We start from the raw sequence: 60,948 nt of genomic DNA, 5'->3' as shown, positions 1-60,948 counted from the left end.
TAAAGAACAAAAAGCGATACGTAGAACAAATATTAGTCAGCGACGCAGAATTCTTTCCTGAAAAAGTATTATCCACGGAAAGTGCTGCAAATGCAATCCTAAACTTTAGTCGCTTTTTGTTTGAAATTTAACGGACAAAGGAGGTTAAATCATAGGACTAAATTTAATATTACACCTTTTTCTATGTGTATAATAGCTAATATGATATATCATAAAAATTTCTTAGTATTTACGAATTAATCTAGTAAATTTAGTTGTATAAATGCCGGATACAGTGGTGTCTAAGGAGAAGTTGAGAATAGTCACTAAGTGAGTTTTTTTAGGGAAATTCTTGGATCAAAATGTTTCGTTGGTCAAAATAAATTGGATTTTTGACGTGTCTCTTCATTTTCTGTTCATTTCTACTTCTCATCACAGTGATATCGGTTTTTTTTTCAATTACTGGTCTATCGGCTAGATTTTACTGCATAGAATCCATCTAATACGGCCTGCTAATTAATTTTTAAGCTCTACTTGAAGTCAGCGTTCGAGGAAATTTCCGATGTTTCTTTCCCTCCTGTAGTAAATACGGTTCGCGACGTAATTCGAAAGTATCATAGCGGAAATGCAAAACGCATTCCAAAAGTTTATAAACTAAATGTATGGCAAGCTCTGAATTTATCAGTTTGCCCAACGAAGCAACTCTTTACACTTGTTCGAGCAATGAAATGGAAGTGAATGAAGTGCAGTTCATCACTCGTTCGGGTGCAAGGAGTTGCATCGTTGGCCAATTTGACCATTCTGGTACTACTGAAACTTCTGATTTCTGTATTTTATCTAGCTTCACGTTTTGCCGTGGAACCTTGTTTGGCACTGGGGAGAATCAAACTCTGAAAATTTTCCAAAGTGCCGCAATCGAAGTGCTGCGACCTTTGATGTATCCTTAGAAAAACATATTTTGTATTAGTATACAGAACTGTATAGTCATGGAATCAAGTGAGAAGGAATAGGAAAGTTTTTGATCACTCCAGTGAACATGTGAACGAACCTGCTCCGGTATCCATAATCAAGAAATCCACGAAGAAATCCGCGAGAGAGGTCGCCGGACAGTGTTGTTTTGTGGAATTCGAGAAGATAAATGTTCAAGAATCGAATTCTGATCATGCAAAAAGAAGTTCAACAGAGAGTTTTTCAAAATGGATAGATGACAGTACCACGAAACCAAGGTAGTAAGTAATATCTTTTCTATTCTAGATTGTTTTAAAAAAAGGGAGATTTTTAATTTCTTTTATTTACATCTTTTTGTGAAGTAACACTAACAAAAAGCTAGGTGTGCAGCTGCAGTATTCAAAGATTTCAATTTAATTTTCCTGAACTCTGACGAGGAACAAAGAAATTACTATTGAAGCAATCTATAGAAACCGTTTCCATCGGGTTAGAAGTACCGTGACTTTGGTCAGTACCGATGGGAGATACTTGAGCATGAACTGTTCATTGTAATTGTAATTATTAAATATTATTCTTTTCATCATAAAGGAAAGGAAGTATACTGTGATAATTTGGACAGTTCGTATTTTTCTTTACATAAAAATAATGCAAATTGAATTTTAGAGTTGAATAATATAAATAGAAAAAATAGAATTGGGGAAAAGAAAGTTAAAAGTGAAAAGAAAAATGTTTATGGCTTTTTTAGACCTTTTTTATTCGATATTTCGTGTCAGATAATGCAGTACTGGCTTAGAGATTCCTAGAGCGTTCTACTCGGAAATGTTATTCCGAGACTTTATTTAAGTAATGGATGTACTTGGATCACGAGATGCAGTAGACTGCACTTTTTGTTGTTTTGACTGAGTTAATATTCACAGAATTCTCTCCTATGTCTCATTTTGTTTACTACTCAGAAAAGTTCGCACTTTGTTCGACATTTCACTAAATTTCCTCTGCCGTCCTTTGACTGAATTCTTTGTCAAATTCAATAGGATAAATGTAATTGCTCTTAGGAACGTAATTTCGTTTCAACGCTTTGAGATTTTTTTTTGTCTGGTCATGTGCACTTATCCACCATAACACGAAAATATCTCTTGATCCTAAAGGCAGCGTTCGCAGAGAGTTCCGATTTAGAACCTTTTCCGGTAATACTTATAGTTAGTTATTTTCAAGAATAAGAAAGAACGAGGCATCGGCAACGGGAATTATCTCGTGCAAATCCAGGAATACCAGACCTCAATTTTGCCGACGAAACAACTCTTTACGTCCGTTCTAGTGATAGAAAAGAGAATACGTGAAATTTTCATCACTCTTATGGGGGATAAAACGTTGTATCGTCCAATAGACAGAGGTCTCCTGATGTTCTTGAAGATTCTAGGTTTTAATGCGAAAGGTTGGTCTTCGTTTCCTCTGGCATTCGTGTGAGGTACGCTCTATTGACCTTGCCTACATCCGGAACGAGCTCAACAACGAAAATACTCCTGAGAGCCTCAAATCTTATTTTTCCAAGTCTCTATGAGGGAAACTCTGTTTCCTGGTTTTACTTCAGCTCAGTATTCGCTTTTCTTCACATACTAAAGAAATGTGGATAGCACCTCATCTACCCTTTACCTTATGTTAGATTTCGCTACTAAAGCTACGAGATCCGTGAACATTTTAGCCCATTTTAGTGCTAAAGCACATAAAATTACTATAGAAGTTCGTTCAAGTTACTTCCACAGTGTTATAAAAAATCCCTTTTTTGTGTTGAAGGAAATCCTTTCATTTCTCATTTTTCTTTTTCTTAGCAACTTTTTCGGTTAATGTAGCTAGGGTATATAGTCGGCTAAAAACGACATGGATCCTAATGCAGTTAACCCCACTTGAACTGCAGTGCTAGTACTGGTCCCATTGCGATCGAAACCGCTAGCTCCACCGCAAGGACACTTAAACGACTTCAACAGGCTTCAGCCCGTTTTGACCCGACTATAAGATGTCCGAGAAATAACGTAGAGCACATTCGCTTCAGGAATTTTGCTGTCCAGTGAATCGGGTGTGGTAAAACAATCTACACATAACTGTAACAGTTACCTGACTGCGTTAAATATATCCTTCTTAAAACGTGGAAGTGAAATCTGTTAAAATTCGATGCATAGTTCCGACTCTACGTCTCGAAATTTCCAACTTTTTTCTTATTTTTTTCTCTATAAAAGAAGGTGAAACATAAAAAATATTAACCCCGGAGGATGAGTTTCGCACCTTTTGATTGGGTCATGTAATGAAAAATTGATGAAAAACTTTGTTTTTTGATTATTAATGGCATTATTCACCTTTGTGGAACTTAAATGTTGATATTTATTTATTTTCTTCTATCTGTGAGAGTGTTCCACGATGGACGAAAATAAATCGCGCTGGATTTCTAAAATTTAATAGCTTTCTATGGTTGACGGATTCATTACCTGAACAACCGCAGGAGCGCATACAGTCGGCGCTATATGTGTTCAACCAGGTGAGCGCAACGCGTCGCGGTAGCACGCGCTCTTCCTCTTTTTGCGACTATATTCTTCACATCTTCTAATCGAAGAGGCATCTTACTTATTAGGTTGGTCGAAACTTAACCTGGTGTGATTTTTTTACACGCCTGTTGTCGTTTGTTTATGTATTTCTAATATGTACAATCAATTTTTACATGGTTTGAACGAAAATAACGCCTGTAGATTTTTACCGAAACCATTTCAATACCTAGTGATTGTTGCTGATCGTGTTTGTGTATAAGTGGTGTTTTTCTATCAATTTTTTTTCTGTCTGTTGAAAATCCATATTTTGCTTTAGGCTCCCTAATTGTGCAATTTTCTCTGATTGAAGGCATCACCCCACGAATCTGAGGTGGTGCGGATTTCAGGTGGAGTTTTTTTTTAGGAGAGTAGATTAAGGAGAGACTCTGTCTATTTCTTTCTAATTGCCGTAAAAAGCGGCCCGGAAGATACGGCTTCGAGCGTTCCGGCGCACTATTTTCTACAAGGAGTTCGATTGGAGCGCGCCAGCCTTGTGCGGTGCCGAATCTTCCGGACCGTTTTTTACGGAAATCAGGAAGAAATAGACCGAATCACCCTCCTCTCCATAATTTACTATCCGTTATAAGAATACTCCATCCAAAATCTGCACCACCCCAGATTCGTAGGGTGATGCCTTTAAACTGCTAACGAAACTAAACTAAAGGCTAAAAAAACTAAAACTAAACTGTATACTAGAAAAAGTTGTTAGCGTAAATCTTCCTATTTTCCTATTTGATGATGGCAATTAACCATCGAGCCGCGAGTGCGCGATTCGTTCGGGAAGATTCTTTTTTCTCTCATCGAGTTGTGCAAACACTCCTACTCCACCCTTCTATTCCTCGCATTTCCACAGCTTTTAGTTGTTGTTTTTTTTTGATTTCTTCAGGAGAAAGAAACAGCTTTTAGTGTTTTTCCTAGCAATGAGTCAAATTGAATTTTTGCTGTTATACTAAACGAGTGCTCTTTCTTCTCGTCCTGATCCTCATTCGTTCACGTGATTTCAGGTCCTGGAAGTGGTTAATTTATTTCCCCTTTGCACTACCAATTGTTTTCTTTATTTATTGGCTTTATGTACAATTTGTTCATCTGCAGTCCGCCACATTGATGACTGGGTGCATTTTTGATTTTTGCGCTCTTTGGACCTGTGCTTTGTTTTTTGATTGATTGATTGATTTTGTGATCGCTTTGTGGATCGTATTGCCTCCGACAAGAGCTTTTTTTAAGGTCCTTTTTGTCTCTAAGAAGTCAGATGCCTTTTGTAGTTTGGTTATTAACAACTAACTAAATTTATCGAAAAACTTATCCTGTACTTGTATGCGTACTGGCTATACTTTATCGACTTAGGTTCAGAGGAAAAAATTGGGACAAAACTGGAATTTTACGGGGGAGAGCTGAGATATGGCTGGGACTGGTGCACACTGGTGAGAAGCTCGTTTCTCATTCTTTTTTCGCATAGCACCACATGGATTACTAACTTAATTAACTTAACTTACTGTCCCATTACGTGCAAAAGTGCACCCAACTCATCCGCATATTCGTGTTATCTTAAATATATTAAAGTGGTGCCAGTCTGTACTGGCTTCTTTCCAGCAAGCGATGTTCATTTGCAGAGTTTTTTTCCCGCTGAATTTTCTTAGTACGTCGTGAACGTGCTGTTAAATAATCCAGTAGCGGTAATGTTTTCCGGACTTTTCCATCAGAATCCCCTTAGGCAACACTTCCGTTATTCTATTCTCATTTTCGATCGTATTTAACGCTATTAGAGGCTCAGAAAAAATTTTCTAGATTCCTTTGAGCAGCAAAGTTTATTCTTAGGTAAGTTAACTGAGGTCGATTTGTTATTTATCAATTACTTATGGTTATATTGCTCCTACCTCGAATTTTATTCACATGGTTTCTGAAAATTTCAAGAAAAATTTCCCTGTGCACCGTAACAAAAAAATATCATTCGTCCCTTCGCGAGCTGTGCATTTTGCTTCGTTCTTAGTTCATTTCTTTTCAGTTACGTTTTTTTTTTCTTTTTTGAATGGATCCATGAGTCTTTTTTGATCTTCTTGGTTTTAGAGGAAAATCCATGAAATATTGAAGATTATTCATTTATAGGACATATGTGAGTTTTAGCAAGTTTTAGATAGACTTGTATATTATACACTTGTAGTTTTTGTACCCGAAGACATTTTATTTGTGAAATTATGCGAAAATTTTGTTATTGAAATGAACTGCATAAGGTAGAAATTTTATTATTTTTTTGTTTTTCTTTGGAAAATTTAATTTTATTTGATCTAACCTGAAGCGTAATGACTCACCAAAAAATTCTCTAAACACTAATACAACTCTAACTCTAATCTTGAATGCGATGAATGAATTCTTTGAATTTGAATCGTTACTCCTCCACTGGTGATAGCAAACAGCTTCTTCTGTCCCAGTGGGTTCCCGTTCACCTCTTAATGTTGTTAGCATCCATAGGACTTTACTTGAACCCCGGCTTGGAACGCATAATTTAAGCTCAGCTGCGTCAGAGCGTGCACATTGTTTACTGCTGGATAGGCGCCGTTATTCTCACCGGCTGATAGTTATGAGCACAAGAGCGCGGCTCTTTGCAGTGCTGGGAAATAGAAAAAAGTGGATCTTCATGCATCATACTATGCGGTTTATTTCACTTTTAAATTAAATGGTTTTAAATATTGGCGCACCTTCAAAAGATATGAATGTAAGTATAAAATCTGTGTGAGAGCTTATTGAATGCACTTAGGAGATTTGGAGGAAAATTCAAAGATATTCTTTAGTGTTCCTTCTAAGGATATGTATGGAAGATGAAAGGATATGGTCAACTTGACTAATTAACTTTTTTTTAAAACGTGTCCAAGAAATTAGAGTTGAAAAAGAGGACATTCAGGTGCACTGAACTTTATGACTTGGATTTATCCATCAGAAGTCGAATTTTACTAGCGCTAATGCTAAACTAGAGCTTGTGTGGGAAAAAATGAATGAGCAAAAATTAAAAGACTGGATTTTAATGAATTAGATTGATAAAATAGATGAATCAAAATTTAACAGAAGAATTATGGCGATTATGTAGCATACTGAACACTACTTCAAACTAAAACTCTCTATATTTTCCCTCCGAACAACAAGCATTGAAATTTTTCTATCGTTTTCCATGTTCTCATCCTTTTCCTGCCAATTAGTGTTCGTGCACATCCAGAAATTGAGCAGCTGTACAACGTGACCATCGTTCATTTTCTCTTTGATTTTCTCGTCATTTTATGATTAACCTCGCCGTTTTGCATCATTCCGACCACTTGAACACTTGGACCATATTTTTGGACTTTGCACTGCTTTTCTGCTCCTATTTTTTTCTCTTATTTTGCCGAAAAGGTTCTGGTGAAACGTTATTTATGGATTGACCTATCGGGAATCTCTTCTTTATCGAAGACATGAAAAAAATGAAATGGCTTGAAGTTTTTGATAGTACGGATACCTTGTCGAACTCATCCTCTCCCCTTACTTAGCTTCGACATCGTTCCAATTACATTCCGGAAAAGATCCCGGTAGGAAAACAAACCGACAAGTTTTATCGATTAGCCGAGCGCTAATTAGGCACCGCATTCCAAAATTGTCATCGAAAGCGAAGGAGGTCTACATACAGTAGGGTATAATTGAAGGCATCACCCTACGAATCTGAGGTGGTACGGATTTCAGGTGGAGTATTCGTATACGGGATAGTAGATTATTGAGAGAAGGGTGATTCCGTTCATTTCCTCCTAATTGCCGTAGAAAACGGCCCATAAGATACGGCTTCGAGTGTTCCGACGCACCATTTTCTACAACGAGTTCGATTGGAGCGCGCCAGCGTTGTGCTCGCCGTATCTTCCGTGCCATTTTTTACGGGAATTAGGAAGAAATGGACGGAATCACACCTTTCTCCATAATTTACTATCTCGTATACGACTACTCCACCTAAAATCCGTAAATCTTACCTCAGATTCGTGGGGTGATCCCTTTAACTACTGGTGTTTGGATAAAGTATTGATTAACTGCATGTAGGACAATATTGTAAGTGTCTTACAGATCAGTTTTCCTAAATAAATTAACCAACTTAGCGCTAAGTGAAAGGATAGCACTGTGCGTTAGGCAGATCAGAATGCCTCATCCAAGAAGATGAAGCTCTCAGCCATCATTAAACGACAAAGGAGGCAAAAGAAACCAGGAACATAGAAGAAACCAGGAACTACTAAACTTGAGAATTCTAGACTATCCGATAACCACCGCTGTGCCTTAGAAGACATTAGAGAAACTAAATATATTGGTTTGGAAATTGTCACGTATGAAGGGAGGTTGGGAAAGTAGAAACAAACCTAATTTCCTCTACCAGACCCTAATTAGTCTTATTATGACATTTAGTAAAAAATCGCAATTCTTTGACGATTCGAGAAAATCGAGTTGGTGATCTTAGAAATGAAAGAATGTGTATTCATACTTTTTAAACGTTCTAATGATGTGAATTTTTGTCAATTTATTCTTTTAAAAGCTTAAAAAGTTTGAAAACACATTCTTTCATTGTTTCATCGGACACATTTTCAAAACCTGTACTCTAAAGAATTTTACATCTACGTACGAAAATGTGTATAATCAATAATATCAACATTTTTCGAAATTATTGTTATATTGCAGGAAGTGGTGTGAATAATTTTTCATTTGTTCTATGGAGTTGCTCGAGAATAATTACGGTTCTCTGCACGTCTACAAATCTATGAGGTTCTATGAAGTTTTGCAAAAAATTCATCTGCTTCTAATTTTCGAAGCTCTTGGACATATACGCATATTTGTATGAATTTAACCTAATTTTAGCTCTAATTTAATTTTTATATGAACATAACCTAACCTTAGCTCTAATTAAGTTTTTTTGTGTGAGCACAGCTTAAATTTAGCTCTTATTTAATTTTTGCATTAAAGTAACCTAACTTTAGCTCTAATTAAGTTTTTTTTTTGTGTGAACTTAGCTTATCTTCAGCTCTAATTTAATTGTTGTATGAATTTAACCTGACTTTAGCTTCAATTTAATTTAACTGCATAATGTGGAAATAATATTAATTTCTGTCTAATGATACTATAGAACTTTGCTCTAATATCCTCAGCACTCAGAAATATGTAATGCTTCGCTAACAAATAACTTGTTATAGGAAGAATTATAGGTGACGCTTCAATAACAAATTTCAATTTTGTTCAAAATTTTCCTTTAATCCCATCGCAAGATCCATAGCACTAGGGGCCTAATCTTATGCTAGTCTTTTCGTTCTAATCCTGGCATGGAAATCAATACAAACATATAGAAAAACAAATAGAATATTCCTGGCGCGCCAAGCTGTCAAGATAACCATGGATTTAGAGAGAGAGAGCGAGTAGCTGGTGTAGGTTTTTTTTCCAGATTCGGCTTCCTATCATTATTGTTGATTGTTAAACACTGTATATTATTTTTGGCTTTGAAGCATGTCTACTCCTCCTAGTGATTGGGACGTAGTTTTTATGGATGGAAAAAAAAGATGCGAAGTATTCCTAGAATATAAAAAATTTTCCTGATCCCTGCCTTGAAAGTGGATGTACCGTACACCTCTGTAACGTGATTGCTAAGACATATTAGATTGCCATTGTGGGACGTAGTAAAGTACTGTCCCATCTGCTTATGTGCATACATATTTTCTATGTGTGAATATTGCTATTGCTATTGCTGATATCACACAGCTTTTCATGGAATTTTTCTCTCCTTTTCTTTTTTTTATTATTTTGGATTAATCCGACCAAAGCGTCCACAATCTTCCACGTGCAGTTTTTTGTTGGGTTGTTGAGAGCGCATGACCACATTTATTAGACGAATTATACGAATGTGCTGAAGCGCGTTAAATAGAGCCAAAATGAGAAGATTTTTTTCCGGTACTCTACCGAAACATAGAATTTGAGTGGGCATCACGAGATTGTTAAATACTTCAAAGGTGGAGTATCATCCCACGAATCTGAGGTGGTACGGATTTCCGGTGGAGTATTCGTATACGGGATCGTAGATTAAGGAGAAGGGGTGATTCGTCTATTTCTTTCTAGTTGCCGTAAAAAAACGGCCTGGACGACGAGCGATCCGGCGCGCTATTTTCTACAACGAGTTCGATTGGAGCGCACCAGCCTTGTGCACGCGCCGCATCTTCCGGACCGTTTTTTTTTTTACGAAAATTAGGAAGAAATTGACGGAATCACCCTCCTCTCCATAATCTTCGATCCCGTATACGAATACTCCACCTGAAATCCGTACCACCTCAGATTCGTGGGGTGATGGCTTTAAAGTCTCGTGGGGTTTGCACCCATATCTTCCCTAAAAGTTCAACTCTCCCCGTCAGGATCAACGAAATGTTCATTTGTCCTCACCACTGCGAACGGAGTTGATGTCGGAGAATGTTCCTCCTACATAGTTTGGCAAAGGCACCTCGTCATTCTTTATGGAACATTTCAACACCCTGTTGAAGTGGAAAACGACGTCAGTTCCCGGATCCCTACCTTCAAACCTGGCCTGATATTTCGTGCGAATAGGAGAACTTAGTCCTTAGGCGTTTGATCTAGAGCAAGAGCCCGTTGAGTTTGCTTTTTTTCATGATTCGACGACAATTTTCTAAGTAATGAAATAATGGGTTTAAGCGATGTTAACCTATAGATTATCGCTTATTTATTTCAAAATGAATTGTTGTTTATTTTGCAAAACTATTCATATCCTTCTGGACTTCAGACCATTTTTTTGTAGCGCCTAGCACTGATAGCATTCGTATATGCGTCCTGATCTCTCTGTATTCTTCCACATTTGTGAAGAACAGAAATCATATATTTCAATGAAACATAGGAAAAACCGTTTCAATTTTTCTTTAAATAGAAGGCCTAACTAAACAGTGGCTCTGATTTTCTCCACGACCTATGAATTAAGCTGAGGAAACTTATTGAGGGCGTGAAGGATTGAAATGGTAACTAATTGGATGGCGGATAGTTTGTTGGTTGTTAATACTTACTTTATTTATTTTTATAAAAATTTTTCATATATTTATTTTATTTATATATTTATTTATTCAAACAACATCTATTTTGCATCACTACAATTCTTGGCCTCCCCAGAAATAATCCTGCATTATATATTTTCTTCGGCTTCTAAAAAAAATGTAGACAAAACATTTTTGGATCCAAAATATGCTGCTCCTTGAATTTCTACGATCCTCTTTCGTCCTACCGTTAGACCATCGCTGATCACCCTCCAAAATTTACTTGTTTAAGGCACAAAACTTTTCTATTGTGAATGAAAAAATGTGGTATTATTTATGGGAAGATCCAATATTATCATCGGTTGTACAAAGGTAGCGTTATAAGGTGCTTCGTTGAGAGATTCGTACCTGAAGGCAGTTTCACACGCCATTTTTCAGGACGATTAGAGTTAAATGGACATGAACACATTTGTACTCCCAATCATCAACCGCAAAATCAGTTTTTCGTGGAGAAAAGTACTAAAATCATCAAACTCGTTTAAATGTAATGTATCACCGTGAGATGTAGGTCTAGGAGGAATGAAACCCGTACCGAACACTAATTTTAGAGATCAAAAATCACATATTTTATCGAAATGTAAGAAAAGGATGTGTGGTTTTGCTGCTGCAGTACTGACGTTAACATTTCTCCCGATTTTGCAGAGCTCTTTCGTTCTTATTTTCCGTCAATCAAACTCGAGTTCCAATTTCTGCGACATTCGACTTCGTTGCTAACCAAACCATATCTTTCTCTTAGATGTTTGCCTTCTCTTCACATGTCATTCAATTGTGTTTGGAAAAATCACGAAAAACTAGTTTTTTTAGTGAGCTCTTTATTTCAATGTTTCAATTATCGTCTGCTCATTGAAAACTTCAAGAGTTCCAATTTTTAATGGGAAAATTCCAGTGGGAAATGTGATCAGAGCGTTATTTTCGTTCTCTCGCATACCACTAAACATGGATCGCATTGTCCTCACTGCCGGGATTTGCTAGCTAATGATTTTCTTTTTGTTTCTTTTTGTAGATTCCTTTTTCCTTTTTTCTTATAATACTTAAAAGCATCACCCCAAAAATCTGAGGTGGTACGGGTTTCAGGTGGGTTATGCGTATACGGGGTCGTAGATTATGGGGAAGAGGGTGATTCCGTCCATTTTTTCCTAATTGCCGTAAAAAATGGCCTGGGAGATGCGGTGCGTGTACATGTTGGCGCGCTCCGATAGAACTTCTTGTAGAAAATAGCGCTCCGGAACGGTCGAAGCCGCATCTTCGGGGATGTTTTTTTATGGAAATTAGGAAGAAATGGACGGAATCACCCTTCTCTCCATAATATACGATCCCGTAGACGGATACTCCACGGGAAATCCGTACCACCTCAGATTCGTGGAGTGATGCATTTAACAACTGAAATTATGGGACGTAATAACGTTCTGTCCCATATAGCTGGGGCATACTTCCCACATGTGGATACTGTTGATATAGTGCTAGGATGCCGTTGGCTGTGGCATTTCATGAGGTCTCGTTGCTTTGTTTCTTTTTTCTTGGATTGATACGACTAGAACGTGCATGATTTTCCATGCACAGTTAGTTTTTTGTTTTATTTAACAGTCCATGACTACCAGACGGATTATCTACAGTATGCCGAATCGAGTTAAATCCTATGCACTATGATGAGTTTTTGAATATTCTAATACAGAGAGTCCTACTGAACATCATGAAGGGATTCAATAACTGTGACAACTGGTCTGTACGTCGCTCACCATACCAGTGCTACATTTTTCCATTTACATTATACATTTTTAGGAACATTTTCCTGCTTTTATATATATTTTAGTTTATTTTTATATTTTTTCTCATCCCGTTCATTCCGTCCATTCACCTGGCTTATATCGCCCGTTTTTGCTATATTACAACGTTGATATACATTCATCGATGGATCTGTTTTTGAAAAATCTCCACTTTACAGGATTTTATGACATTTTTGACCAGCTATATAGAATCTGCTTGGAAGCACCTTGGAAAGAAAAACTGCAAAAAGGTCGCGGCGGAACCTCTTACCAGCAGCGCTGAATCTGCTCAATATTACAGTTTTTTCCAAAAAAAAAAAGCTTTTTTTCTGTTTTTTTTTTTCAAATTTTATTCACAGATTACTCTACTACTCTCTGATCTCTAATCAAAAATAGCTCAACTAGCAGAAAATGCTAGAAGTTTCGAACTGTGGATGACATGAAAACTTGAGGATGGTCACAACGCTGAAAAAAGAGTTCCCATACAAAGAGCTTGTTTCTGGGTGCTTTTAACCACTCTGTAGGTCTTGTCACGAAAATATTTGAAGATAAAGGAAACAATTCCGAATAGATGAGACAAAAGTACCTCTCCGCCTGCTAATTCTTCATTTCCGACTCGACATTCATTAGCACAATCAATTATTGTCTAATTCGTCAAGCTTTATCAAGTATTTGTGTCTACAACTTTTTTTTTGAAAAATCGTAAAATCAATGTGAAAAAATCACGAAAAATTCCCAATAGTCACTTTTATTGCATTATTTATTCTTAGAATAAGTCTTGCTTCTCAAAATAAAAAATGGCGGCCAAATGGTGTCCACAGTTTCGGAGACTGAGGCTTTCTGAACGGATACGCCATTCTACATTCGTCGACTGCATGCTCCTATCGCGGATTTATCGTCGCTGTTGCCTGTCAGTAGACCTTTTTCTTGGAATAAAAATGTGATAATATTTGAGCATAAATTTAATACGAAGATGGGATTTTCCATTTGTTGATGGGATTCGCCATTTATATATACGTATATACTGGAAAAGGAAGTAATTTTAAGTGATAAGGGGGAATTTTTCAGAGATAACTCCCAGAGTTTATGGGTTAAGTTCAGTTCCTGATGTTCGTTTTCGTGTTCTTTCAGAAAAACTTTCTTTTTAAACTTCTTTGAAACTTCTTAAAACTTTTCTTTTAGAACTTTTGAACATTCTTCAAAAACTTTTCTTAGAAAAAAAAAACTTCTGAAAAACGTTTTGACCGCTTCCTACATATTGGAGCAGTCTTACTTTTTTTTGATGATCTTTTCGCTTATGACTGGCGAAGTCTAAAATTATGACAAATGGAATTTTTGCTGTAAATATCATTAACGATCTTTATGGTATCCAGTTGCTATGTGTGACACAAAAGCCTTCTTTCAATATTTTTCTGTTGAACTAGCAAAAGACAGTAGTGAAAATGAGCCTATGGTTTTTTGACTAATGATCATATTTCATTTAATCTGACATCTTAAAGATAACTTCCTGAATATGAATCCGGAAGAAAATGTTTCAAACTCTGGAACTGCGAGATGTTTTTTTATAAAGTGATATAAGCATGAGTTGATTTTTTTTTTGAATTTTCTGCTGTGTACGTGTATGGTTACATGCATCTCTTAGTAAATCCTACTGGGATGTGAATGTTTTCCGGACAATATTTCCTGTACTTCCCATATTCAATCGATCATTCAATGTGAGTCCTTTTTTCGAATTGTACTAGTTTGTTCCAATTGTTCCGTTCTATTTTTATAATATTTTCTTTATCGATTTTCCAAAACACACACCCATCCCTCTTTTTCTTTTCGTGCGCAGAATCGGCGAAAAAATTCTGCCAGCCCTATCGATGTATCCTCGTGTATATAGTTGGCTTCTGTCTATTCCTGATGTTGATATTGAAACTTATGCGCAATGAATTATGTTTACTAATTATCATTATCATTATTATTATTTATTATTATCATTATATCACCAATTACGCTTAATCTCAATTAATCTTGAATTAATTGAAACTTAAGATTAATTTACAAATGGTTAAGTTATCGTTAAGAGTGTTAAGTTTTAGTTAAGAAATGATAGCCTGGTTCCGTTGATGTACGTGCGATATATTATAACCTGGATGGTTCTTTTTATTCCGGAGGAAACATTAGTCCCTTGAAATTTAGATTTAGAATCCTAGAAAGGTCATACGTCACGATTCAGATACATAGCGAGCAAAATTTCTGTCCTCTAACTGTCTCCTAACTTTTGATATTCTTCATATTTTATTGACTTTAGCTATTTAAGTTTTTATTTATTAATAAAATAAATTAGTGGTTGTGAGAGCTTAATTATAGCTTTAACTTCTAGATGTATGCAACATAGACTGTATTTCCTGTCATAAAAAGATCAATCAATAATAATGAGCTAGCATGTAATATCAATAAATAATAAGTAAATATTTAAATGGCTATGAGAAAGAGAATAGCATCTACAAATATTCTGACACGCAAATGTCACATCAATACATATATGTAGATGCTCTTATTAACATTTCATAATATGCAATAATAAATAAATAAATAGGAAATATAATAAATAAATAATATAATAAATAAATAATATAATCTTTACATCGTCTATTTCTAACAGAGAGGAAAATCCAATTTTCTCTTGTTTGAACAAGAATTTCTGCGTTAAAAATGTTCGAACTTTTTTTTCCGTGTTGTACTTGGCTCGCATTTGCACAGATGTTCTCTGTTTGTGATGCTGCATACATACTTGAGTTTTTTTTTTGCGCTCTTAAAATCTGAGCCACTCTTGGATCTCTGAAATTATGCTTTTTTTCTTTTGAATTTTGAGAGTGAAGAAGTGGACGGGATCTTTATAAGTGCACTGAACGCGCCCTCATTTCAAAATTAAGGTTTGAACTTGAAGAAACTGTACTTTTTGTAAGTTCCGAAAGCCCATTACGTCAAATTGAGGATGATTCCCTGGAAAATATAGGGTTACAGTAGTCTTTGGCTATCTTTTTAGGTGCTAATTTGACCAAACATTTCATTTCTCACATTTTTCCGATACATGTAAGTCGTGAACGGTAACGAGAAACATATGTCCACGTGAACTACAGTGTTCCCGTGAAAACGTTGCTGTGACTTAGTTTTCTTCGAGAATTTTCTTCGAGTTTTTTCCTTTCTGTTCTTTGATTTCTGTGTGAAGAATTTTTATTATATCTCGTGAAGAATTTTTATTATATCTAAATATCGCTTATTTAGGTATTTTTTTAATAAGCAATGTTACACAACAGTAACGTAACAGAAGTTTCCTACTAATCGCATTGGTATCCATAAACTCCTGGGATTTTCCAGGCATCACCAACTTCGGAAACAAACATCGCATATTCGAGCAATGTTTTGCGTATATGAATTAGCTCTGATATCGTTAACAGATCAAAAAAATCCGGATGTTTCTGGAATGGAAACGATTTCGTTGCAAATCATAGGCCACCTATTACATTTTCGGATCGCAGGTGGCTTATTTTTGAATCCTGTTCCAATTGAGTGGCCTAAGTTAACTAACTAACCAAATTCTATCGTGAAATTCGAAATTCGATTGAATTGATTTTTTAGAGGTAATTTCTCCATTCCCTGAATTCGTTTCTCCCTGAAATCTGAAAAAAAACTTCCATTTCCGTTTTTGTTTCTCCTACGGTCACACCATTTCCTTATAAACATAATGGCACCACAGTTCTCATTCAGCTACGACAATTTCAGGAGCGCAGGCAGACCGAGAGAGAGAGGTAGTGAATCTTGCCTGTTGCTAAGTTGGACTATTGACAAGAGAGGTAGTGAGTGATCTATGCAGAATATTCCAGAACAATACAAAATATGTGCCTGGAAAAGGAAAATAGAGATGAATTTCTAAGAAGAAGAACCATATAGAGGTGGTCCAATAGATTTTTGAGATAGTAGACTAATTTGTGGGCCCCATACAATTGCTAACGTAGTAATGTTGTAAAGGCAGGGAACGTTAGGAAGAATATCTTCGAATTTTCCAATTATCCAGGAAATTCCTACCATTTTCTCGTCTTGTCTCAATTTTTCCATTAGAAAATCTTCACTATTCAAAAATGTAGTCTCTTGAATGAAGGAAAGCTTGGAAATCGCGTTCTAGTCCATAATTTTTTCAAATATCGACGGAAATTTTACCACCTTCTCATTTCGTCCCAACTTTTTCGTTGAAAAAATCTTTAATTTTGGAGAATTTATTCCTTAGAATGACGGAAAGCTTGGAAATCGCGTTCTATTCCACAATTTTAATTCTGCGACCTTGTTTTTCTGTTCCGCTTCACAGCAATGCATAGTTATTTTGCATAAAATATGCTGCGGTGAAACATAATAAGAGCTGAAGAGAAATGAGAAACGGAAATTAATCTGGATGAAATTTTTATGTACTGAGAAAATGAGGAGACCGGGAAAAGTTGCGGTTACATATGTTGAGCGAGTTTTTCGTAGTACTCACCGGCAACATAGCAGCTTTTCCGTATATATATGATATGGATTTCCGTATATATGATATGATATAAGTATGGATTGAACGTATATGTGCGTTACGGATTGAGACAAGGTTCCTTCATCTGTTTCTTCAGTCTCTATTAAAGGATTCCTTTTATTTATTCGAATATTTATTTATTTTTTTATATATTTTTCATCGACTGCTAAAAACATGTTTTTATTCCTAGTTTAGTTATTCTATTGGTTATTGGTTGGTTATTTTAATCGATTTAGTTGAAAACTCATTATTTTTAAATTACAAGTGATTTCTCTTACACATTAGTTCTCTAATAATGTTGTTAATTGACTCGCTGGTACGAATCCAGCAATGCTGTCCAATAACGATAATAATCGGTTAATTCCTGAAGAGGTGATTAGGGTAAAAAAAATCGTTGTTCCTGTTTAAAAAAATTAGCATTGGAAATAAGGTTAAGCGCTGAAACTTGTAGGAATATGCTCCGTACATACCGTATATTCACTAGCACAGTTCCAGTTTCTTTATCATAATGATCCGTCTGGTTTTGACTGGATTAGGCCGGAATTTTTGATAGGAACTACTTAAACTCTTTTATAGGCTTACCTATTTTTTTCCGATGGTCTACTTTTTTTCCTTTTTCACTGGTTTTCTTCTTTGGAAAGATGGATGTGTTGCGTGTTATGTATGCGAAATTATTAAGATGCGTCGCACTTTTTTTAATGTATGTGTTCGTTTCGTGCATAAATCCGTATCTATCTATCGAGAGCTGGTTTAATTTAACTAATTGGGCGCTACAATTTTATATATTTTATTTGTTTTATCTTTTTTTATTTTTTGAAATACTTTTTGCTGTATCTTTTTTTATTATCTTGTGCTCTATATTTTTACGTTTCTCTTTATCTTTATTTTTGCTCATAAAATCCCTGTTCTATTGTGGTCGTCTGTATCGTTTTATAAAAGGAATGGATGAATCACTGTGAAGGAATTAGGGATTATCGTGGGTGGAACGGTGTTATGAGTTAAAAGTTAAAGTTAGTCAAGTTAGTATAAGTTGAAAGTTCGCAGAATTGTTCTTATACTAGAAAGTCTTATAGTATTCTCTTGTTTTTCACCTCCATACGGGTTCCAATTCATTACATCGGGTATCACTTCCGTTCAGCGCGGAAATGGCTGATTCATTCATTTCATTGACAACTAGACTGGTTAGTTGCTTCCGTATCCGCTACCATATCTTTTTTTCTGCTCTAACTGAAAATAGTAGGATGTTAAGAAGTGCAGTCCACTTGAAGAAATCCAGAACATCCTTAGAATCATAAGAGATGAGGGGTCATGACTGACCATTTTCTTCTGCAAAGTATTCGAGTAAAAAAGATAGAGTGTTAAGCTATGATCAGTTTCTTTTAAATTAGAAATAAGCCAAGAACCAACGCATTCGACTCCAATAATAATTTAAGTAAATAATAATAATATATAATAATGAAATATATAAAGAAATGGAATAATGGAACAACCCACCACTCCTCATGCTTTAAAGTGGCAGCTTTGTTGTGTAAAATTCAAGCAAAATTCTAGTGAACTCTGTTCCATCTTGTTCGTTTTTCTGTTTTATGGCACACCTGCAGGTGTTTCAGTAAATAAATAGATAAAATTATTAATAATAAATTAAATCAAATTAAATCATTATTAAAAATGAATGATAAAATTAAGGTATAATATAAAATATCATGATATGTAATAGCGCGCTTACTCGGAGTGTAGATGTGTGTCTGTTCATCTGCGTATAATAATAAAATATATAACATATAATAATAATATAAAGTAATATTAAAATAAAATATTGTAATATATATAATAAATAAATATAATTGATAATAATAATAAATAATATTGATAAATGCAACATAATAAATTATTTAACAAATGGTTAATAAAAGCATAAAAAGGACATGAAGAGATCTGCGAGGTCAAACAATGTAACAAATCTGTGTTCTTGATCTCCCAAGCATATCCGGTACCAATTTTTTGGTCTCGAAGGAAAGAAGCTTAGTTTGATGGCCTAAAACGGTATCGAACTATCGATGTCGCTGTCTTATATATTTACAAATCCTTAACATTGCGATCCACTCACCTTTAGCCAATATTGCCGAGGATTACGATGTTAACTTGTAATGATTGCAGAAGAAAAAGCTCAGAGAGGGAGAGAAAGAGAGAGAGAGAGGAAGAGAGGAAAAAAGAGAAAGGAGGAGAAAAGAAGTGAAAGGAAAGGAGAACTCAAATGTGGCAAATAGGAAGTGCTTTAAGGCATCACCCCACGAATCCGGAGTGGTACGGATTTCCGGTGGAGTATTCGTATACGGGATCGTAGATTATGGAGAAGGGGTGATTCCGTCCATCTTATTCCGTCCATTTCTATCTTATTGTATCTTCCGGGCCGCTTTTTACGGTAATTAGGAAGAAATGGACGGAATCACCCACCTCTCCATAATCTACGATCCCGTATACGAATACTCCACCTGAAATCCGTACCACCTCAGATTCGTAGGGTGATGCCGTTAAGATCATTTTTTTTCTCTGCGATGTTATTATTGAGTGTGCAGAACGCTTCCGAGTTACTGAGCTTTTATTCCTGCTACGTTTTTCGTTCTCGTTTCTTTTTCGGAATTTTTCCTGTCATTTAACATCACAGCTGGCAAACATTTGTAACTGCCATCGTCGTCCTCCCTTTATCGATCCACAAAACTCTTGCAATTTAAACATTTATTTGCTTAAACATTCAGTATCCATGTTGCAAGCTTTCTTTTCGTTTTCTTTCTATTTATCTCGGCTCGAGAAATCTGTTTACCACTAACACTCCTTAATTATGACGCAACATTGTTTTGTAAATAACATAAGCTGGGCATCATCTCTTCAAAAACACGATTATAGGGGATTACAATAGCTTTGTTGCTTACTTGGGGATCTTTCTTTTCCACAGTGTGTGCTCACGCCTTTTTCCTATAAAATTATCCGCATATATGCCAGATGCAGCAAGAACAATATTGTAATCGGATAGTTGTTAACATTTTCGGGAAGAATCGAGAAAATTAAAAAAAAGGTTAGATTGTTCGTAGCTTCTCCAATTAACTATGGAAAAAAATGAATGGTTTGGTGGCTTTAGCTAAGTAGGACAGGTGCGTGTAAGAAGGGTATCCGGCGGCATATCCACTGGGCACGTTATGTCTCGGAGGCATTCGCGGAGAATTCGCCGGGACCTTCTTCACCAGTAGGACAGTATAAAAACACTCATCCGCCCTTTACCCTGTTTTTTGTTCCTCTCGGATGATTTCTCCCTCTGGTTGGTGATTTTGTTAATATCGTACATAGAATATTCGTGTTCGCTGCATCGACCATTAAAGACATCACCCCACGAACTTGAGGTGGTGCAGATTTCAGGTGGAGTATTCGTATACGGGATGGGAGACTTTGGAGAGGGGGGTGATTCCGTCCATTTCTTCTTAATTGCTGTAAAAAACGGCCCGGAAGATACGACTTCGAGCGTTCTTCCGCCGCACTATGTTCTACAAGGAGTTCGATTGGAGCGCACCAGCCCTGTGGGTCGCCATCCCGTATACGAATACTCCACCTGAAATCCGTACCATCTCAGGTTCGTGGAGTGATGCCTTTAAATTGTCGTCTTTTGTAGATCAAATTCCCATATATTTGTATGTATTTCACTCCAAAGGGGATAGACCGGTTAATTGTTTTTTTTTATCTCGAATAATTGTAGGAAAACACTGAATGTGGGGAAAGCACTCCGTTTTGTCAACTTGGCGGTCCATTTTAATGATCCGAAAGAACTGGAGTGCGTTAGATTAAAAAGTCGGCGGTAGAATTTCTCGCAGGGCGGAAAATTCTCTATTTAAAGATATAGAACATTCTAAGAGTAGTTTTTATTTCCATGCGCATTTTTTTGCTTTGAGAAAAAAAGACGCTCACGATTTATTCCTTTACCCAGTGTATTAGGTGTTTCGTAGTGATAAAAAAAAATCCCGCTCTGATTCCTTGCTCGCTTCCTTGCTTTCTTTGATATTCTTTCTCTACTAATTTTTGTAAGACGTGAATTATTTTCCGGAGTGCCCAGTACTTCCATGCTTAGCTTTTTCAACATCTATAATTTCTAATGGCGTTTCCTGATTCGGTTAGAATGATGCTGGCTTCTTCTGAGAAAAGAAGAACATTACAACGTGATTCTAGTTCCGTATCCAAGCTAGGGCTAAACTTTAATTGTTTGGAATCCTTATTTATCCAGAGAAAAAAGCAATTCTACTTTGTTGTTAAGCGTCTACAGATTTTTAGTATTTTGGTTTCTCGAGAAAACAAAAGAAAAAGAGAGGAAAAAACACCTTATAGAAAAAAAGAACACTTTTTGCATTAATCGTATGACTTGTTCCTTTTCTTCCATTTTTAAATCAATGTCGTCAGAAGTGAATACACAATTATCTGGGTTGCGCCGTATTCCTTATTATAAGCTATTATTTCCTTATTAGTCACCTTTTTCCTAGTATTCGCTAGCCTTAGTTACTTATAATAAAAGAAATTGCAACGCATTTCTTTTTCTTTTTCCTGAAGCCTTTGAAAGGATGGAATTCGACTAATGGGTCTGCTTTACGTTCACTTCTTCTCACGGAAGCTCATTTACTCCTATTTTATTTATTTCTTTAAAGAACCCCTACTTTGTTTTTCTCCTTTTTGAGAAATACATATGAATTTTAAAAGTTCAAAATATTTAACATTTTAAAAGTGGTATTTTCTACATCCATATATCCATAGATCTTTAAGTATTTCCCATGTTCGACTGTCTTTGAATCTCGGCATGTTGAAACGTAGTTTTTAATTGATTTTCTTGAGCTGTAGCCAAGAAAATCAATTAAAAACCACATAGATCTTTATTTATTTATTTATTTTAATGTTTTCCTTCAACGCATGAATATTCTGGGTATTTTCTTGCAATAAGTTAAGATGAGTTCACAAAGTATGTAACGCGTAGATCTTAGATAGTAGATTTTAACGTTTTTGTGGTATGGGTCTTAGGTAGATTTTAACGTTTTTTATGGTAGATTTTTATGGTGCATCCAGAGAAAGTACGTGACTAACCCCCATCCACAGATATACAGTATGCGAATGTATAAAATCGTCTAATTTTCTGCTTCAGATAACCACTTTTTGAATGGCGCTAACGTTATGCGAATATGCCGGTTTGTTTTGCTATTCTCCATGTGTTGTGGATGGTTGAATAGCCCTTCTCAACGGATTTGAATAGCTTCCTCTGCTTAAGTGTATTACTTCACCCTACAGATTCTCTGAATGAAGTTGGTGAGAGTCCGCTCGGAGCAACAAATATGATAGAAACCGGTCCTAGCATTGCATATTAGCGAAATATTACCTATAACCTGTTTCATAATAAGGGTAATTTAAGCGGCGAAAATTGTTGGTAATTATAATAAAAGTGAAGCATTGCTGAGGAATCTTAAGGAATATGTGCTCGTCGTATTCCCTCACTGACGTTTTTTTTCTCAAGGAGTTGAGGGGGTCGGAGAAGTTAACGGCTTTCATCCGGAATTTCACATTGTTTTCCCTTTTAATGCTCTGTGCCCATTAATTCTTTTGCTTCCTCTCTCTGCTGATTTATTCTTAGAGTCTCTTTTGCAGCAGGAAATGTGAAAAGAGAAGAAATGTCAAGGTATAGAATAAGGGAAATCAATAGAGTCTCTCTTTCCTTTTTTCTGTTTTTCTAATTGAAACTGAAGCGCAATTATTTCTTCGTCTTGTGCTCCTGCTGTCTTTTCATCTTTGCCATTTAGAAAATATTATTATTATTATTACTGCAATTATTACTATTATTACGATTATTATTATTATTATTATTATTATTATTATTATTATTATTATTATTATTATTATTATTATTATTATTATTATTATTATTATTATTATTATTATTATTATTATTATTATTATTATTATTATTATTATTATTATTATTATTATTATTATTATTATTATTATTATTATTATTATTATTATTATTATTTATTATTATTATTATTATTATTATTATTATTATTATTATTATTATTATTATTATTATTATTATTATTATTATTATTATTATTATTATTATTATTATTATTATTATTATTATTATTATTATTATTATTATTATTATTATTATTATTATTATTATTATTATTATTATTATTATTATTATTATTATTAGTATTATTATTAGTATTATTATTATTATTATTATTATTATTATTATTATTATTATTATTATTATTATTATTATTATTATTATTATTATTATTATTGTAGAGGAATTGCATTCAGTTCTTCAAACATTCTTAATAGTAGTTATTCATTAGGGGCGTCCTGCGGATTGATTAACCAAAACTTTATCCTAACTATTATCATTATTATTATTATTATTATTATTATTATTACTATTATTCCTATTATTACGATTATTATTATTATTATTGTTATTATTATTATTATTATTGTTATTATTATTATTATTGTTATTATTATTATTATTATTATTATTATTATTATTATTATTATTATTATTATTATTATTATTATTATTATTATGTCGGCAAGCGATTCAGTTCTTCACTTTATCATTCATGAGCCTCCTCATATTCTGCAGCATTGGAATTTTATCTGTCAGAGCATCGTTTGCTGTTTGACTGACAATGATTGAATGAATTTCTCCTATCTTCAATGTTTTTCTGTTCATCCGAATCGTTTACCTCCGCTTCTATGAATATAGTGGGAACGTAAGAAATAAAGCCATGTACATAGCGCAAAGTTCAGATACTGTTTGTCTCTTGGGTGATTTTGATTGAAAATCTGCTAAATGCCAAGGAAAATATTTGATACCGAGCTCTGCAGAGATTTCCTTCAAAATTTCCTTCTCTTTTTTTTGTCATTTCAAATCTAAATTTTGGTGGTAGGAACATCTTCATTTGCAGACGTAAACATCAACATGTTGACCATGGTTTGTGTATTGATCCTAGTCTATGTTTAGCATCGCTTCTTTCAGCGCTTACAACTAGGATTTTTCTTCAAATGCGATTTTTAATAAACTTCGACATGATGATGTTTCAGTATGTGTTTCTAACTTGAGCCGGATTCGAGATTATTATAATCCTTTATTACTGGCTAACATTTTGGCGAAATCGCCTTCTTGAAAGCCTGAAAGCATAAAATCGAATATCCGACCAAATGCCCTTTACCCCCAACAAAGAAATTCCTAAGTCCACTATTGGGTTCATAGTACGAGTTGAAGTGAAACGCTTACCTTAGTGTGGGAGGATTTTTTTTTGCCTTAGACATCCGTCGTGAAATGACTAGCGCACTCAAAATAGCAACCTTAAATACATAGGGGGCGAGTTTCTGCGTAATATAGAGGCATTCCCTTTTTGCGATACATATTATCGTATAATATCACTCAAAATAGCAACCTTAAATAGGGATTCCATATTGAAGGCCGCTATTTCGCTGCCTATTTATGGTTGCTATTTTGAATCCGTTAGTCATCTCAGGACGGATGTCTAGCTGAGACAAGAAATCCTTCGACACTAAAGTAAGCCTTACACTTCCCCTTGCACCATGAGACCCAACATTAGGTTTAGGATTTTCTTCGGACTTTTATTTATTTTTTTATTTTCTTCGACTTTTATTTGGCGGGCAGGGCGTTTGATCGGATTAACTACGTTCGATTTCACCTTTTCAGACTCTGAAGAAGGCGATTTCGCCGAATTGTTAGCCAGTAATAAAAGATTGTAACAACCTCGCGTCCGGCCCAAATTAAGAATCCATACTAACTTTTCTTTTTCTGCTGCGCAATGTTGTTGTTCACACAAAATCTTCAAAAAAAAAAAGAGGAGAAACTTGTTCGTTCTCAGCAGATGCATTGGTATTACAAAAAAAAACAAAACAAAACAAAACAACTCCGGACCCCGTTCTGAAGTTTTTCCTTGCCCAAACTATATTCTAATCAGTTTTTTTTTAATCTTTATCTTACTTAATATTCCGTCAAACAGACCTCCGTTAGTCTTTTTTTTACGATTTTTAGGTGCAGTGAATAAAATAAATGAATTTTTCAAAGTCAACTATTGCAGAGCTATGGTCCATTTTCGTTTTTTTTTTTTGATGAACTGAAAATGTAAATATAGGTGGAAAACCATTTAAAAATTAAAGCTATGACAAACTGTACTGTTCGGACAACAGATTTCCTACCTAGAGTTTATTGCAAATATCTGCATTTGAAGGTCGGGTGTAGCGCAGTCGGTAAGAGTTTCTGCTGTCTGCACGATCGATCGCTGGTTCGAATCCGCCCTGCTGCTCACCAAGCCATTCATTCCTCCAGGGTCGATAAATTGGTACCAGACCCACCTGGGAGGAGAGAAACGCTGGCTAGATACATTGGCTAGCATGTGCAAGTCTTTGAATAGGTTAGAAACGCGTTCGAAACCTCAAACGTTTCTGAACTGAACGCGGTGGCGCATCCTAAGCGGATTAATTGACGTCAGACATTTTATCCTTTATCCTTTATCTTTTATCTATGCTTGAAAAAAATTCAAGAATATTACCAGTTTTTGGATCTAGACACTACCGAACTCTCAGACTACTTTCCGCCAATTTACACGCCCCATTAGTTGAAGTATATTTTTTCCCTCAATAGAACTCTTAATTCTTTTTATGTATGGAAAGGAGGGGTAGAATGCAGAGAATCTCTGTAGTAGCAAAATATTTCCATTATTCAAACACTTGTACGACTTAACTGAGAAAATAATGAAAAATTTACGAAAAAAGAATGAAATTGTAAAAATTTAAAAAATTCTGGTGTAAAATTCAGGCGAAATTCTAGTGAGCTCTGTTCCATCTTGTTTTTTTTTGTTTTATGGCACACCTGCAGATGTTTTCAATAAATAAATAAATAAATAAAATTGAAATAAAAAGTTGAAAGAATGGATTTACTTAATGTAAAACTATTTTGTCAGCTGAAGTGTCCATTAGATTGCTTATAAATTTCTTGTTCTTAAGAGAACGCACTAACCTTTATGGACTCCCCGAACAACATCCCTTTAATGGGTCATAACAGTAGAATCATCCCAGATCTGCGTGCAGCTTCCGTATTTCTTTTCTCTTTTTCTTTTTCACTTTCCCTTCTTTTTACGTCTCCAATGCTTTCTTGAATTCTTGAAAACGGTTGAATTTTGCAGAAATATGTAATTGCAAAGAAGAACCAAAGACTGCTGCTAACTTGATTAGAGTTGATTTGATTTGATTTGATTCGATTTGATTTATTTCTATCGAAAACAATAGTGAGTCTGCCGGGAATGAAATTAGAAACTGTGGCTGATGTCAACGACATTGTAATAATACGGAATATAGAAAGGGAAACTAATTCTTGGGTTCTTTTTCTTTTTTTCCTCTTTCTCTCCTTTTCTTCTTTTTCTCTTCATGGAATGAGGCAAGTATTTGAGGGAATTCCTACTTTTTTTTTATAATTCGTAACGATAAGAAAGGAATCCAGGGTCACATCAAAGAATTGTGCAAAGCTTTGGAGCATTTAAGGAAAGTAATTAATAAATTTTTAACTATTGGTAACTTAAAAAATCTGTAGCAAGTAATTAATCAATTAATTATTAGGTGAACAAGTTGTAAGCAATTTCTTCATCCTCTGGGGGGAAATTGTACAGAAAAAAAAAGAATGGGTGCAGACATCAGCAGAGCGCGAGAGTAAACAATTAAAGTTATAAGTTTATTTTGTTGTTTTTGTTTGTAATTTGTTCATAAGTGTTTATAATGAGTATGATGTGATTTTTCGTTTATTTTTAGCCTCTATTGTGTCTTATTTGAATTCTAGTCTATGAATCCGCGAAGGTTCAACAATTGAATCACTTTTGAGGGTCAATACTGCTTGGTCATGTCGGATCGAACAACAATATCTGTGCACTAAGCTCGTTTCCGTGAACATTGCTGTTTTTTTTTCCACTGCCTATTACCTCATATCTGAGGTATGTATATGCCACAATAACGGTCTTAGACAAACGCATTTTCGCCATGTTATTTCCCTCACATGACATTTGACTCCGTTTTTTTTTTGGTGTGTGCGCAGTTACTGACGAAATCACTTTATTCTTTTCGAAGACTCAGCATTACGTTTTGAAATTTTTAGCTCTTCAAATACTTGGCCGACTCTTTCCGCCTTCGAATTTTCTTCGAATTTTGATAACGGCGATCTCTGTTTAAGTGTCCAACACATTTCATGCGCTTTTCTGTAGTGGGGTTAATTACGGTATAACTTTCAGCAGTGGAGTTTTCATAATAATATTTGATACTTCTGCTACTCAAATTTATGTAGACAGGAAGTTTTTTCATTTTTTTTGGTACCCAAACCTACTGCAGAAATAGGGTTATTTTGTTATTTTTAGTGACCTTTTCGGGGAACCTGGTCGATGCATGTTTGGCAATAGAGTAGGAAGAAAACAGATCCTGAAAATTTGGGTTTTTTGTTGATAATCCAGTGTTTTCATACCTAATGCGTGCAGACGGATTTTCGTGGTTTTTGAAGAATTTTTTTTGCAAAGCAGTCACCATAAATGAAGAATTTTTGGTCTAAATACATGACTGTAGCTGCCTTTTTTTCTTCTTATTTATGTTATGCTATTTATTATTCTGTTATGGGTACCGATACGTCAATGAGAAATCGGGTTTGAATAAGATGTGAGAAATAGCTGCACGATTTCCGCGTGTCATTCCACGCTGGAGCCAATTTGCCGTGAAACAAAGGTCAAAATGTTGCACGTAAAGTTAGCATTAAAAAAAGTAAATATTAGCGTAAAAAAACCATGTGGAATGTTTTGAAGGAAAACAGAAATTTTTACGGTAATTGCTAACAGCACTCGAACTATTCGGCACCGTATGTTTGACGAGCTTTACGAGAAAAACTAGCTGGACATCTGTCTAAATATCTCGGAAGAGGGTCGTCGACCACTTTTTGTGGTGCGCGAGTCGCGACGATTCGACGGCGATGGGAGCGAAGATGCGATAAAAAGTTATGATCGACACTTCTTTCTGCGATAAAACTACCATCTGGATGCCCCGCTTTCTTTACGGCTCATCTTCTTCTCTCCAGCCCTTCGTGTCTTTTTTTCTCCTCTCTTCACTTTTGGTTGACTTTAATGACGTGATTTTCGAACAAACGACGGAAAGTCAGTGGGTCATAATTTTCTTTTCTTTGCCTCTGCGTCAAGTTCGACCACTTGTGAAAATGACTGCCATTAGCATGTGAAAAGAGAATGAATGGGGGAAGCCTGAAGGAAGAGCGCAGGCCAACACAAAGACGTTGTCGTAGCGGGCCTTGAATTTGTGGAAATCCTCGTATCCAGGAAGCTGACAGTATTTGAATGGCTAGGAATTGCCGGGAAATTTGTTGTAATTAGAAAAAAATCAACGTTGAACCTATGGACAAAGATTCCGAATCATCTTAACTTTGGCTGTTAGCGGCAAGGCGGTGGAGACAGCGGATAGGAACCGCTTTTCTGGAACATCGATACAATTTTCGATACAAGCTCTTGTCTGTTTATCACATAATTACCCAAACTACACAACAAATAATTTTAATTATACCAAGAACGATAGTGGCTGCGTGCGACCACGAAACGTTATGGATAGGCTGTTTGCTGTTGAATCGTGGATCGCACCATTCGTGTTTTTTTCTGCTTATATGATTTGTGTTGGTCTCGAAGAATATGAGCATTCGGTTGGCATTCGCACAGTTATGATGCCAGAATGTTCTAGAACATACGGTCATCCCCAACTAACTTTTCTTTAAAATCAAATCTTCCTGAATACCCTTTGAAATGGGAGAAAATGAGTTTTTCCATATCTTTTCGGGAAAGAAGGCCTGAAGACTACGTTTTTTCAGGTCTATTTGATTGCGCCACTAAAGCTGCTCTAAAGGGTACATAGCATTTAAAAAATTTGAAATAAAAGCGATTTTTTAAATATTTTTTGTATCACACCAACTTGTTTTTCATGCTTAGACTTTTTCCAACGTTAACTTGATTTTTTCTCCAGAGATAATTGAACAATAATTAACAACTTGAATTACACCATTTTGGTGTAATTTCTTCCTATTTTGTTTGTAAATAAGTATTAGAAATATTAGGAAATGCGATAATGGAAAAGTGAAATAAAATTAAATAATAAAAAAGGATTGAAATTATAATAAAAATTTTGGAGATATGGTAATTATATGTGTTTTTTTAATGATGGTGAATTTTAAAAAATGTATGAAAGTCAGTAACTAATATATGATTAGAAATAAAGTGTAATAAATATAGCATAAATATAAATATATATTGAAATTATCAAGCACGAACGATGAGTGCTTATGAGATGTGCTCTTGCATTTTTAAAAATTTAATTGGAAAGAAAATCAGTGTCTAATATTGAATGAGTTGCATAGATCATTATTTCTTTGTGCACATTCTAGAGGTTTGTAATGTAACTAAAAAAACTAGTATTTTTTCTGTTATGAAAAAAAACGCATTCGTACTTGAAAAGGAGAAAAATTGAGATGAATTTGTGGAAGAAAACTTTAAAACTTTAGAAAAATGAGTGAAAGGCTGCTTCAAGCTAATCAACATCTTTTTTTCTCATACTTATTTGCTCTGTTTTCTCCTGTTATGAAAAAGAAACACATTCGTACTTGAGAGGGAGGGAATTGAGATGAATTTGTGAGAGAAAACTTTAAAGCTTTAGAAAAATGAGTGAAGGGCTGCTTCAAGCCAATCAACATCTGTTTTTTCTTCCTTCTTAATAGCTGTGTGTCCTTCTTTCTCCGTTGTACACTCTACACTTTCGTTCATTTATCTTTTGACGCTTGTTCAGCAGCAGCGCACCATACGTTCTCGTTTTTTTTCTTCTTCATAGTGTTTCCACCATTCGTACGTGCGTATGTTGTGCTACCTCATTCCCCGGTTGTGTGTCGGCGAGGCGTTTTATTGCTTGGTATGTATGGTTGTGGCCTTGTATGTGTGTGTCGTGTTTTTTTTTCTCCCCTCGACTCATCGCTCGCGCATCAAACTTGAACGGTCAAAATGCTCAACGAGATCGTTCGTTCAAGTGGCGACCATATTACTTTGTGTTGACCTTGTTTTAGGAGTGCTGGATAAGGTATTCACATCATCTGTGGATCATCTGTCTGCTCACGGATCTGTGTAGTACTAAAATTATGGAAAACTTGATTTCATTCCTTGAAACCTCTTGTGGAAGTGCTGTTGTCTCTCCTTGTAGAAAACAAAAAAACTCTTTTCTCTTATCGATAGTCAATTTAGCAACAGCCAAGATTGTAAACAAACTTTATTACGGATAACGTTTCGGCGTCGTCGCCTTGCTAAATTTGCTAAATTGACTATCGGCAAGTTGTAATCTCTATGCCAAGATTCAAGGAAAGTCAAACTTTCGCACTTCTTTTCTCTTACTTAGTACTAAATCAATAATTTTCATTTGGTAATCTAATAAATGTAATTATAATGTAACACGGTACTACTACTATCAATAAAAAAAACTACTAATAATAAAATAAAATAAATAACCAATAATAATATAACACTTGTACCTTATTGCAATAAATTAAAATTCTTATTTTGGTATACTTATGTATATTTATATAATAAAAAGAGAACTGAACGTTACTTGAATGGAAATAACACCAATACATGTATCGATTGACAGTCATGTGAACATTTATTTTGGGCCAAAACCGGAAGAAACCTTAGAAATTGTTCATTTACCAATCAAAGAAGTGTTCCCCTTGTTTTCAGCCATCTGTCAACTTCAATACATCACGAATAAGTACCGTTATTCACGTGCAATTATGTTAAAATTGTTGATTCCTAGAAAACTGCAGTCATTTCCTGGTGGTTTTTGTGTTTTGCGCTCATAATAGACGATTTTGCCAGTGTCTTTTCTTCAGAGTGCAGTAATTTTAAAAAAGTTCGTATTTATTCTTCTGTAGCTATTCGACAGTGGATATTAACGAGGAGATATTTTTAATTAATTTGTTTCTTCAAGGAACGTAGATCAGACAAACTCTAAAATTTCTCTACCACTACATCAATAAGCGATAACCTTGGTTCGCACTACATATTTCAATATTATTTATTTATTTATTTATTGAAAACACCTGCAGGTTTGCCATAAAACAAAAAAAAACAAGATGGAACAAAGCTCACTGGAATTTCGCCTGAATTTTACACAACAAGACTGTATCTATTTAGTTTCTATAATTGATTTCTTTTATTGAGTCGGACACGAGGTTGTTACAGTCCTTTATTCCTGGCTAACGTTTCGGCCTTCTTCAGAGTCTGAAAGGGTGAAATCGAACGTGATTGATCCGATCAAACGCCTTTTCCGCCCAACAAAGAAAGTCCTACGTTTACCGTTGGGCCTCGTAGCTATATTTCAGCTATTGAGTTTCTGTTGTGTGCATTTATTCAGTGCTATTTTTCCCAAGGTCAAAAGTAAGTTAAGGAATGTTTATAAATGAAAAGTACTAGGATTTTATTTACGCTCGGACAATCTCATAAAAGTGCTCTGGAATTAGAATTAGTGCCCAGCTGTGACCTTGGTTCGTACTACACATTTCAATAATATTTACTAGATTTGCACAGCTTTTTCTGCCCGCCTTCATAACTGCCCCAATTCTTCAGACCTTCTGTTCAGGCCCTTGCAGTTTATACTGCTCACGTCTTCCTGATATAGCCTTCATGAACTGACTCCCCCTGCTTGTATGAACATTAAAAATGTCGGATTCTGATACATTTATATTAAGTTCATGTTAGGTCTCTTTTTTCTTATTCCTTTATTCCTGGTTTCCTAACCAGAAAAACTATTCTTCCCCAGATTTTTCCATGTGTGGGTACCTCCTTCTTTAAAGCACAAAAAATTGGAAAAATTATAAATATGTAGTGATGTGCTTTTCCAAGACCGACACTGGTACTCCAGAAACACTGTCGAGTTTTCCCGATGGAACAAACTCATAAAGCCGTAGCGGATTGTGTGCGTGCGTTTGAATTTTATGGATAATTTGCTCCAAATATATTCATCCGGGTGAACGCGGTGCATCTCCGACTAGAATAGAGTAGAGTGACAAAGGAGGTATGCGCCAGGCAGAGAAGGACTGTGCGTTGCGGCAGAAGCGTCGCGTTTTCTCGGATGAACGCTTTTCACGTCGGTTGTACATAGTGCCGTGATCATTCATTGCAAGTCTAATTATATGGGCGGCTTTTTTGTTAAAACTGAAAATTTAAATAAATAAACAAATAAATAGCAGCAGAACCGATAGGATAACTGTTGCCAAGGGTCACATATGAAGATAGAGATAATTTTAACTTGTTTTTCATGAAATACGTCGATGTGTATGTATGTCTGGCTGTCACTCATAGATCGCACAGCTGTTGAGTTCAATTGATCTATTAGATGTTGATATCTACAACAGACGGAACTCATCTTGTTTTGACTGTTCCCATCGATGTTTTATGTATGTTTTATTTCTAACCTTTAAAAAAAATTGTTCTAAAAGAGAGAATTCTATTTTGAAACCGGAATCTGGGTGTTTGGCAGCCAGTTCCCAAACGATACTAATTCGATAATAAAATTCGAATTTTTATCTTGTTAGCAATGTTTTGCTGTGCAAGAATTTGCTGATGTTTGTCAGCTGCCAGTGGATGAATCACTATTCTGTTTTGGACTTACTAGATTTTTCTTCTGGATGCATGTTTGTCTGTTCTGAGAAAGATGCTGTTAAATGGTCTAATAAAAACTTTAACTAAGTAACCTAAACTAATAAAAACTGAAAAACCAATGCTAAAGAATAGTTCGGAATAGAATAGAAAATTTCCGTTTTCTTCCACAAATTCTTCTACATGCATAGTTTCCATCTTCTCCTTTGTTTTCCTTTCGGGAAAGAAATTTAGGCAGTCATAAAAGCTTTAAACCCTGAAGTTATGAAATGCAACCGTAAACTTATAATATTGTATGGAGTTGCAGTGATGAATAATCATTGTGTATTATTCTTTTTATTATTGTTACATCTTTGTATTATTCTATTCTTTCTACTATTTTATTGTTTGGTATTTTTCTACTCTTTTGACTCACAACTAGAAAAAAGAAGATCTTGAAGAATAATATTTTTGTGAAAAAATAAAAAATAAAGATCATTACCAATCTTGGAAACAGCTAAAGGAAATCAATATGAAAGCTATGAATAATAATTTTGTTGTGTACATTATTCTTGATTTTTCCGTTATTTTATAAAACGTTGGTTTTTTTTGGCTATTCATACCTTAACAATGCAGCGTATGAATGCTATTTATATAGTGAAGAAGTGTGAAAATATGTGACATGAAGACATTGCTAGTTTTTTTTGTGCCCGGCATTCGCAACCTCATTAGCAATAATCATTTATCACATTCTCGTTGAACATCTACCGAGATGAGGAGGTGAATGAGGTCGACAAAAGCGTCAACGTCGACGTCTTTGGTTAACGTTTCTGGTGACAATAAATATTGGCGGCGATGAATGAATGAATGAATGAATGAGTGAATGAATGAATGTGAGAGACACGGCATGTTCTGGCGTCATCGGACCCATTATCATATGACGTCCACGTCACCCGTTCTGTACTTAAACTCGAGGTCAGATGTATTTATGCGCCTGTCGCTGTTTAAACCACGCTCTTCTCACTTGATGCAAGGCAATAAAAAAAACCTTGACGTCATATTTTCATATACAATACAGTATTCCTTTATATTTTACTTTTATTCTCATATCGTTCATATTATTTTCATTTATTTTATTCATTAAATTATTTGTTTTACTTTTATGCACTTTTATATTATTTATTTTACTCAATATACCACTTATTTTATTTTTATACTATTTATTTTTGTTTTTTTTTTTGATATCCAGTATAATATCATTTGAAAATGTCTAATGAATAATAAGTGATTTCATCAATATTTTGACCGATTCGCAATAACTCTACATTGAGCTCACCTATCTGCGAATGTTACTGTAGCGGTACTGTTTACACTGTAATTTTTGCCGACTTTATTAATAACCCTCTAGTATTTTCTAGGATTTTTTTTTGTAGAGGAAAAAAAAACAGTCGCAACATGCCTATATTTCTGAGATGTCCCCACATGTACATCCACGTTCTTCCACTCTACATTCTTACCACGGGCTTATATAATTTTTGATCTACTTATTTATGAAATTGAAATGAAATTGCTCTTGAGGATGGAGTATTGGAGGCTTGTAGAATTTTATGAATCGCATGGGAGATAGAAAAAAAATGACTGCATTTTCATACAATTTCAGACCCCTTTTGTAGGCAGTGAGGATTTATATAGTGAAGAAGTGTAGAAAATGAAGGCATTGGTAGTAATATTTCTCCGGTAATTCGCAACCTCATTAAACCTCATACCTCATTAAATTAATTAATTATAACCTGTACCGTGGATTCGATTTGATTTGATTTGATTATACAAGACGAATTCTATAAAATTTCGCAGAAAAAAGAATGAATCCTCGTTCACTTTTGACTTCTTCTGGTCAGCCACTGTGACGTTAGAATGCTTTTAGTGTCAATTAAGACGTTAGAAAGCTTTTCTCGGCCAATTAACAGGCCTGATGTGTCTATTTTAAAATCTCGATCCGGTTTTTATCATTTCTTCAACGCTATTAATGCACAAGGCTTCATTCTATTTAAATCTTCACTAATAGCTATAAATACTAAATTTTCTACCCTTTCTGTCTCTTTCACGTGAAAATTAACGGTATCACGATAGAGTTTTTAAGTCTTTGACGACAGAGCGGCTCAACGATGAGCTGCACAATTTTCAACGGTTATTTTTCATTATTTCCAGATTTTCCGAAGGTTTTTTTGCACTTGATAAGCTTATTATTTTCAAATATAATACAGAAGCGGCTCGTAAAAGTTTAGTTTTTAGTTTCACGCATGCAAAAATCTCAAAAAAATATCTTCAGTTGGGTAAAAAAAGACTGCTGTTACTGTATGTTTGTGTACATATCTTTTCTATACGTTATCGTATATGAAATATATACATAAATATGAAAATGAATATAAATATGAAATATATATATATACATGTATATAGGTAAATAAGTATATGGTGAACATATTTCATACACAATAAGATAAGTTTGTTACTGTGAAATTCTTATTTATTATTTATTTTGTTCATTATTCAATTATGTTTCTTTTTTTCATTCTTTTAGCGAAGTAAAACTTTTGTTTAATAAAGAATAACACGTAAAAATGTTAACTCAGGAAATCTCAATTACAATTTCAACGAAAATAGCGGACTATTTAAAGTTTTTCTTCAAAGATCACTATTATTTCTCTTTTCTATAAATCATATTCTGATTTGGATTAAAAGCTGTGGAGGATTTATTTTTCAAAGTATTTTTCCTCTTTATTTTCTTCACTATGTTTTTTTTAAATTCAAAACTTGCTATGAATAAGTTCTGCCAGAATAAATTGTTCAGAAGGGGAGTGTTTCTTTGAATCTCCCCACGCCATTCAACCTTTCACATTGGATTGTTTTGAATTCTTCTTTGCTCAGTTCTGGGCCCAAGATTTCCGATCGCTGCGCTTTTTATAAAAGTTCATTTTTATGGTCAGCGAATTTCATTTATAATCACTTGTCATTTTTTTTAATATATTTTTCCGCATGGAGGCACGTATTCTCATTATCATCATAGTTATTGTTAATTTAACGACCTTATCATTAATGAACGACGTTTTCATCTTTTGAACCTTTGGCTCTATTTTGTGGATACAATTTATTGTTGTAATCTTGTTCCTTTGCTGTCTCGTTCAATGCTTAGATAAAGCCCCATCCGTGGATGATTTCCGTGAAATATGTCTTGTTGCTAATTTTGTTTGTATAGCGAAAGCTTTAAATACAACCTATTCAGACCCGAATGTAGAACAAAAGAAGAAGAAATGCGAGGCTTCAAAGCGTTCCTCATTGTCACAAAGGTGAGTCTGAGATTTGTGCATCACGAAGAGAAATTCGCTTCGTGTTTTTGTGTAGAACTTGACTCTTTTCTCTATGCACGTAATAACTATAACTATAGATGCTTTTTTCCATCCATAAATTTTTAATATCGAACACGGCAGCTCTTTGGGCACTTGCTCTTGACTCATTTTTTTCCTGAATGATGAGACAAACTTTTATACTTTGTCAAATTCAGGCTAATAGAAAATGGCAATGACATAAAGGATGATAATGACAATTTAACTTTTGATCAAATATTGTGTTAAAAATAATGACACCTCTTGTGCATTTCCTGCCACAAAATCCTTGAATCTCTAGGAGAAAGAGATCCCAACATTGTCCCAGATCAATGAAATTTGGGAATAATGTTTCATATAATTATACGAAGCAGTTAATTATTCAACACTACATGCACTCTCTTCAGTTTTTGAATCTTGAGTGAGCCCGGAAGAACATTTTTCTCGTCCTCTTCTCGTTTTAAAATGTTTTGTTTTAAATGTTGTGCGCTGTTTTCTTCAAATCATTTGTTAACCAACCGAGAGTTTTGCTGAGTTCTTAGCGATTCGACAACTATAAAACAGAGTTTTGCTTAACTGTAAGAGAAGAAAAATACAAGAGAATGGATAGAAATGAAAATGAAGTTAAAATAAAGTTACATGCCAAATGATGTTGGTCCATTACTCCGCACTTCAGTGGAAAGCTTTCCTTTAAATGCATCACTCCACGAATCTGAGGTGGTACGGATTTCAGGTGGAGTATTCATATACGGGATAATAGATTATGGAGAAGGATGTGATTCCGTCCATTCCTTCCTAATTGCTGTAAAGAACGGCCCGGAAGATGCGGCTCCGCACAAGGCTGGCGCGCTCCAGTCGAACTCCTTGTAGAAAATAGTGCGCCAGAAAGTAAGAAGCCGCATCTTCCGGGCCGTTTTTTACGGCAATTGGGAAGAAATGGACGGAATCACCCTTCTCTCCATATTCTGCGATTCCGTATACGAATACTCCACCTGAAATCCGTATCACCTCTGATTCGTGGGGTGATGCCTTTAACTAATATAATTATGTATGAAACTTTATGAATTTATGAAAATGATCCCATTTGTTATGAATTTTTATGAATTTTATGAATTTTATGTTATGACTTTTACTTTATGAATTTGATCCCGTTTGTTTTCATTTTCACCATAAAAAGGCATGTATGCGAAATTCAAAGTTTTCAGGTTGCATTCTTATCAATAACTCTTCTTTTTTCTCTTCTTTCTTAAGAAAAGGCCTCACTAATTGCTTAGTGATGCACATAGATGTCTTAAATGACAGAAAATAAACACAGGCACAAATCCAAGATTTCGCGCAAATGTTTTCGTCAATTAAATTCTCCATTTACTTATTTCGCGTTTACTGCTCTTAAAAGTCAGAAAAAGACAACCGTAAGTATATTCAAAGAGCTCAGCACTAAGCCCACATTTAAAAATATGCTGCTGGAATAAAAAAAAAGAAAAAGAAGACAAAAAGAAAATAGATGATGATAGAAACGAAGATGAAAAAACAAAAAGTTTTTTTTTAAAGAAAAGCATCTAAAAAAACCTGTCTAAATCCCTTAATTTTAGTCGCTCGACTTGACTTTCATGTTATCTGTTTTATTATTGGTGTTCTTCCTCGAATCCGTTGCTTTCTATCCATTTCTCGCCTTTGCTGCTATAGAAGTTATCACACTCCTTATTTCGGTTGTACATGCTCGTCGACCAAGTCTTGGTAAGCAAACGTTTACACTAATGACTTTAATTTGAGGTTTTTTATAAGAATTTGAATCACACGTCGATTTCACTTAAAATAATGCTCATTCCAGGCATACTACTAATCTACATCGCACTGGAAATTGGTAAAGCTCTCGCCGCTATCGCGCTCTCACTTGTGACCGTGCTATACGATCACGATAAGGATTGTGCTGTGTAAGTTCTGTGCTGCACACTGGATTTAGAAAAAAAAACTATGGAACAACTTCTTATTGAAGAATTGTTTTTTATTCTGAGGAAAAAGTGAAAGAATTGCTGAACAGGTTGGAAAAATTTCCCAGAGAGACCGAGATAAATTCCCATCGTTTTCATCCACAGCTTTTATCCGTTTTTATTCATTTTTCTCTTATATTTATCAAGTGGGTTCATACCAGAAAATCTACTAAAAATGCCGTGGAAAAAATTTGCATGTATTACGGGTATAATTTGCTTGTTCTCTTAACTCTATCTATGTTACAAAAGGAATAAATGTGGAGTAGTGCAGATCCAAGCGATAGATTATTTTTTTATTTGTATCGTTAGCCGAAACAAGTGAAATTTTGGCTATATGAAAAAGAAATTTGGATTTACTAGTGTTGTGACTTTTTTAACTTTTCAAACCAAGAAAATCAAGTAATCTTTGACTTTTTATGAACATAAGGATATATGAAGTTCATAACATATGAGGTTAATGTTGGTCAAGAAGAGAAGTAAGAAGGCAATGAAATATTCTCTCTGGAAATTAGCATAACAATTCCAGGACAAAGTGCAAAACTTTCAACTTTTCACCAGTTGAGAGATTTCGGTTCTTTTGGTTTCTTATCTCGAAAGCAGCATTTAGCATGTTCCTCTGCCTTGTGGCAATGGCGGTGAGTTTAGGATGTAATTCGTTAGGATTTAGTGTAATACATAATCCTGATCCTAAAATTATTAACTATGTACGTCTTTTCAGCACTCTCCACAGCTGCACGAATACAATTCGGACGATGATACCGTACCATTAAGCTTCTAGATTTTAGTTGTTTTTACTAAACACTTAGGTTTTTAGTAGCTGCAGGGCAGTTTAGAGGAATCGAAACGTGATCTTTTACGACGTCATAATGTTTTTTTAATGTGTGTGCGTGTGTTGTCTCGCTATGGAATCACTCAAGGATAACTTTGTAACATAATCAGAATTATAACTCAGAAACGTCTGTATATATTTTATCGGGTATTAGCAATGTTATTAAATTAATTCTGTGAATAACGTATAAGAACTTAACCTTCATAAAGTTTTCTTCAGCTGTGTTCACAGAACTATGTGCAAATTCCACTGCAAAGATTCTTTAGGTGATATTTCGGATTATCTTACATAAAGTGCGCATCAGGAAGTTTTAGAGTTTGAATAAATTGTTAATTTGTGTGCCAACAAATTTTGTGTCTCACAAAACCAAGTCCAACGTCTGTTTTAATTATAAATAGAAAAAAAATGTTCTAAAAAGTTTGTGCTGTACTACAAATCGTTTTCTCACGCCATTTTCCAGGACAATTAGGTGAAAATGGGCGCGCGCTTATACTAGTCATCTACACCTTCAACTCTATCTTTTCTTCAGGAGCTCCCAATATCGTCAATTTTTGTGGTATGTTACCTTGAAGATAATCCTTAAGAAACCTTAAGAAAATCAGAAAATAGACAGCTTGAGAGGTCGTTTACATGCCATTAATTTATTCTTGATATTTTCCATTAAATATTGAGATGATGGCGAAAGTGTGAGCAAAGCGGATGAGTTTACAAAGGCAACACTGTTGATCGCTGCTTTGAAAGACGAAAAAAAAGAGGTAGAGCTATATTCAAGGATCTTTTTAGTTCTCATTTTTCTCCACTACAATTCCACTCCTGCTTGAGCTGCAGACTGTTTCTGAGACACTTTCAAAAGGTCTGCTATTGTTCTAAAGCTCTTCAGCTGATTCTCGCTCGTTGTTTGAGGAATGTGACAAATTCTCGGCTCCTTCGTCTCCTTCAGATTCAGAATCTCTGAAAAAAAAACTACTAATGAGATGTTTAGACCAATTGGTATAAGAGATGTAAGAGGGTTATGAGGGATTCTATGTGGTGTAATTGTACGGAATTTTACTTTTATTTACTTTTATAATTTTACTTTTATAATTTTATTTACGGAATTTACATCTACAAATATTTCACAGGAGATCATTGACGGAAGTAATAATTTTAATTAAGGCTCAGATATAATATTACTACTAAAGAAGTGGGGATGATAGGATTAATTTGCTTCGAGCGTTCCGGTGCGCCATTTTCTACAGCGAGTTCGATTGGAGCGCGCCAGCCTTGTGCATCTTTCGGACCGTTTTTTACGGCAATTAGGAAGAAATGAACGGAATCACCCCCCTCTCCATAATTTACTAGCTCGTATAAGAATACTCCATCTGAAATATGTACCACCTCACATTCGTGGGGTGATGCCTTTAAAGGCAGCATACCGCGAAATTGACGGTGTAGTGGTCTCTCCACGGAAGGATACAGTTAGGAGTGCTAAACACGAATTTGACTGCTATCTGCTTTGTTCCCCTCCCCTCATAAAGACGGCATGAAATAGGACCTTATTGTCCTAATTTTCTTACGGGGCACCTAACAACGCGTAACGTACACGAGCCCAAGCATACGCATGGCAGCGAGCGGGTGGTGCATATATGGCTGTTCGCCTGCTGGTAGACACGGAGCGTATGCTTGCGCGCGTGGCACATGGTTAGGAAGAAAATTCGATAAACCTGACTCCCATTCCTTCATTCCTTTCTCAGGACAGTAAAGGCGGAGGGATTGAGCGTGATTGCGAGCATACCCGCGATCTACACCCATAACTCTTTCCTTACGTGGAGATATTCCAACCTCGTCAATCTTTGTAGAATTTTGCCTTAAAGCTAAACCTAAAGAAAATCAGAAAAAAAGGCGGACCTCGTCAATTTTGTGGTAACCTCCCTTTAGGATCCAAAACCAACACCGTGATTTTCAAGAGTGTGCCTGTTTTGTTTTGGTGGGTTGAATCATTGGTCATTGGAGAAAAAGATGAAGAAAGATGGATATGGGTGAGGTGGTAAGGAATGTAAGTTAGTACGTTTACAAATATGTTCAGGATCATACGTGAAGTTGTCATAGGGGGTTCGGTAGGGTCGCATCTAAACGTGCGTTTCAGATGTAGTGTTTGAGTGACAGGCATCAACACTTGTCACTTCAGTGCAATCATAGCAAAGTAGTTTCATCCTATCTATTTTATTTGCTCGCCTTATTCCTTTTCCGATGTTTCTAAACTCCCCTCCTAACTTCCCCTCGATCCTTCACTTTTGGGCAATGCATAAGATGTGCTGATTCAAAATCTATTGTTACAGTTCGTTATTTTTCAACGACATTTTTTCAGCTGGCCCTCCAATGAAGAAGAAGGAAGGGAGATGAGTCCGCTACCGCTATGAACTCCTTTGAGCAGCAGGTTTTTATACTGAATCTCCAAGGTTTGGACTTTCATCAGGAGGAACCGTGAGTTGTTCGTAGAAACTTTGTTCACATTGGTCATTGATATCATTATCTATGCAGACAGTTTACTGTCGTTAAGCCAAAACCGCAACCTTGTAAATCTCTTTCAAGACCAATATGAAAATAAAACATCTGCTGGTGCCATCCTCCTGTAGCTTTGCATGACCAGCGCATGGGTAAAGCACCCGGGGCTTTCGGTTCCAGCTCCATTTCGTCACTATTTGCATGCGACTTGAATTGAATTTCGGGTTTGGATTTTGGTTTCGCATCGGTTTTAAATTGGATCTTCAATATGGTTTTGAGGCATATCTTCTGGATTAGAGACATCAGCCACACCATCACTCCATCTAGGAGTGCATTCCCCATCCGAATTATACACAAATGGGATGCAGTAGGTGATACAGCGGGGCTGGTCAGATGCTGGTCACGTGGTCAAATGCTTTGAACATCTGGCAAGCCCCGCTGTATCATCTATCACATTCTATTCGTGTATAGACGTTTCGCCATGTTTCCGTCTTTTGTTCCATGTCATTAGGGTAATCGATCTTCTATTCACTTTGTGTCATTGTATCGTACTCGCATAACAAATGGGGAAGGAGTGGAACGTGGGGTTTCCAGGGCAGACCAGAACCCCGGAAAAAGGCGCGAAAGGACCCGGAGCTGGGTACCCACGGGTCCAAAGAGCTAGACTCGCCATCTTTTGACTTAGCTCAGCGCACGCTCCTCCGGATCCGAGAAGTCGTGACCGAGTTTCCCTCCACCGATGGTTGCTGTTCCTTCTAGGATCTGATAGAATTGTTCCACTATTTTTAAAAGCGAGGCGAAATGAGGCGCAGCAGGGACGCTATCCAAGTCCAAATAATCCACAAAAGAATATTACGGAATACCGATGCCCTTTGCTTCCATGGACTAGGCTGAGAGTACGACGAACGCACGCAAATCACGCTTCTTTCAGAGCGTGTCTTGTTTTTGGACATGAATAGAATTGCCGAGTTGCAGTTCAGACTCACTGAGCTTTCTCCGGAAGTTGCATATTCCGCAGAAGAGTGCGGATATCAAATCCTCCTCTCGGTGCCGTTGTGAACGTTGTTGCTGGAACCGTAATCTGCTGTTGAAGCAGAGAAAGGAATGCGGGGAGACTTCCGAATGTTGCAACTGCAATGTGTCTTCATAACAAATCTGTTAGTGAAATATCGGAAAACGGCCTGAAGCTGAGTGCAGTAGCGTAAACGGCTGCATTCGAAGTTGCGCTCTGGAGCGAGAAATTGGGATCAAGGTGAGATCCTCACTAGCAGTCGGACTGCAGCGAGTAGTGGAGATAACGAGAATCCCCGATTCCAACCATCCACTCCATCGCGCCACGAACGAATTTTACTTAGACTGCTCCGAGCTTCAGGTCGTTTTTACACGACTGCGACAAGATTATTCATGGATTCTTCTAGAAGTAGTAACGATGTAGAACAAATACAATACCTGTTTCTCCAAAGTTTCCTGATACTGAGTAATTAGTACCAGAGGATACAAGGATTCTGGCCACCTTCTCCCCAGTAAGCACGTTAATCCTTGTGGATTCATCGTCATGGACATGAATACTGTTGTCTAGACGTAATGTTTCGTAGCTGTGGAATACCAAACGTTTCCTAATGATAAGAATTAGTTGCTACCGTCACGAATTGTGGAACGAGACAGGTTTCGTCACCTTGTTGAAGAGATATCCATTTTCGATGACGAATCGTTAGCTTCTATCTTTACAAGGTATGGGAATTTTGAGGGAAATTGCTCGTCCATAAGCACCTCAGGTAGTCCTTGTTTGAAATCTTTGACTTGTTCGGCAGAGATTGACCCCATTCGCAAGACATCCATGGAGCTGAAGTTAGATTTGCATTTGATTTCAGATAAGGGAGATGTATGCGGTTTCTTTAAATATCACTTTGTTTATTTTTTATTATATTTCTGGCGGGCGCAATACCTTCCAATAGCGTTGGCTTCTTATGATTATTTAATATCATCCGTATTACCTGTGCTTTCGCCGATTTGCTCGAGCAGTCAACAATAATACTTCCATTTGTCCCGATCGCGCGCAAAGGCTGCTCAGTGGCTTCTATTCTCGGATAACTCGAAGAGCTTCATATCTTTCTTCGGAGGACTTCGTGAAGAGGTCTGACTATCGCGTCGTCGGTCTTCGACTATTTAATGCATTCACTTTTAAACGTCTCAAAGAAGTACAAAAATCCAGTGAGAAAAAGCTGCTCAAATATTGTTCCAAAGAACATGTAGGAAAAACAAAGCAGTGCTTTCAGTTATTTTTAGAGAAGTGACGGAAAAAATCTAGAGGTAAGAAATTTGATATTCTCACCCCTCCTCCAGTCCAAACACAAAAGAGAAGAAGCCGCTGTTCTCATCACACATTCGTATCATCATCGCATTCGTTCCGAGTGCTGCGAAATGGTCACGAAAAACCTCACGAACGGTTAATGGACTAGCCATGGTAATGATCCTTAATATCGTAATATTATTAATAATGTCTTGAAGTCAGCTTGCAATGAACCTGACGTGGTGAGGGGACCCATGAGAAAAGCTAAGAGATGGGGTTATAGATTTCGGGATCCGGTTCTGCTCATTTCTTCCTAATCGCCAGAATGTGAACATAAAGAAGCTTTCTAACGTACCTCGCAGCTCGCAGGAAAAGAAGCGGTTCCTACCCCGTTTTTTCTCGACGAAAGATGAGCGGAACCACCGCGGCTCCCGCAATCTACAACTCCATCACTAACTTCTCCCGCGGATTCCCTCTCCACGTCAGATTCGCTGTATTCTGTCTCTAGGTATCTCTTAGCTTATCACATACCCTTTATTGAATAGACTGAGCATTGTCTGATACTCCTCAGATGCTGCCATTTGTTTTTTCGTCTTTGTGCCTTTTTTATCTCCAAGCATAGGGCTAGGGCATAGTTTATGACCAACATCTTGAAGCATTTCCGTTGCTCGAAATAGCCAAGACCAGACAGTATGTGATAATTCCGTGGACATATCCAAAATCGAAACGCATTTATCCTAAATACAATCATACACGAATGAATCCTTTCATATTTTTGTACTTATACTAATTTTACCACCGAGATGAGATATGGGAACATATTCTGGATACACATAAAACCGCTGAACTCTGTATTTCTGCATACTTTTATGATCTACTGGTAGAACGTTATAAAAGTTCCTACTGGTAGGTGCAAGGCAGAAAAGTAGAACATTGAAGTCTCCTGCGTTGTCCGCAGAGAATTCTCACACTTAGAGATGCAGCCCACTGAAGGTTTCGAATGCATTCAACCTTAGACTGGGGCTTGTGAAGCCCCTTCTGTAAGAGGTTCGCTCTGACTGTACAATCGATCGATGCTTCGAAATCGCACTAATGCCAACCACAAACATACTCTTCCTCGGGTCCATAAATTGGTAGCAGATTTGTGTGGAAGAATAGAAGCACTGACTACACGCATTGGCTAACCAGCCAAAGTCATTGTATGGGCTGGGCACGAATTCGTAAGCTTCAAACGATTCTGAAGTGGACGCATCCCAAGCGATACTTAATTTTTCGTCCTTTTAATCCTAGAGCGAATTCTAGACCCGTCAGTAACAACTTCGTATGACTTTCAGTTCACTACTGCGCGGGTCTACCTGCACATAGCCTCATAATCCTTAATTGAGCCCTACGGATGCCTACTAAGATATGAAGCCCGGTCAAGTGTTTTACCACTTGCAATCAAATAGGAATGTTGAGGAAGTTCAGTAGCAGTACTCTGCAGCAAATCCTTTATCTGAAAAAAATACTCAGAATGGAAAAAAAGTCAAATTTTTCTCCGTTATCTTATCCTTAGCTAAGTATTTCTCCCAGCTCTCTCATGTTTTAAAAAAACGTGTTTTTATGCTTTGAGTTCGTCCTTTTTTGCAATCATGCAATCGCGTGCATGGATGAGACCTCCTCCTCCTTTCAAAAACCTTCTCGTTCAAAAAATAACCAACATTTTTTTGTTGTTAATTTAACGCACACGATGGCGATGATTTTATTTTTCTTAACTGTAGTCTGGATCTCCCATATTCTAAATTTCCACGGTTTATGAAGGTCAAAAGTAGAGTCCAGCTACGTCTTAATTTATAACGACCATTTTCATTTAAGCAACGAATTTTTAAACTGCTCTTACATGCGTATGAATGTGGTGTTGTTACCGGCTGGATTCCAAAGCTAAAAAAGAATTGAATGAGGGTCCGACCGCGCGGATGTCCACTCTGAGCCATTAGAAAAAATGAAATCCAGAAAACTCAACTGTAGTGTAGTATCCTCACTGCACTGTTGCTTTATAATGGTGATTCTATCTACTTTTGGAAGGGCAAAAAGCAAGGACACGTAAAAATCTCGGAATTTCCACTGAACCTCTCAGTTACGCTGATTACAAATCGGACAGTTCCGATACAGTTTGCCTGTCTGATGCAGGGTTCACTCAAAGTCACCCTTTACTGCAAACCTTCTTCCGATGTTGGCTGTGTCGTCCGAGCAAGCTTAGATACTTTCGTCACACATTGTTTGTTTTTGTGATTTTTGTGATTTCGTGATGCTGACCTTTGTCATTTATCCGCGAAGATTTATGCTCATTTCAAAGAATGTCCTTTTTGAATGCCTTATATTTCTCTGTTGGCTCTTGATAATCGGCTCCTGTACAGATCACGTGGTTGACGAAAATATTGTAGGGAAGTTTCGCTGCACGATCTGTCTGTTGCACGCTCCCTCGCATGTGGTTGGCGCCAAAATGAGTAGGCATCAATTCGGTGCAAATCTGACTCGTGTGGATCGATACCTTACGTTTGATTCTTCTGACTGTTCTGGGAGGTCACTAAAACGCAGATGTTGTGTAAAGTTCCTGAACATCACACACTATCTGGGGTTAAGATCAATCTGCAGAACGATCTTAGCTACAAATTCGATTTGTCGTGCATTAAACCGAATGTGCATCTCTCGCATGGCTACCAAGATTAGTCGCTCTAATAAAGGGAGGATCCTACGAATGTAACATGGTGAGGGAATTCACGGAACAAAAAGAGATGACATAGAGCTAGAGAAGGCCTTTAGATTGCAGGATCATGTCGCGTTTCCGGGGTATGGTAGCCACCCAAGCTTCGATCGATGGTAAGTCATCGATGGTTTATGCCCTATCCCGCGTACATTTACTTACCGCCATGCCTCACTGTACTTTACCCTTATTTTGGCCTCATGTGGCTCGTACATTGTGCTCTGACACCTGTACGACGTCGCAGGCCGCCGCTCTGCGGGCGTTCGCGGCCTGGGCTCTTAGAGCCCCTCGCAACACACATATACATTCACAACACACACATGAATTGTTCCGCCACTCTTCTGTGGCTTCTGTGTACTCAACCGCATCAAGTACAGTGAGTACTTGCTTAGCCTTCATCCCAAAATACATATATACACAACAGTATAATGTGAAAGGGCGGGGCCTAACCAACCACTTACTACGGGGCCGGCAAGTTCAAATCCCTTTACCTCTGAGGAAAGCCTTGACGTGGGAGCTTCTGTTCCACTCCACCAGACAGCCTCAGCGACGCCGGTTACCTCCAACATGCTGCAGCTTTCTCCTTCTCGGTCGGAGCGTGAAACGCGCGAAACAGAGGAGAGCTGTGGGACCTTGTCGTGTCCTTTACATGTTACGAAAAAGAGTCGCGTAGAATCCGAATTCGAATAGCGACAGATCAAAGTTGGCTCTGCTCACCGCTCCCTAATCGTCATAGAGAAAACAACGTGGGAACAACTTTAGTTGCTACGATTGACGTTAGAACGCTCCTCTATGCACACGTTCTGGTTCGCTCAACAATATATCCATTGGTTTTGCTTAAATGAGCTGATGAGAAGACACCAGTGGTCTTCGACCGCTCGTATTTGAATGCGACGCGTACACGAGGGTGGCGCGTCGCAACTGAAATCGTCTTGAAAAAACATCGTCTTCTAAGCCGTTTCTCGCGACGATTAAGGAAGGATGAGCTGAACCAGCCTTGATCCCGCAATCTACAATCTCATACCTAGCTTTCCCCGCGGATCCCCTCACCACGTCAGATTCGTGGTATGCTGCCTTTAAGATGTCTCGTTTCAAACTCCTTTCTGTGTGCAGAAAAATAAAACCACCACCATTTACATTTTTCAAAATCTTCAAAGAAATTGCATAGATCAATTCCTCACCACCATAAACTCTCTTCGCTCAATTGGAGTTGTTGGAAGTACTAGTTCCGTCATTAGACGATTTCTTAATTCGATATGTTTGTTTTTGGAGCATTTGGAATTACCGTAGAGCTCCAACTCTAGTGAATCCAGTTCCTCGATTGTTTTGCATTGTATAACACTGCAATGATATTGTATTTTTTTACACCGAGATCAGGAGATGCGAGTGAATTGAAAACTGTACTCACCGAGGCAGTAAAATCATGCACTGGACATGACATATTTCATGATAATGCAAGCTACGAGCTTGCACTATTTGTGCTTTAACGAACTGTCTAATCGCTTGATGAAGAACAGCCCAAGGTATGGTGGAGGACTCACGGAAGACTTCTGATGTCTCCTAGAAATAGCTACGGGAGATATTTTAAATGTTGGAGGACTTTCAGAACTTGATTAGTCAGCCCTTGTCAAAATAAGAAACGTCTTGTGCCAAAACTAACCGTATGCTCAGTGGAAAGCATTCGACTCCAAAATATTGAGAATAATAGCGGTTCGGTTTGATCATTAGTGATCGCAATCAAGAAAGGGTGCGATAGAACTGCCTTAATGGCTGGATTATTTTTAAAAGACGTCGAACTAACGAATCATACTTTTTTCAAACCGGAAGTAAAAAAAGTACAGAAAATATTATTGTTCCCTTACTTCCCATCCCCCATGTTTCCCCATCTTTTCATACATTACGACTTGTTGATTTGAGATTACAGTGCACTTTTCGTTCGTTGTTAGAAGTCTCGCTGATAAAAAATAGAAAAAAAGTTATGATAACAGTGTGCGAATGTTTGATCAGCACTGTACTTATCGAAACATTTCAGATGCATTCGCGAAAACACGGGCACAACATCAGTTTTGCTAACCATTTCTAGTGTATTTTATTTCCGTTTAGTGCTTTTTGCTTGCTTGCTAGCTAAGATATTTTTTGAAAGTTTAAGTCAGTGCTTAGAGAATGGTGATTGTAAAGTAATTATACGTCGAAGATGTGCAAATTGGAATGGATTACAGTACTCTTTTATAGTCCCTGAATTCTAAGCAACTTCTACACAGCCCGTAAAATTGTGCGAAAACGTCAAAAATGTGAAAAATAAAAAAACAAAGTAGAAATACGACTGTAACATACGTGATTAACAATCAGCTTGTTGTCGATGTTTAGCGCCACCTCAACTTGTACGGCATATCGAGTGGCGAGCTGCCTTCGATCCACCATCGAGTTAAGAGCTACTCCCTAAAAAATACAAGTAGTCCCATCTCACTATCAAAGGGATAAATCCTTCAAAAGAACTAGCTCCATTAATTACTGTACGAATTACGAAAGTTATATGGTTAAATAATCACCGGATGCAATCAACAACCTAGCAGAACGGCTGCGTTTCCAAAATAAGTGCGAATTATTTTTTCTTTTTCATACATTGATATTTATTGAAAGGGAATTTGATGACAGCTGATAGAGATGCTCGTGAAATTGAAGAAATTCCAAATTTATTTTTTAAAAACAAATATATCCTTTTTCTAATAATTTTTCTACATCTTCTTGCAAGGCAACAGGTTCTTACTGCAGAAGAAACACTTGGGACTTTTTTTTAAACAAAATGAACGTTAACAAACTCTTCCTGCCGCTAACGATCCACTCTTTTTGACGTTACGGAAGAGGACGTTGAGAATTAAGGAGTTAGAAGGAAAAACAAAATAAAAAGGTAAACTTTGAGGAAAGAAGCAAAATGATGGAAAAAGGATAGCAGACGAGGCAAAATAGTAATAATCATGGGGAATTAAACGCAAGTATGCGACTGGATAAATACGTTACTCAAAACAGTGGTAGGGTTGTTCGACTCCGACTGTTTGTCATACTGGAAACCTATGAAAAAAAAATGGACGAGAAAAAATCTCAGTGGAGTGACAATGTGCAGTGCTGCAAATTCGCTGATACGCATAAAATAAGAAATCGATACCATCACGAAACGTACAGCTCGGGATTCAAAGCAAGGATAATCTAAAGGATAATGTGTCTGGCATCAATCAATCCGTTTGAGATGCTCAGAACCAGGAGTAACACACAGCTATTGAAGTCTAGCTAATTTTCATCATCTACAACATATAATCGCATATACATATAATCGCTCGTGTCGCTGCTTTTTTGACATTGCTAGAGCTTTGAGGGCTTGTCAGTTTTTCTTATCCTTAATCCGTTTATTTTTCATGAGTTTCCGTTAACCGATTGACGACAGTGCACGTTTTTGCGCGTCTGGCACGTGAGACAAGCGCCTCTGAGGGTGTCGGTGCAACCACGGCTCAACATTAAGCCACAATGTCCCCCACGCAACCAAAAAAGCGCGGCTCATCGTTGATCCGGTCTGTCGTCAAAAGGTTAAAAAGCGATTTTTGCAATCTCACTTTCACAGGCTTTTTTGTTAGTATTGATGGAACGGAGAGTTGCCTCATTTCCTCACTCAGTTCCGTTTAAAACTCACCATTTCCGGAAAAGTGGCGCAGAGCACATGATTGTCGAATTTTAAGTTGGTTGTCCTCGCGTTTCGTTCACCCATTCTGTCCAAAAGCACGAATGTGTGAGTGTCAGATGCAGCCTAGCCCAAAATATGAAAAATTATTAGGCGAATCAAAGAATTGACTCGCTTAACCGACTGTGATTTTTTTTACTAATAGGATCAAAAAAGTCGTGCAACAAACTACATATTTTAACCTTCATTGTTACTGCGTATTAATTATGATACATATTAATCAGAATTAATTATCTCATCTATATAATCCCGACAAAGAATAAATAGAACGGCAATAGAATAAGTGATACTGATGGATCGGTCAAATGCTGTGCAGTCTTACCTGACTTGCAATAAGTTTCCCGTCACTGACGGTTGCACCATTTTGATCCGAAGTTTTAGTTGCTGGTGTACCTTCTCGTTGTGTTAGAATCATGCGGCCTGCTACTTGCCTGAATTTTGCCGAACGAAGAAAATATTGCTGAATTTGGTAACCTTATTGTTTTCGAAATTTTCATCGATGAAATGTTTCATGTCAACTTTCCGTGAGAAGGTATCGGGATTTCTGTAGCCCTAGGCGTTAAAGTGTTTAAAGGCATATCACAAAATTGACATGGTACGAAACCACAGAAAAAACGTAGAGTTCGGGTTGTAGATTACAGAAACAAGCGCGGCTCAGCCCATGCTCTAATCGTTGTGAAAAACGGTTTTTTTCCAATGAGATCAGTCACAAAGCGTCGCGTCGTCGAAGATTAATGAGGACTCCTCACCAGCATATTCAAGCATAGCCAACGAAAAAGCTATTGAGGGGACCGGAGCGTGTTCGTTGGGTGGGGGTTCTAACGAACGTCGTAGGAACTAAAGCGGTTCCCACGCCGTTGTTCACGACGATTAAAAGGAGTTCAGCGGAACGGTGCTCATTTCCGTAATCTACAGCACAAACTCTACGTTTTCCTAGGGGTTTGCACCGTGCGTCGGATTGGTGATACATTCTCTTTGAATAGTCTCCTTAATGTTTTCAAGTTGTTAAGGTGGTTTTGTTTTACTTATTATATAAACAGGTGTTCTTAGTTCGGTTTAAAGGATTAGTTTCCTCTATTTCAGCACAGCAAAGCTATGTTATCTTTCTATCTCGAAAATCTTATTTCCCTATATTTAGAAATACATTAAGCATCAATCCTCAACTCTACAAATTTGTAGTATTTATTTTGTCTTTACAAGTATATTTAATGCACTTGGAGTGGGATGACATTAATTTTGAATATATTTATCTGTTACTAACAATAACAATACCTGGGCCCAGTGCCATCTTGAGAAATCTTCACAAGCGAAGCACGAAAGAATGCTTCGACGGTTTTCGGCTGAGGAAGTGAGGAATCCACAAAATCTTGACTGATGGCACACACTCTGGAAAGTACTATAATTAGAAAAAAAGATTTTTTTCTTCTTTCTTTTGTCTTTTTATAGTGAAGTTACGTGAAAATCCATATACCCATCATTTACCGTCTATAATCAGCCTATCACTGGTCATTTGGAAATGCTTTTCAGGACATACATGCAATTGTTTGAAAATAGTGAGTATATTTCCTCTAAGTGTCGGGGTGCTTCACAAGCGAAATAGAAGAAATAGAAGTTCTACAACAGTACTTTACTGCAGAGGGACTAGTGAAGCAAAACTGCACCATGTTTCATGTTGTATAGATCTGAGGATCTACACCAAACAGAATCCTAAAATGTTCTGGCAGTCTCCAGCTCTGATTAGGGTTAAAAAATCATACGTGTCTTAAATATAAAGCATTTATAAATCCAAAGACAGCGATAAACAAAATTGACGAGGTATTGAAATCCCAGAAAAAACGTAGAGTTCGGGTTATAAGTAACGAAAGCGAGTGTGGCACCGTTCAGTTCCCTCTAGTCGTCCTAAAAACGGCATTGGTTCCACTTGAATAGGTTGGCAAAGAGGCATCGTTGATCTCCGATTGCGACGATGCGACGCGTGCGGAAAGGTAAGACGTTACAATTGATTTCGTAGGAAATAAACGCCGTACTCTACGCCTTTTTTACGACGATTAAGAGAGGATGCCTAAAACGCTAAATGCACTTAGTCTACAGCTTGATCTCTAACGTTTTCTCTGGAATTTCCGTTCCACGTCAATTTCATGATACGCTGTCTTTAAATAAATTATGACCAGAAACCTAATTTTTTTAGGCGAATTCGCCACCATGTACGTCTTTTCTAGATGGGGAATTGTACAAATTATGCTATGTGCTAAGAAAAAAAATTGTCTCAACGTTCGGATCTAATTTCTGACGGACAAGCCTAGAAGATGTGTACGTTGACGTTCATGTTGATTTTGAAAGAGAATTAATGAGCAGCTGCTCTATTACTTTATTTTCATCGTCGGATGGCTTGTTCTGCATTTTACAACGCTTCGAGCACGATGAATTAATGGTGCCATGTCGATTTCAACTGGTTCGTTTGTTGACGAAATTCCATCCACTGGTCGAGGCCATTCTATTATTATAGACCTAAAAATATCGTTAAATATCTGTTGGAATGGTTCACTCTCTAATTTCAAATTTAAACTAACTCTTGAATCACTTGTTCAATAAGAGCCAACTGTGCAGCATGCTCCTCCGACGCCATAGGAGCATTCGAAAGACGACGATAGAAATTCGAGAACCTTCAGGAATTATCAATAATTTCTACACTACAATAATAATTTCTTTAAGAAGGGTTAACAACTGATATATATCCCGTCATTATTGTATTATAAAAGTTAACTAACTCAGGAATCAATGGACTCTCATCTATTTCCAATGGATGGATCAGTAATGAGGAAGTCCGCTGTCTGGATAGGAATTCTCTCTTCTTTGATAGGAGGTTATTGAACTCTTGCTTCATTGCAAACATACTGCAAGACCGTTTCGCCTTAAAGAAAAATATTATCGCTGTGATAGAAATGAATTATGGTTTCTTTTGTGGAAAATCACTGGAATATTGTGAAACTTTTTCGAGAAATACTTTTACGAAAAATTACTTAAGGGACGACCTCTTTCTTTTTACTACGATGGAACAGACGCCTAGTTGGATTATTTTAAAGAAATCTTTGAATCATAAACTTTAGGAAATTTTTATTTAATTCTTCAAAGGCGGTGTATCACGTAGTGTGGAAACCCGATGGAAAACATAGAATTCCAGGTGTAAATTAGGAACATCAACGAGGAAACTCAATCTTCCTAATCGTCTTGTAAAACGGCATGGGGGACGAGGTCCCTTCTTACGAAATAAGTTGGAACGAGCCATCTCCGCTGTGCATGTGCCGCATCCGCGTGCAATGGCCAAAAACCAATGAGGTCTTTTCGGCAGCCTATTGAAGTAAAATCCACGAATATGCTGCTGAGGGAGCAGGCCCGTGAATAAAGATTGCGCTTTCCAAGGTATCCCGTAGCATCAAACACCGTCCGCAAACCTTTTTAGGATGATTACGGAGAATCGAGAAGAGCCACATGTCTTCAACTTACACGTCGTACTCTACTTTTCCAACAGTTTCGTGATACGCCGGCGTTGAAGGCAACACCCCACGAATCGGAGGTGGTACGGATTTCAGATGAAATATTCGTATGCTGGACCGTAGATTATGGAGAGGGTTGTGATTCCGTCCATTTCTTCCTAACTGCCGTAAGAAACGGCCCGAATACTCCACTGGGAATCCGTACCACCCCTGATTCGTGGGGTGATGCCTTTAAACCAGCATTGTCGTGCCCGACACGACTTTCCCAGCCAGCCAGCACCCTCTCTCACGCGGCGCGAGGGAAACATTGCCATTGGCAATGTATTACGGTAACACTCCCACGCCAGCCGCAGTATATAAGGGGTGTCTCCGAGCACTCGGGGTTCCAGTTCCTTTTTCATCTTTCTTGTATCGTAGTAATTCCGTGCTCGTGTTCGCATTTTTCGACTGATTGCCGCACCACCACCGCATGCCCGCAGTACACCATCTACCTTGGCTGGCTGTCCCTGGGCCCGAACCGCAACCACAAACCATATCTCGTCGAGGACCACAGCCAATGAGCCTATTACAGGCCCCTATATTCTCCCGCCGTTTATGTCGTGTATTTATGCATTGTCGTGTAGTGTCGTTATATGGATAAACCACTAGTGTATAACAACTCGTACCGTATTATAACCACTGGGAAATAGGTTGGGGAGTAGGATCAGGGGGTAGCCGTGATTCCCCCGGAGGGGGAATCGGGGCAGGGGGATAGGACCGTGGGCACGAGTCCGCGGCTAGGCGGAGGTGGCTAGCTCAGGGCAGGCCCCTCCGGATCCGGGCAGTCGGCCACGGGCCATCCTACCACCGATGCCCGCCGTTCCTTCTCGGAGCGGACCCGGGCCACGACAAGCATTGTATGAACCAACGCAAAGGTGCATGGAATAGTTAGCCGATTGTAGAGTCCCATTGTAAGTGAATATGTTCGTTTCTTTGGTTTTGTTGTCATTAGTCGCTACATTACAGCCCACCGTCCCCTTTCGGACATATTTTACAGAATACGTCGGTATTGTAAGCAGCATTGACAAATAGACTGTAAATTCAGACATTTCTTTTTATTCCTCGCAGATCGTCCACTTGTGATAGTTAGTCTAGAAAATATAGAGCACATCCAAAACAAATGGCACTGAGGTTCAGTTTTGCTTGGAGAGCGAAATAATGACTTTCTGCAATTTATTTAGGTCACCCTTTGCGGTAATGTTTGATGTGCTTCCGAGGTGCCGTTTCAAGGTCGTGCCAATACGGGTCCTTTTTCCTTGTGCTATATGCTAGCTACTTACTTGTCTTAAGTCTGGTAATTATATGACAGTCACCTGCTAGAGGATGAATACCAAGTCTCCTTTGTGAGAAAAACAGTCAGTCCCAATCCCACTAAGATTGAAACCACTGTATGGTACTTTATAAAGAGCAGTACTTTCTAAAATTAGGTTGGTAAAAAAGGATTGTCAGTCGTGTAATTTTCTTCTTCTTGCTTTATTCCCCATACAGTGGAGATGTAGCCGTCACTGTTGGTCATTGCAGTGTTCCACCCAAGCAGTTCAACGCAGTTCAGCGATCCCCTCCCCCCAGAACTGGGCAGGCTGAGAGTGGAAAAAGTCGGCAACTGTAATCGAACATGGTTATAGTCTCTCTGCCCAAGAAAGCCCTTAAGGAGCGGGATAAGTGATAATCAGAGAAAGTTATATCAGGAAAATGAAGAGAAGGGTAGTAAAGGTACTATGCTCCAGCCTAGATCTTCGATTTTTTGACGGATTTCACTGGCTATATGGGGTCTTGCATCGGATCTGGAGGAGATGCTCGACTTTCCTACGTCATTTCCTAGAGGAGGCTACATGGTACGATGTAATTGGAGCCTCAGAGTACCCAGTTCTGATTGCCGGTAAGCAATTCTTTCAGAAACTCCTTATTTCGATGTAAGCGGAGGAGAAATTGGCAGATGGATACCCGGCTGTACCGCTTCGTTCTGAGGGTATGAAGATGTCTGAAGCTGTTGGTTGGCTACGCCCGAATCTCATAGCAAGACTACAGGTGCTAACGTCCGGATCCTCTGTGACAGCGTCAAGAACGGTGGAGCCTTCCATAAATTGGGAGCGTCTCGACCGGGCTTGCCTCCTCTTGCGAAACGGGCAAACCAGCGAGGAGAGGTCGATGGTAGTGGTCCCCTACCCCAATGCGCTGTTGAAGTTGCGGACTGCTGTCGTCGCTCCACATGAAATTTACATGGTGCATAAAGTTAAGGAAGAATCGGCTATACATGCCTTTTGTGGAGTTATGGTACGACCACACGATACATCATATGAGTAAATATCATATCGAATGTTCTGGACTTCTCAGTTAAAAAAAAACTGGCAGGATTTTCTTATCTTCCTAATAGTTGTAGTGCTCGTGCGCTGCTGCATGAAACGAAAGCTTACCTGACCGAATAAATACATATCTGAAACCATAATTTTTATGGATAAGAATGTGAAGCTACCAACACGTATACAGCAGTAATATGGGTTAAATGACACGAAAGAAATACAAATAATGTGTTTCTGACAAGTTTTGAGTTATGTTAAGATTGCTCACTGTGCTATGCGAGGATTATTTTCACTATTATTACCGATAGAAGGCAAGCTTTGAAGTAAGAAAGCTAACTTTTTTTCGACGTACAAAGAGTAAATTAAGAGTTTTTTTTCAAGAGGAGCGAAAAGAGCCACGGTCGGTGCGCAAGCATGCTCCTACGCAGCACGGCAACAGAAGGAAGGGACGGAAGCTGTGCTGGAGCGCCCAACCATTCGAGATATCCATTTACGCCTAACTTTCATTTTTTCCTTATTAATTTCGCTTTTGAGCTTCTGTTGTTGTTTTCGTAATCTCATGTACTCCTTTGTTTTTTCGTTTCTATTTTTTGATTAAATTGAAGATATTTATTAGTAATTGGTTCTTTTTGCTGATCCACGAAGCGCAGCTAATAGGATTCTAATCCAAGATTCTGCTGAGATTCCTAAAAACTGCCATAGCGATGAATTCGCTTTTAGAGAACACAAGCAGTTGCTTGTAAACGGTTCGGTTTTCCAAGAAAACTTCACGAAAACAAACCTCAGGAAAAACTTCGCCTATTGGAGCCTTTCGCTTCACCGCTGGCGGTCTCTCTAGCATTGACATCGAGTACTAAAAAATGTAGTATTATTCCGTCAAATTGCTGATGACTGTGCGAGCTCTTGTGGATTAATCGACCAATCAATATTTATACACTTCTAACTGAAACGCGATGCTACGTATGCTACGTTACGTCGAAGCTAGCTGTAGAACATATTGGTGTGTATTACAAGTATAAGCGTGGTATATTGTTCTGAAATACGACTTGAGAAACTGCTTTCCTTCCTACGAGGTACGTGAAACCGCATCGATTTTTTCTGTACGCGCAGCATGCACAAAAGAGCGGTCGAAAATCAGTGAGATATGCTCAACAGCCCATTCAAGTTAAACTAATGAATAGGCTGCTGAGGGGAAGTGCGTACAAGGGAAGAGACGTTTCACACATCGTTTTTTTCCTGACGATGGGGTAAAGTTGAGCGAGTTCACGTGAAATTCTCCCTAATCGGGGTTATTCATAATTTATATCCGAACGCTATATTTGCCCACAGAGATCCCAACATCGTTAGTTTCGTGATACGTTGCCTTTAAACGGCCCGGAAGATACGGATTCAGGTATTCTGTTGCACTATTTTCTACAAGGAGTTCGACTGGGGCGCGCCAGCCTTGTGCGGCGCCGCATCTTCCGGGCCGTTTTTTACGGCAATTAGGAAGAAATGGACGGAATCACTCTTCTCTCCATAGTCTCCCATCCCGTATACGAATACTCCACCTGAACTCCGTACCACCTCAGATTCGTGGGGTGATGCCTTTAACTGAATATGTTATGGTACATATAATTCTCGCAACATCTCTGCACTTTACGCACTAATCCCTGGCAAAGAGCCACGATGTGATGAACCCTTTCAGAGATAAAAGCAACTTAGTTTTTTTTAGAACACTTGGGTTACATACAGGATTAACGTCACCTGCTGATCATTGTAGAACTACATCTATAACACAATAACTGCAGAACCACAACTTTCAATTATCACTTTTTGATAACCAAGAAGCGCGATATAGGAAAATTTGAATATCGTAGGCTCCTTTAATGCACCCACATCCAGATGTTATTCCTTAAACGTTCAGTCTTCGTTTTCGAGAAAGTAAACAAAACCGAAGCTCTTGACATGATAGTATATCCTAGTTAAAAACGACATGAGGCACGCTGCAGTTGCGGAAGCGGCAACGCTCGAAGCGACGCCGTAGAGCTAGCGGTTGGGATGTAAATGCGACCATTGCGAACTGAAGCGAGTAATGATAGTGCTAAGGGTTTCGTACCCGATCCTAACCGACCCAACATTACTGGAGATGTTCACGAATTAAGTATTTCTGACAGCTGACAATATGCCCAGCTGATATTTGGCTGCGGCTGGCTCGGGTAGCCGCTCATAAGTTGTAACCTGGACCACATAAATTATTCGGTAAGAGAAGTTCTTCAATTAAAGCCAGTGAAACTCTGCTTTTTCGCCTTTAATTGGAGGACGACAAATCCGAAAGCTCTTCAAATTGAAAAGGCTCAAATTGCGTACGAGACGTACATGCCGCATATATGTACATTTATTTACTTATTTATTTATCCTAGATTTCCAGCGCATCAGAATAGCACGAATGTGTTCACAAGACAACGTCAAAAATAATATTTTCAATCTGAGATGGAATTCTGAGTCATCCTGAACCAGTCAAGGTACTGAGATTTAAACATTTAGAGATACTGAGAAAAAGGCTAACAACAGTGGAAAATCGTAACCAGACCATTTTGTCGGCTGGAAAAAGTGGTGATTGCGTCAACGATATGCGTTGACTCTTTATCAACATGTTTTTACTTCTATCATAGCTAGCAGTACCTAGTTTGATAATTAGTACACGTTGGTGTAACATCGGTATCTCTAAATTTTCTGATGACTCACTAAAAATGAGGAGGAAACAGAGAGGAAAAAAATACAGTTTGAACAGTTCGTACTGTGTTCAAATTGTGGTGAGGGGTGAAAAGCGAAGATGAAGAGAATGTGGGCGGGTGTAGGCCGAGATGAAGCACTTTCGGCAAATTTAGTGATAAGCACATTATACGACTATCTACCGTAATCGAAAAATGTCGACTCATTCATTTTCTCAACCACGAACTCTGGTAAAGTGCGAAAGTTCAGCGAAATTGATGAAATTGTTGTGCTCTGAGCATTTTTTATATGTTTTAGAGTGGAATTCTTTGCTTTTTTGACCATCTTTCATACCCAACGAGTTTTAGTTGTTTTCTTCCTTGAATTGGAATTTGTATAGTTCCTAATATTTAGGAAATGAAGCTAGTAATCAAAGGGTAAGTTTAGAGAATGACGTTGGACACGACAAATAACGCCTTCTGACCTGGTCAACCTCTTCAATAATAATCTTTAATAATCCGTGATCTAATAAAGCATATAAATCGTGAACTTTCAGCTACCAAGCCAAAGGAATCAGTTTGAGTTTGAATAATGTCGTGAAGGTCAGCAGAATTTCATGCTACTTCTTCCATGCCATCAAAATTAGCGAACTGCAACAAAGAAATTGTCAGCGCTGCTTAGTTATGGTTGAATACATGATTATAACGTTATTATTGGGTACTTACCCATTTTTCTGTGTGTAAGACTGTCTGATCTCGGCAATTGGATTTTCAAGATTTTCAGTCTGAATACGACATTTTTTTCGTGGATTTAGATGTCTTTCCTAGTTCTCGTGTTTACGATTAAGTTTCATCTCGTGTTTATCTTTACGAAGTCATAAAATAAATAAAATTTTCTTTACTGTTCAAGAGCGGTCTCATGGACGGGAAATTAAGGTATGGACATCAGCAAATCTGACCTCATCTAGGAAGCTTTAAAACAACGTTTTGTTTTGTTTTTCGGATTACTTATTTGCCTAATACTTGAGTAATTACCTTTTCGACTGACTCCTATTCTTTTGTGGATTCACTTTTGGTAGTGTTAAGCGTCAAAGAACAAGCACCAGTAGCAACTCGATTTATCGTTAGGTTTCCTTTGTGAATCCCCCAAGTTCGGACATATCCACAGGATCACAAAAGTACTCCAAGCTATTTTTTATTTCTATTTTTGTTTCGAGAGTTCACAATTATTTCTTAGAAAATAATGGATCGTGCGTCTTTTTGTTCTGGCGGTTGGATTAAAATCACTCCAAGCGTACTAATCAAATAAATTTCTCACATTAATGGAAGTAGAGAAGAATGTACCCACAAGAGGTCTCACATGTGTCGACGGTTCGAAACCGCCTCAGGGGAACCGTGTTCGTGTCGATTCTTCCGGAAACTATAATTGGTTTACAAGTTGTCTGGGTGGATAAAAAAAGTGACTTGAGCTAGCGATTAGTATCCGTCGATCATTGTATAACCCTGATTTGAAGATGTAAATGCACGTATAGGAGCCTCTAGAATTCCGGACTGAAGTCGAAACCCATTGATCTACATTAACCACATTCTCCTCTGCCTTTCTATCACTTTCTATACAATGAAATTCAACCAAAAAACTTTTTTTGTGTGGACAATTCTCTTAATTACTTTTTTCACTTCTTCTATGTTTATATATTTTTTAATCACTTCCTTTGGACAAATTACTTGTTACAAAATAATGACAGATGCGATTTTTTTACTGGCGGTCGGATATCAATGAAATGATATAATCATGATATCATCTGTAGTAATCCAATACAGCTCTAAGACTTTTTTGTTTTTTTTTTTTTGCTGAGTAATGACTTTTGTTGTAATAAAAAGTAACTACGAATTTATGTCTGCATTAGTATTATGTTTTTTTCTTCCTACTTTGAATAAGGCATATTTCAGAGGGATTAAGAAAGAAACAATAAAATACATTCAATTCATAGCATAAAATTCTTTCCACATTATCAAATTTTCGATCATATGATGTATGACCAGTAACAACTTCCTTGTGTAGTGATTTGCTGTATGTAGTACATTTTAAAGTGAAAAATTTGTTTGTATAAAGATTTGTATTATTTGTATCACATTTTAATTAGCATTATAAAGAATTGTATTATTTGTAATACACTTTAATCATTATTATAAAGATTTGTATTATTTGTATTACATTTTAATTATTATATTATGTTTAGTAACTGTAATACTATAGCCGTTTGTAACTAATAAATACAGCTATAATTTATTTAGAATGAAGCTTCTAGGAAAATTTTCGAGTTTA

The 60,948-nt window shown here is 37.1% G+C and overlaps 4 protein-coding genes across 7 annotated transcripts; 3 read left to right on the top strand and 1 right to left on the bottom strand.

Annotated features, from left to right (window-relative positions):
• Positions 1–262: 262 nt before the first annotated feature.
• RB195_008979 (uncharacterized protein) lies at positions 263–38,798 on the top strand (the record flags this gene model as incomplete). 3 transcript variants are annotated; one of them, XM_064195757.1, is made up of 7 exons in its annotated part: positions 263–309; positions 1,011–1,205; positions 35,930–35,993; positions 37,622–37,766; positions 37,861–37,963; positions 38,547–38,655; positions 38,739–38,798. In XM_064195757.1, the coding sequence occupies 7 exons, from the start codon at positions 263–265 to the stop codon at positions 38,796–38,798; spliced, it is 723 nt and encodes a 240-aa protein (XP_064046902.1). The 3 variants fall into 3 exon arrangements, with proteins under 3 accessions (XP_064046902.1, XP_064046904.1, XP_013306723.2); XM_013451269.2 differs by lacking the exons at positions 263–309; positions 1,011–1,205 and having other exon boundaries at positions 35,958–35,993; XM_064195758.1 differs by lacking the exons at positions 35,930–35,993; positions 37,622–37,766; positions 37,861–37,963; positions 38,547–38,655; positions 38,739–38,798 and having other exon boundaries at positions 1,011–1,209.
• On the top strand, positions 22,090–23,265 carry RB195_008980 (uncharacterized protein; the record flags this gene model as incomplete). Its single annotated transcript, XM_064195759.1, has 2 exons — positions 22,090–22,095; positions 22,702–23,265. The coding sequence occupies 2 exons, from the start codon at positions 22,090–22,092 to the stop codon at positions 23,263–23,265; spliced, it is 570 nt and encodes a 189-aa protein (XP_064046903.1).
• A 917-nt stretch (positions 38,799–39,715) lies between the features above and the next one.
• On the bottom strand, positions 39,716–56,776 carry RB195_008977 (uncharacterized protein; the record flags this gene model as incomplete). Of its 2 annotated transcripts, XM_064195754.1 has the most annotated exons (17): positions 39,716–39,800; positions 42,320–42,464; positions 42,783–42,949; positions 43,009–43,176; positions 43,666–43,806; positions 44,155–44,360; positions 47,548–47,707; positions 47,775–47,926; positions 48,027–48,128; positions 48,701–48,805; positions 50,049–50,162; positions 50,419–50,527; positions 51,369–51,482; positions 52,464–52,604; positions 52,667–52,759; positions 52,865–53,007; positions 56,711–56,776. In XM_064195754.1, the coding sequence occupies 17 exons, from the start codon at positions 56,774–56,776 to the stop codon at positions 39,716–39,718; spliced, it is 2,211 nt and encodes a 736-aa protein (XP_064046899.1). The 2 variants fall into 2 exon arrangements, with proteins under 2 accessions (XP_064046899.1, XP_064046901.1); XM_064195755.1 differs by lacking the exon at positions 56,711–56,776 and having other exon boundaries at positions 52,865–52,989.
• Positions 55,601–55,933, top strand: RB195_008978 (uncharacterized protein; the record flags this gene model as incomplete). The annotated part of the gene is made up of 1 exon (XM_064195756.1): positions 55,601–55,933. One exon carries the CDS (start codon positions 55,601–55,603, stop codon positions 55,931–55,933), a length of 333 nt encoding a protein of 110 aa, XP_064046900.1.
• Positions 56,777–60,948: the final 4,172 nt, after the last annotated feature.

The sequence above is a fragment of the Necator americanus genome, chromosome III (genome assembly GCF_031761385.1).
Source record: "Necator americanus strain Aroian chromosome III, whole genome shotgun sequence".
Classification (NCBI taxonomy): Eukaryota; Metazoa; Nematoda; class Chromadorea; order Rhabditida; family Ancylostomatidae; genus Necator; species Necator americanus.
This window is presented reverse-complemented; position numbering and strand designations above follow the sequence as displayed.